Below are 72,089 nucleotides of genomic sequence, written 5' to 3'. Positions count from 1 at the left end.
GCTTTGCAGAAATAATGAAAAGGTTTGAGAATCATTGTTTCTAGAAAAAATTATACTTACTAGAGGTGTGTGTTCAGGATGAGAAAACAAAATGAAGAAGAAACAATAGAGGAGTTTGTCACTGACTTAAAACTAAAGTCAGTCCTGTGAATGTGGAATATTAAAAGACTAATTAAAAATCAGATTGCCCTGAGATGTTGCAATAAAAAAGTCTGTGAACAGTTATTAAGGGAGGTGGATCTGAAACTAGAAAGGGCAATATGTATCTGTCAAGCAGCAGAACAAACTTAACACAAGTAAAAAGCCTAGAAAAAGGCACACAGCTCATGACTGTGAGTCCTATAGCTAAACCAGCAAGGGAAAAGTTCATAGAAATTAAATTAGTCAAGAACACAAACATGGAAAACAGGAAACCATGCCAGCAACATGGCAACAAGCATGAGTATAGTAAATGCCCAGCATTCAGGCAGATATGTAGAAACTATAATAAACCCAACCAATGTGTAGCAAAAACAGGAAGGTGCATGTATTAAATACAGAAAAGGATTCCTCAAATGAAAAGGAAGAGCTGTTCTTAAGCACAACAATGGAGGAGGCTGAAAACTCAAAAGACTGGATAATTAAAATGTGCAAAAATGCCATATATGTGACATACAAGACTGACACTGACATTCACTACAAGTAAATGTAATAATCTGAAACAGAGTGGTGTAAGGAGCACATAAAAGTATATGTGAAAGACTATAATGGAGGAATAATTCCATTGTTGGGGAAGTGCACACTGAGACTTAAATATAAAGGGGAAATAATAAAACACAAGCTTGTGGTGGTACACTGAGGTACGCAACCAGTCTTGGGCCTACGGACATGTCAGGTGCTTGGTCTTGTTAAGAGGATGTATACCATAGATAGACACACAACACAGGACCAGATATGAAAGTATTAATGGCATCATATGAAGATGTATTCACAGGAAATGGGTGCCTCCCATATAGTATGCTCAAGAGATGATGCTGAACCTGCGCTACATGTAACACAAAGTTCCACAAGCCTTAAGAAACAGGCTGAAGAAGAGCAGCAAAACATGGCAGCAACTGATAACATTTGGAAAACAGAAGAATCAACAGACTGGGTTCACCTCTTAGTAATAGTAGAGAAAAGGGAAGGGGACTACAGCTGTGTTTGGATCCTAAGGAACTGAACAAAAACATAAAAAGAACACTTGCCAACCAGAAGTGAACTGTTGGCTGAGATGACAGGAGCCAAATTCTTCAGCAAATTAGATGCATCAGCTGGATTTTGGCACGTTCCCTTGATACTGAGAGCTCTAAGGTCTAAATTTTCAACACACCATTTGGCAGATACTGTTTCCTAAGACTGTCTTTTGGAATATGTTTGGCTCCAGAAGTATTTCACCATACACAGACCCTCTCGCATCTGGCTCCAACAGGCATGAAAGTGTACACTGATGGCATAATAATTTGGGGCAATACTGCCATTGAACATCATAAACAAGGAGAATACTGGAATGTGTGAGAGCTAACAACCTTAAACTGAGTTTCAGAGGGGTAGTGTGTTTCTGTATCCACAAAAACAATGAGGAGTCCAGTGGCACCTTAAAGACTAACAGATTTATTTGGGCATAAGCTTTCGTGGATACAAAAACCCACTTCTTCAGATGCATGCAGTGAAAATTACAGATACAGACATAAATATATATTGGCACATGAAGAGAAGGGAGTTACCTTACAAGTGGAGAACCAGGGTTGACAAGGCCAATTCAGTCAGGGTGGATGTGGTCCACTCCCAATAATTGATGGGGAGGTGTCATTACCAAGAGAGGGAAAATTGCTTTTGTTGTGAGCCAGCCACTCCCAGTCCCTATTTAAGCCTGAATTAATTGTGTTTAAGTTTGCAAATGAATTGTAGCTCTGCAGTTTCTCTTTGAAGTCTGTTTTTTGAAGTGTGGGGTGTGTGTTTGTTTGTTTGTTTTTTTTGAAGGATGGGTACTTCTAAATCTGTTGAAGGTCCAGGGAGATTGAAGTGTTCTCCTACTAGCTTTTGTACGTTACCATTCCTGATGATTGTGTCCATTTATTCTTTTATGTAGAGACTGTCCGGTTTGGCCAATGTACATGGCAGAGGGGCATTGCTGGCACATGATGGCATATATCACATTGGTAGATGTGCGGGTGAATGAGCCCCTGATGGTGTGGCTGATGTGGTTGGGTTCTATGATGGTGTTGCTAGAGTAGATATGGGGACAGAGTAGGAAACAGGGTTTGTTACAGGGATTGGTTCCTGGGTTAGTGTTTCTGTGGTGCGGTGTGTAGTTGCTGGTGAGTATTTGCTTCAGGTTGGAAGGCTGTCTGTAAGTGAGGACTGGCCTGCCTCCCAAGGTCTGTGAGAGTGAAGGATCGTTTTCCAGGATAGATTGTAGATCGTTGATAGTTTTAGCTGGGGGCTGTACGTGATGGCCAGTGGTGTTCTGTTATTTTCCTGGTTGGGCCTGTCCTGTAGTAGGTGACTTCTGGGTACCCGTCTCGCTGTCAATCTGTTTCCTCACTTCCCCAGGTGGGTATTGTAGCTTTAAGAATGCTTGATAAAGATATTGTAGGTGTTTGTCTCTGTCTGAGGGATTGGAGCAAATGTGGTTGTATCTAAGGGCTTGGCTGTAGACAATGGATTGTGTGATGTGTCCTGGATGGAAGCTGGAGGCACGTAGGTAAGCATAGCGGTCAGTAGATTTCTAGTATAGGATGGTGTTTATGTGACCATCACTTATTTGCACTGTACTGTCCAGGAAGTAGATCCCTTGTGTGGACTGGTCCAGGCTGAGTGTTGATGGTGGGGTGGAAATTGTTGAAATCCAGGTGGAATTCTTCAAGGGCCTCCTTCCCGTGGGTCCATATGATGAAGATGTCATCAATGTAGCGCAAGTAGAGGCGGGGCACTAGGGGATGAGAGCTGAGGCAGTGTTCTAAGTCAGCCATAAAAATGTTGGCATACTGTGGGGCCATGCGGGTACCCATAGCAGTGCCGCTGACTTGAAGGTATAAGTTGTCCCCAAATCTGAAATGGTTGTGGGTGAGGACAAAGTCACAAAGCTCAGCCACCAGGTGTGCTGTGGCCTCATCAGGGATACTGATCCTGACAGCTTGTAGTCAATCCTCATGTGGAATATTGGTGTAAAGAACTTCTACATCCATGGTGGCCAGGATGGTGTTTTTAGGAAGATCACCAATGCATTGTAGTTTCTCAGGAAGTCGGTGGTGTCTCAAAGATAGCTAGGAGTGCTGGTAGCATTGGGTCTGAGGAGAGAGTCCAAATAGCCAGATAATCCTGCTGTAAGCGTGCCAATGCCTGAGATGATGGGGCATCAAGGATTCCCAGGTTTATGGATCTTGGGTAGCAGATAGAATACCCCTGGTCGGGGCTCTAGGGGTGTGTTTGTGTAGATTTGTTCCAGTGCTATGGCAGGGAGTTTCTTGAGCAGATTGTATAGTTTCTTTTGGTACTCAGTGGGACTGGAGGATAGGTAGAATGTGGTGTTGGAGAGTTGCCTGGCAGCCTCCTGTTCATAATCAGACCTGTTCATGATATTCCCTTCTCTTCATGTGCCAGTATATTTATGCCTGTATCTGTAATTTTCACTCCATGCATCTGAAGAAGCGGGTTTTTTACCCACGAAAGCTTATGCCAAATCTGTTGTTCAATTTAAGGTTCCTTAAAGACTAAGGCCAAATGTCGATTTAGAAGAACAGAAATAACATACTTGGGAGAGACTGACATCCAAGGGAATCTTGCCCAGTGAATCAAAGATTCAAGCAACACTGAAGATGAAGAGACCTGAAAATAAAATGGGACTTCAAAGGCTGCTAAGCATGTTGAATTATGTCAGCATCTTCACAACTCAATTAAGACGACATCTCCTCCACAGGGTCAGCAAATGAGCATGGATGCCAAACAACGAAAGAGTTCAATGATTTAAAACATTCTGACATCAGCTTCATTGCTTCAATTTTTTAACCCATTGAAAGACATCATACTCTCCACAGATGCCTCAAAAGGAGGACTGGAAGTAGTACTATTATAGTGTCATGTAAGTGATTGCCAGTCTCATATGCATCTGGGCTATGACAGTTCCAGAGAAGACATGAAAAAGAGACACTAGGTCTGGCATATGGATTTACAAGATTTAATGACTCTCTATGGTTGTAACTTCAAAACAGAAACTGATCTCAAACCACAGATTGCAACACTAAAAAGGGACTTGGAGATGCACCACCAAAGACACAGTGACTACTTCTGAAAATACAGAAACACGATGTGACCCTGGAGTTCCAACCAGGATGCCACTTTGTAATGGCAGGCACTCTCTCAAGAGCACGTGCTCCATCTGACAATATACAGACTGATTATCTGGAACAAGTAGTAAACATACATATGCATATGATAGAAGTGTCATGTGCTGCATCTCCAAGCATATGGAATGAACTGGAGATAGAAACAGCTAAAGATGAAATGCTGCAAAAAGTAATACAATAAGTAAAGGAGAAAAAAATCAACACCATCCACCTTTCTCGTCCCACTATAAAAGTGAGCTCTGTGATTGCAGGAGTGTTCCGGAAGGGAACTCTGATCATGGTTGCCACAGTAATGGGAAGAAAAATACTGGAACAAATACACAAAGGGTATCTGGGAACGACCACATCAAAAAGGAGAGCTAGAGAAGTTCTATTCTGGCCACAGATGAATAGTGATAGCAAAGAAATGTGAGGATGCGGGGAACATGGCCAAAGTACAGAGATTTCCAGCAGAAGGAACTGCACAATACTGCAATGATACTGCATAAGCAACTCACAATTCCACAGCACAAAATAGGAGTTGACATGTTCAACTTGGGAAGGCATGATCACCAGGTTATAACTTGCTGCTGTCCAGGTGCCATGTGTAAAGTTTCATGAGCTAGGGCTGTAAGGGGTAAGCCAGGTCTCCCAGGATTACTATGGGCATTTCCGCATCCCCCCCTCCCCCCACTGAGATCTTGTGGTCTGGAAAGAAAGTCCCCGCTTGCAGCTTTCTGTACAGGACACTGTTCCTGAAGATGTGTGCGTCATGCACCTTTCCAGACCAGTCTGCATTTATGTCCGTGAAAAGCCCCCGGTGATCCACAAGCGCCTGCAACACCATGGAGAAGTATCCCTTGCTACTGATGTATTCAGAGGCAAGGTGGTCTGGTTCTAAAATTGGAATGTGTGTGCCATCAATCGCCCCTCCACAGCCTTCCACTGTCCAGGAGTTTCTTTTTATTCAGCTGATCTAGTTTTTTCGGAGGGAATAAATTGACCAAATAAACAAATCAGAAAATCTCCCCCACTGAGTCTATTTCCGTTGTTGCTGTTTTTCTTCAGATCTGTTTTTTCTATACTACATTTAGTTTCCAGTTGAAGGAACCTGAAGATAAGATGATTATTACCAAGAAATTTGAAAATACCCCCATAAAACCATTTCAGCAAAATTAGTAGGAATGGGCCAAAAACTGTTAGATTTTTATTCAGATTGGGAGGTCCTATTATACTCAGACAAAATTTGGGACTATTTGGATACTCCTATTATTCCAGTATAAATGTAAAATATGAGCTCTGATGGGAGGGAGAATGAGGAGAGCATTAGATCCAAAGAGTGGGCAGAAAGCAAAGGAAGAGGAAAACAGATTTTCTTTTATTATGGATGTTTATATAGCCTTCATGAGAGGCACGCAACAACCAAGAATAGCTTTAAGAACAGGTGGCGGCAGCAGCAGTTCAAGAAAGCAAACAAGATGTTAAGATGCATAAGGAATGGAATGAAGGATAATGTGTAAACATAGTTTAATGCCATTACATAAAATCAATGGTATGCCCTCCTTTTGAACACTGGGTGTGACAGGTTAGACCCCCCCCCCCCCACATCCAGGATGTCACCTGATGTACTGGGGTCTCACTGAGCCTGCCCTTTCCACCAGCCTGGGTTTCCTCACCCTGTTCCAGTGTGCGAGACCCTCAAGCCTTCTCCAGCACACACTCAAGTAGGGACACACCCAGCTGCAAATGGACACAGAAACTGAGATCAGCTCTGTGTGGGCAGAATCAGCTCGGGGATTGCCCAGCACTCACGTGCACACCTCCTTTGGAGTATAAATTCAAAATAATATTGTCTTGCGCTGTATAGAAAGATCAGCACAAGCTCATAAAAATTTGCCCTCTCCCTTGATTTGGAGAGATATATGGATGGCTGTTTGCCCCCTCCTCCCCCAGATATGAATTGCACAAACTGGGTTTTGAAATAAACAAGAAATAAATGTATTAACTACAAAAGGTAAATTTTAAGTAATTATAAGGGATAGCAAACAGAACAAAGCAGATTACTGAACAAATAAAACAAAACCTGCAAACTAAGCTTAATACACTCAAACAGGTTACAAAATGTATTTTCTCACCCTAAATGTTCTTTTAGGCAGGTTGCAGACTTTCTGTAGCTTAGAGTTCCAGTTATTTCTCTTTACAGAACGTACCCCTGTCTCAGCCTGGACTCAGCCCCTGGCTTTCCCTTCAGGTGTTTTTAGCAATCTTTCTTCTTGGGCGGGGAGGCAATGGAGAAGAGTCCTGTTTGCCTTACTCCCCAGCCTTAAATAAAATTTACATAAGGTGGGAACCCTTTTTTTCCAGTGGAAAAGTACCAGCAGTGTCCAAGGTGGTACTCCGTACTAGGTGACATCAGATGATTCTGCAGTGTCAAAGCAACATCCCAGGAAGCTCCTTGGGATGGTGGGAGATTAGTATCTCCAAAGTTCTATTGTCCTTAAATGGCTCATTCAGGCTGATTGCCCACCAGACAGTAGGCATTCTCCCAAGTGCACACACAGTTGTAATTGTTACATAGTCAATATTCCTAACTTCAGATACAGAAATTATAAATGAATACAAATTGGATAAACACATTCAGTAGATTATAACCTTTTCAATGACAGGTTTCAGAGTAGCAGCCGTGTTAGTCTGTATTCGCAAAAAGAAAAGGAGTACTTGTGGCACCTTAGAGACTAACCAGTTTATTTGAGCATAAGCTTTCGTGAGCTACAGCTCACTTCATCGGATGCATAAATTTATGCATTTACGTTAGTCTAAGGTGCCACAAGTACTCCTTTTCTTTTTGCAACCTTTTCAATGATACCTCACATGACCTATCTTGCATAAAACATATCTTAGTTATGCCATATTCATATCATATTTCTATGAAGAATATGAAGTGTAACGTCACACTGGGTTCAGTTTGGATCACCTAATCTCAAACATATAGCAGACTGTGTGTGTGTGTGGGGTGGGGGGGAGTGGAATGCGGGGACACACACAGGAGGGTTCAGAGACAGGCAACTAAAATGATTACAAGCATGGAAAAATTTCCATACCAGGAGAGACTGAAAAGATTGGGATTGTTTGACCTAAAGAGGAGACACATCAGAGAGCGTATGCTAAAGGTACATAAAATAAAGAATGGCATAGAAAAGGTAGATCAGGCCTTGTTAGTCACTGTTTTTCATAAAACAAGAACAAAAGGGACACTTACTGCAAATGAAAGGCAAAATATTTAAAACTGATAAAGGAAACATTTTCATCCAAGGCACAAATAGCCAGTGGAACTCACTGCCACAATAGATCATTGAGTCCAGAATCTTAGTAAGGTACCAAAAGGGACTGGCCTTTTTATAGATAATGTGAATATCCAGAATAATCGTAAAATAAAAACAAAAACACAAGTGATCGAAACCCTCCCATGTCAGGACAGAGGCCAAAATCTAATTCTTAGGGGTTGGGAAGAACTGTTGCCTGGGGGAAGGTTATCCCATAACTGTCTATGGTGGTATTTATTTATTTATTGCACCTTCCTCTGAAGTACCAGCTACTTCAGAGGAAGGTGCAATAAATAAACAAATTGTACATTGTACAGATGTACTGGCAACCGTCAGTGACAAAATACTGGGATAGGTGGCCCACTAGTCTGATCTAGTATGTCAGTTTCTGTGTTCCTTTGCACTGCGAATGGATGCACAAGACCCACTAAAATAAGACCACCAGGTGTAGAACTCATCATAGGCCTATAGCCTAATCACTGCGGTATGTTTTCTAACAAGTTAATGCTCTGGTCTATGCATCACAATGATTGCAAACCCACTGCCTTCATGACAGTGGATTCCTCTTGTAACAAAGCTATTAATTGCACAGAACAACTTTCACTGGAATTGCAATAACTACCTTGCCATGCACATTGGACTTTGTTTCCACTTCACTATCAATGAAGCGTCAGTGTATTCTAGAGGTGAGGCCCTCTGAAGATTTGGGGGAAGTCTGGATCTGAACTTTGCATCTCAACTATATCAAAGTTCACTACCATTGCTGTTTGTGTATTATACACAGTGCCACCAGCTGGTGCTATCTACCAACGTTTACATTTTTGTTGTTTTTTACCCTGTAGTTGCCATTAAAGCCACCAGATGGCAGAATTGTATCTCTCTTCCAAGATTGCTTAACATTTCATCACAGATCATGCTCTGAGTCCTCTACGACTGCCACAATTTGAAATTCTGCATTGCATACAAGCCAGCCATCCCTATCAAGGAGGTGCAGCCTTTATTTTCCAGCAAGTTATTTATCATATTTTCCATTTGGTGCCTCCAGAAAGGCTAGAATTGTCTGGACATATCCCAACTTTTCTCCCTGTCTCTACTTTTAGCTTCCAAATGCTGGCAAACATGCTTCCCCGATGTTCTTCTGTGTTAAAAGTCTGACCATCCTAGAGGAGGTAGCGTAACTAATCTGGCTTGGGCCATCAGCAGTGATTGACTCTAGGACCTTCAGCACTGAAAGCACAAGACTTTACTGCTTGAGCACGAGGACTTAGTTTTGTAGCTGGAAGCTGTAGCAGACCCATTCATTTATATTACAGTAGTGCGAAAAGACCCCAGTCAGCCCATTGTCATACAAATGTGGTAAGAAGTCAAGCTGGGTGGAGACAGGTAATTCTGTTTCATGGAAGATTTAGAGGAGATATTTTGGAATTGGGTTTCATGCTGATTTGAAAGAACCTCCCCCCCTCCAACATTGTTGAATTCTCCATGAAAGGGGGTGGAGCCCCAGCCCCAAGGCAGTCCAGATGGCAGACTGCCCCAGAGCTGTAGACCCTGGAAGCCCAGGGTGCTGAGCTAGCAGGGCACCAGGCAGGTTTCTGGCAGAACTCTGCCTAGCGGGGACAGAACGTTACCTGGTTTCCGGAGGAAATGTGTCAAAACTGAACCCTCTCCTTGAAACATTTCAAATTCAGTGAATTGCCAATTTCTGACCAACCTCCCTCCTCTCCCCCAATGTTGTTAGAATTTTTACGACCAACTCTAGTAAAGAGACAGCCCTTTCCCACAAAGAGCTCCTTTACATACTGCCTTAGTTCTGGGGATAGCCCAAGGGAACCACATCCAAACCTACTTGTGGAAAAGCACCCCACCGGCCCTCACGCTGTCCAGAAGCATCCCTGGCAGACCTTGGGAGAAGGAAAACCCTCCCAACACACCATCACTGAAAGGCAAACAGACAGACCCTCAACCTCCTGGTAACTGAACACATTCTGCGTTATAGAAGGAATCAGCCAGGTGACTACTAACTTAGGGCCTAATCCGAAGCCTTGTGAAGTCAATGGAAAGACACTCATTAACTTCACTGGGTTTGGATCAGCTGGTTAGCTGGAAACCTCTACAAGATTTGGGGCCCAATTCTTATTTACACAGAGGTACCCTTATGAGTGCGAGGGTGACCACCTTTTCAAAATGCAAAAACGGGACACATGCCATTTAAATAAAATTGGGGGAGGGGTATTGTATATGTTGACATTTAATTCTTGTTTACCATTATAGACTGTAAAATGTGAACTTACCAATTGGTCTTGTCCTTTATTGGACTTCACTCTGTCGGATTGTTTTTCAAAAGTTTGTATTTTTTGCAGTAAAAAAGATACAGTTCTCTTACATATATAAAAAATAAACTAAAAAATAAAACCAGCAGAGTTCATTTCAATTTAAATGTGTACTTCCTATCACAACTTGCAGATTCCAAGAGTTTCGCATTTGATCCGCCAAATCGATAGAACCCAAGTGAACTCGTAGTTTAGTTTTACTTGCAGTTCAGCTTTTACCAGATCCACAGGACACCTATTTCTTTGATCATCTATAATCATATTCATCAGACTGAGTACCCTCTCAACGTAGGCATTAGAGCAAGGTATGCGGAGTACAAATGAAACAATTTTTAAAAGATGTTTCAAATTCTGCTCAGCTGCAGGGCCTGCCTTGTCAAAGACATTCTTTCATTTTTGATCAGTGGTCTCTGTAATACAGCTAAGTATTGGTGCAATACTTGAAATTTCTTCGTAAAGTTCGTCCAAATCAATCTTTAAGAAATCTGCCAAATTCAGGGTCTCTGCAACTTTGCACAAGTCTTCCCAGGTTAACGGGCAGTCTTTTTCTAGTGACAGTACTTTATATTTTTTAAAGAGATTTGCATCTGACAAATCAAACCACTTTTCAAGATATCTTAGCGCTCTATTGTAAAAACCAAGAAGATCATGTTCCATCTCTTTTGCATCGTCTGTCTTTTTTTTTTCCAGACCTGTATTCACCAAATAGCCAAATTTGTTGTCTTTCCTTCTCTGTAGTTTGTTTCTTAATGACTGCATTCCACTGTTCAAACTAGTGATGGGTCCATCCTATTTTTCAAGTTTAAGAATGTGTGGTGTGTTGTGTGTGGTGGTGTTTTTTTTTTTTTTTTTTTTTTTTTTTGGAAAATTTGTAACACATTCTGCAGAAACAGCATGTGGAGGCTCTGGAATGGATGTAGCAGTTTGCTCACCAGTTTCATTGGCTATGAACTTCCAGATAGTGTTGAGGCACTTTTCCTTTCCCAGTGACTGGAAATAAGAGTTGATCACTGGCCAGGACTTCAAAATCTTGCCTACTGCTGGTACAAGGTGTAACGAGGCTGGTTCTGGCAGGACCCAACTGAGAGTGCCAATTCAGGACAAATTGCTTAAAGCAGGGCAGTTACAGCCCAAGGCTGGGGTTTCTAAGCCCAGCCAGGCAAACCAAATCAGCCAAACAGAGAAGACTTTGGTTTTACCTCACTGGCTAACCACAAGTCACACAAGCAATTCCCTTAGACACTCCAGTTTCCCAGTATCACCACCAGTGCCACTTGTTATGGGGATGAATGGTTATGAAAACCAATATCCCAGTAAAAGAAAAAAGGTTCCCTCGATCCCAAAGGACCAAGCCCCAGACCCAGGTCAATATATAAATCAGATCTTACCTACAAACCACACTGTTGCCAATCCTTTAGAATCTAAAATCTAAAGGTTTATTCATAAAAGGAAAAATATAGATGAGAGCTAGAATTGGTTAAATGGAATCTATTACACACAGTCATGGCAAAGTTATTAGTTCAGGCTTGCAGCAGTGATAGAATAAACTGCGGGTTCAAATCAAGTCTCTGGAGTACATCCACAGCTGGGATGGGTCATCAGTCCTTTGTTCAAAGCTTCAGTGTAGCAAAGTCCCTCCAGAGGTATGAAGCAGGACTGAAGACAAGATGGAGGAGCTGCAGCAGCTTTTTATATTCTCTTGCCATGTGGTCGGTCTTTCTTTATCCCAAAGACAAGCTGTCCATCATATGGCCTGGAAAAACCTCAGTTCTGTCCATGGACAGGTCCCTGCATACCTTGCTGAGTCGCAAGGCGTGTCTGCCTTCTCTCAATGGGTCACTTGTATAGCTGATGGTCCTTAATGGGCCATCAAGCAGGCTAGGCAGAGCTGACACCAACTTGGCTGGGGTGTCACCCAGAAGCATAGCATAAATTTGGAATACAGACAGTATAGAGCCAATACTTATATCTTTAAATACAAAAATGATGCATGCAAACAGATAGCATAATCCTAACCAGCAAACCATAACCTCATCCTAGACACCTTATTTGACCCCCTTTATACAAGATTTGGTGCCACTACAGGACCTTGGTTGCAGCAATGTTCTATACGGTCCCAGCTCAAGTCAATAATGTCACACAAGGGCAAGCCATTGAGTTGGTATGTGTCTTAGTGACTCTACCCACTCTATCTCAAGAAATTCAAAACTCTCTCTTAAGTTCTCTGCTCTCTTTGTTGAAACTGAAAAGTGGTTGGAAATTTGAACAATCACAGGCTCCACATCGTATTCCAGTTGATCAGCAGCAATTTTTGCACAATTATGGGTTGTGTCATGTGCTGGGCAGTTATGAGCCCGCTGTTTTCTTTTTTAAGCAACTGATATACTAAATGGTGTTTTCCGTAATTCACGCTGGCATTGTCAGCACAGTAGGCAGACATGAGGGATAAGTCAAGCCCGTTAGAATCTAGCACATGTTTTATCGTCTCTGAAATTGCAATTGTTGTCTCATGGTGGTCACTGTAAAAATCCAACTGATCTGTCTGAATGCCCTGTGTTGGTACAAGATACCATGGGGAAGAGCATAGTGTTTCCTTTATTTGATGCATCAAAATACACTGTAAAACATGTAGGGCTTCTTTAATTTGTTTAGCATAAGCCCTAAGCTGTATGGAGCAAGTCCATTTTTGGTTATGGTCACAGTTTGTGTGTGTCCGCATGATATTTTCGTTGCCACTTCTGAATGGCGAAACATACTGCTAACTAGCTGATTTGTGCTGGTTTAAAGATCTATAAGAATGGTGATGTTGGTCCACTGCCAAACATTTCTTTATCTGGTCTACATCATTTCCTTTCACAGCAAATGCAGTCATCAGTGTCTGCCTGGTATCAGAAACAATGGTCACTTTGTGTCCATCTGACTTTGAATGATTCGTGATATCGTTTTCACCTCCATGTCCATTCCAAACTCTCTTCTACGTAAAGCACAAAAAGCTGCAGTTGAATCTTTTTTGGATTTTTCCAAATCCATGTGTATGACCTCATCAACTCCTTTCTGAATTTACATAGATGCTTGGTTCTTTTTTTTTTCTTTTTTCTTTTGGTGGAGTCATGGTGATTAAGGGTCCTTCTTTCTCTGAGTCCGATGCATCACTTTTAGTGCCTCTTCCACTTTTGGAGTCGGCCATTTCACATAAAAAAAGAAAACACTGATTTGATCTGAAATTTAAATAATGATACCACTGTGCATTAATTATTTTGTTTTCTGTCCCCATCACCAGAGCAGATTAGTTTCAGCTGTTTGGGAACACATGAGAAGTGTAACAAGTCATATGATACTGGGATGATAAGTTGTGTCTTACATTGGCTACACCATGTGTCAATCATTCTGGGGCTGTATAAGCACGTGAATGATGCGGTAGTGGTGGGGCTTTTTACTGCACTGTAGTGGCTATGGTTTGAATGTTGCTAAGCAGTACACTTGGACTGTGTCAAGGGGAATCCTGGACAAATGCTGTCCCAGAGTCATTCAGCCCAGGACCGGGACTTGAGATTTACATTTCGAGACTGTCCTGCTCAATTAGGGATGGGTGGTCACCCTACTTACAAAATTTTGGTTGTGTAAAGTGGCCTTCGAGTGGTTGTAATTCACCCTCACTTTCAGGTCCCTTTACATTGGCAGAGTGGTGTGTAGGGTTGCCAACTGTCTAATCGCACAAACCCAAACACCATTGCCCCACCCTTTCCCCAAGGCCATGCCCCCACCCCGCCCATTCTCCGAGGCCCCATCCCCCACTCAATCCACCCCCCCCCCCCGTTACTCGCTCTCCCCCACCCTCTCTTACTTTCACCAGGCTGGGGCAGGGCGTTGGGGTGCAGGAGGGGGTGTGAGCTCTGGGAGGGAGTTTGGGTGCGGGAGGGGGTGCAGGGTGCACGCTCTGGGAGGGAGTTTGGGTGCAGGCTCTGGGCTGGGGCAGAGGTGTGGGATGTGGGAGGGAGTAAGGGGGGTGGTGCTTACCTCAGGCGGCTCCTGAAAGTGACTGGCACATCCCTCTAGCAGCGGCTCCTAGGTGGGGGAGCCAGGGGTCTCTGTGTGCTGCCCCCGCCCACAGGCACTGCCCCCGCAGCTCCCAGTGGCCTCAGTTCCCTGCCCAATGGGAGCTGAGGAGTCGGAGCAGGTCCCAGTGGTCCCTGGGGGGGGGGGGGGGGCAAGAGGTCTCCGCATGCTGCCCCTGCCTGCAGGCTCCACCCCCACAGTTCCTGGCCAATGGGAGCTGTGGAGTCGGCGCTTGAGGTGGGGGCAGCACGCAGAGACTCCCTGCCCCCCCCCCCCGCCCACGGGGCCACAGGTACGTGCCAGCTGCTTCCAGGAATGGCGCGGGACCAGGGCAGGCAGGAAGTTCTGCTGCCATGCTGGACTTTTAGCACCTGAAATCCTCCCGTTTGGCATCAGTGGCCTCTGGGAGATAGAGCCCGATTCTGGGAGACTCCCAGTGAAACCGGAAGGGTTGGCAACCGACCAAAGTGTAAACTATAATCAGACCCTCTACATAAAAACACTCATGACATGCCCACTGAACATGCTCTTTCCTGCCACCCCCTCCCTCCTTCCTTTTCCACTTCTCTTCTATTCTTAGCCACCAGGGTTGAAAATTTGCAGTGGCTCTAGAACAGCGGATGATCTGTTTGACTACTGTATTTCATGAGGAAAGTGGATTGTACTTTTACTGGACTGAATATATTCCATAGCAGCCATTTTGTTTTCCCAAATAAAGTTATTAAAATATAGAGGAAAGAGTTGCCCAGTATGCCACCTCCTGAGGTATCTTCCTATAGCTCTAGTTAAAAACAGCCTTTCGGACTCAGGTGACTAAATCAAAGCTCAGTACGATGAATCTTGTAGGGGAAAATTCACTGCACTTGAGGCAATAAAATGGGGGGGGGGAAATGAAAGATGAACATCAGTGCAAACTCATCAGCATCAGAATAAACTCAGAAATAGACATTCAACATTTACATAATGCTGTCAGCTGTCACTACAGAGACAGGGATCCATTACCTCTGTTTATACTGCTGCTAACTTAATTTATAGCAATTTACTCTGTAAAAATAGACAGTAGCTCAACTGGCTGGAAAAAAATCCCCTTTGCTGCACTGAAAATAAAATTGATAATGTGCATAATACAGTTCTGAAAGTAATTTGAATGGTCAGTTAATACACAAGCTGAGTTAAATACATTTTTAGTAAATCTCAACCCGAGTTGCCAACTCGCATAGGAGCACTTATCAATAGAGACAGTATGGGCACATGGCACATACAATTAGTACAACTGTCTGGGCCAAATTTTGCTCACAGTTACATCCTTGGAGCCCTGTTGATTTTAGTAGGGTTGCCCAGGTGTGAGTGCGGACATTGGCATGATGTACTCACAGGTTGAAATTAGGCCGCATTTTCACTGTCCAGCATGCAAGTGAGGGAATGTAAATTTGGCTTTGAACAAAAGGAAGTTAGCAGATAACATTTCTGGACAAATGAATGAGGGGATGATGCGGGTAAGGTTTCCTCTACATATATTTTAAATCTCTGGACCGCAACCCTTCGAACAGCATTTTATTCCTTTTGTTAGGAAATCTGGTCCTTCAGCAAAACATGCTTCACTTTAAAGAAGTCAGTGGGATTTAACCATGTGCCTAACGGTAAGCACGTGATTAAGAGCTTTGCTGCATGGGGATGGACTGCTGAACTGGTTTGTGACTAAAAAGGGTTCTCATTACAACAAAGAGTTGGGTCTTGGGATAAGACAGAACATTTTCATGGTGCCGCAAAACTTTTTGTTGGCAGAGGGAAAAGATGCTAAGTAGCACAGTGGGATACCTCAGCGACAATCTCTGCTCAGGAGAGGCCCTGAATTAGAACAGCAGGGAGTGAAGCAGTCAGGATTGGCAGTGCATTGGCAGAACAGTGTGGGAGCATCAGATGTGAACAGAATGGGAGATGCTGCAGCTCAGGAGTGAGCTGCATGAACAGAGCCAGAGAAGTATATACCAGGAATGGCAGGGGGCCTGCGTATCAGGACTGAGGCTCTTCGGCTGAGGTAGGTCAGAGAAGTTGTCAATATGACTGCCTGCTCTTTACTTGCCTCTAGCTAGCACTATTTTACGATTACTTAAAGCTCCCAAAATCTAAATGCATAAGAAATCTCTGGTACATTTTGTGCCACAGGCATAATTCTACTGGCCCAGCAGTTCTTCTTTCTTAAGCAAGGATTATTGACATTTTCTCCACATGACACACAGGCTCTTCATTCATAACTGACATGAAACTAAAGTCACCCATGCCAGCGGTGGCAGCCACATTTTCCTTTTCCCTCAACAGCTGGAGGCTTCCTGTCCAATCTCCCACTGAGAAGCTGCCTGGATTTTTTTTTTTTTGCATCTCATCCCCCATCGCACACAACTCTAGATGTTCTGAAACGCCTACAGAATCTTGCCTCCACACCCCAAGGACAACATTCCCAGCTCTGCCTTTGCAATCCTCTTCAGCACCACACACTTTGGGAACAGGTTCTAAAGGCTCAGCCACTGATGTGACCAGAACGTTAAGGGGAAGATTTGCTTAGGCACTACTGGGAGTTAGACACTTAACAAAAATCAGTGGGAGCTGGGTACCTAACTCTCTCAGGCTCCCTTGAAAATCCCAACCTAAGTTGCTTCAGGCACATCTTTTGTTATTATACATTTTGTTAGTAAAACAAAACCTATTTTAAAATGAAGATCAGAGCATGTTAAAAAGTAAATATGATGCGGAACACACAGTTAGGAGCATTTACCCTCCAGCTCGCTGGCTATTCGATGACTGTCCCTAGCCCTATCACTCTGCTTGCTGGGGGAACCACGTTACTAAAAAAAAAAAAAAAAAGTACTTGTGGCACCTTAGAGACTGACAAATTTATTTGAGCTGCCACAAGTCCTCCTTTTCTTTTTGCGGATACAGACTAACATGGCTGCTATTCTGAAACCTGTTACTAAGTGGCTCTATTTTAAGGTAACACTGAAGTAGAAAAGCTGTCTTGGTTTTAAAAGAATCTTTCATTTCATATTTCAGAGTTTAGCAATAAACTGAGATAGTGCTTTGTGGATACGTCTATTTGTACTAGAAGGTGTTTCATGAACAGATTATTCAGCAAACAAAAGCCATTTGGTTCACAGGGCAAGATTCTTTGCTAGGGTACAACTGCCTAGCACATTGATTTATACCAGCTCAGGATTTAGGTCAGATTCTGATAACTCAAATCACCAGGAAGCATACACAATGCTTTAAAACCATGTATGAAGGCATTTTGTGCACATACAAATACATTTTGATGGGATAAGAGATCAAAGATCTAATCCTGGGAGCTTTCCAAGCCAAAGGGGCGGCAAGGGGGGGAAAAAAGAAAAGGTAGGACCAGGCAGAGTCAAGCGGGTATATGAGGACGTCAGGGCTGAGATGTAGATAGAGGTGAAGTTACAGAGAGACTATCAGGACTGTGGTCTTGACGCTGGATCCACTAGGTTTTTGGGAAGCAGCCTTGGCTGTTGTGCCACGCTGACACATTAGATCACCAGGGAATTCACAGACTTGGGTGAGCGTTCAGGGTTCTGCGACCTGCTTCCTGATGGGCCACATGGTATTGGCCCTGATTGGCTGGTGATTATATATAAAACTTCCTGCTTCCCTTTTGGCCTTGTCTGAGCAACAAGCCATTGCCCACTGCTGCTACTCAGACCCACCGGAACCTGCCTTGTCCAGCCCTGCTAGGCACCTCGCTGTACCTTCCCTTTGGATTGGATCTCCTGGTGAGCAGACTGCTTGTGTGAACTCTGATCACTGACCATGACTGCCCTTTGACCCACCTGATTCCTAGGCATTATAGAGACATCATGTATGACAAACAGAGGGACTCCCAGGGCACCACATACATGTATAGCATTTATAGGCTGGAAGGAATCATTGGCTAATATTTGCAACCCCTCAGAAATCCCTGCTGTTCAAGTTCTACTTGGATTTATCAAGGATAAAGGGGCTAGAAATTACTTGGAAACCAAGTTAAACAAAGTCTTAAACTCTGGAAGGTTTTATTACAAAACTGATTTTTCTACAGTTAAGCCCAAAGTAATAAGCATCTGATATAACTATAACTCAAGACAGGACCCTGGACATTGCCCATATAGTAAACTAGCGTTTACTTTTTATTACCACCCTTCAGAGAGCCGGAAATCAAAAGAGTCAATCAGCAATCTAGTACAATACATTCAAACGCTACATGTATTGCAAAGTCAGCCATACTGCAGGTTATGAGAACATCCATACAAATAGCTGTATTATCAAGTCTGTTACAACTCTTTGACGTTTCCCTTCAAGTGCTGTTCTGTTCTGACAAGCAACTCGAAGACGAGCATTGTGGGGTCCCACGTTATTGCATCTCACTGATTCCATATAAAATGTGCTCTGTTTACAAGTAACAAGAGGTCTTTCTTAACTTCTAGTCCTGCTAACTCAACCTAGGATCTGAGAGACAAGCTGAGTTCTTCCTCTCCCACTTCAACACATGCCAGACAAATGATAACTTTCAATTACATCTGTGCAATCCCATTGTCTTTCCTTTATGCCTTCCTTTACTTGTGCCACCCTTGGTTTTTTAGGAAATGGCTTTGCTGGGGAAGCATCCAGCCACGTTTTGTAGCAACAATCTCTGCCTTTGAGCCCCACCAGTCCAGGGATAGCTTCATGCAATTGCTCCAACAAGGATCTGTAACACTCTGTGCCCCAAAGTGATACTCTGCACCCCATATTCACCATGGTGGTATAACTATGATATGTTTTATACAAACTATGCCTCGTGAGGTATCTTTTTAAAAGTCTTAATCTGTTAAACATTAATATCCTATTAAATTGTACAGTATGTGCTATCATTGTATATGAAGTTATGAAGTTTTGCTATGTATGTGCGACTGAAACATGCAGCCTTTCAGGTACAACAATAAAAAGCCAGACAACACTGATGGCTTGTTGAGGAGAATACAAACACTCACAAGGATTACCCTGGGAATGGTGTTGAAGCCAAACTGCTCTGAGAGACAGCACGATTTCACAGGAAAGGCCATTATGACGTGCTGTTTGCTGCTAAAAGCAAGGGGCACAGGTTGGACTTTACAGTGCTGGAGCCTAACTTACACTTTAACATTGACATCAAACTGGGAGGAAATAGCTGCCTGAGAGGGGCTTGGGCTGGGGGAATCTTTCTAACAATGGGACTTGTAGACATCTCAGGACCGTGGCCAGTAGAGCTATTTGTATAGCTTTTAGTAGGGATTCACCAGTTTGAAGCTCTTCACTTTGATGCATATTTGCCTTTGAGTATTGATGGGTCCAAGGTACATATTTTGATTTCTTGTTCAATTTGGTACCTGCTATGCACACCCATAAACTCTGGGGTGTTTGGATCCCAAGTTTTGGTTCAGGCCTGTTGCTAGGCTAAACATGATTCTAACGTTAACTGGGATGATATCAATAGTTCAGTAATGCTGGCCCTCCTTCCCCAAAGTAATATTGAGCAACTAAAGGCAAAGCCACAATCAACAGGCACTGACTAAGCAGCTGTAACTTGCAGCTCTGGTTCGGGGAGCATTGATTTGGGTGTGAAGATTGGACAAGTGAATGAAATATTGGAATACCTCAGGTCAGTTATGGCAATCGTGGCCTGTATCCAGATGGTGCTGGAGACTGAATGCATTGCTTCTTTCTTAATCAGCACCTGCACATCACAGGAGATGATAAATAGCAAAGAAGACTCCATTGTCTCCTTCCCTCCCAGTAAGCTGAGCCATGCCTGCATTTCTCCAGGGCAAGAGACAGTACACACCATCACAATTTCACTGCACATATGAGAGGCCTCTGGTGGGGGGACAAGTGAAACCCTAGGCTACTCCAGAATCCTAGAGATTCCCCAACTAAAGGCCATGACAAGCACACGCTAAACTCTTTAACCAAACCCTGGGATTCTTCTCTTCATTATTTATGGGGTTTCTGGTCTCAGCTGATCATTTTCAGACAAGTTATGGCTCACAGTTAAAAGGAAAAATATTTTACTTAGTGTTTAAAAAGTGACTTTCCTATAATTACAGTCAAAATCGATCCCCTCCAAGCCCTGCATTCCCTGAGATGATCTCTCAGTGATCGTGGATCTTTAAGACCCCTGCAGCCAATTAAACTAAGGATTTTAATGTTGCAGAAATGTGAGTTCGAGGTAATTTAATAGTTATGTTATTAATAAAAATCAATTCCCAGATATTTGCTTTGTTGTAGCTTTATCATCTTAACCTAAAAATGGAAATCCTGTTTCATTATTATTTTTCACAAGGCAGGGAAACATCTTTAGCCTCCTATGAGAAGGTACTTTGAGAGAGAGAGAGAGAGGTGCACAAACAAAGTATAGAAAGTTAAACATTAATCTCTACATATGGCTTATTGTCCATCATATTGATTTTAAACACACATCTTCTTCCAGCTATTCTACATCTGATGTCAGAGTACCGGAGCTCTGTCCATGACTGCTGCTGGTCTAATTTATGTTCTCTTAAGGACTTTACAGCCCAATCTTCTCAAATATTTTGGAAACTGCTCATTGCTCTTGGTTATTCATGTGATCCCTGTGCAAATTTGACTCACTGTTATGCACTCCGCAATCAGCAGCACAAAGTTGTCCATGAAATGTTCTGCATCTTCACTCCAGCTGAAAGTGGAGAAGACTATTATCAAGTTCTTATTGTCTCCTAAATCCAACACAAATAAAATGTGCTCATACTTATGTGTGCAAAGCACACAGAACACATTAATGTTCTTTTAGGTGGCAACATTTCTGAATAAATGTTTTCCCAGGAGTTGAGTTAAGACATTTTTATAGTAAGAAAATGTGAAAGTGACCAGGGTTGGTTTACTGTTATTTTTATATGTCGAGAGTATGTTTTCTTAAGGCACCCAGATCCCCATTTAGCAAGCGGCACTAATTATTTTTGCATTTACTATAAAAAAATACCCCCTTTTCCTTAAGATGATTCTGTCCTGCAGACATGATCAGAAACTGGGGAAAGTATCAGCAAAGTGATGGTCATGCTATGTAAGGATACAGAGAAGGACTAGCTAACAGGACAATTGGCCCCAGAGGGCCAGGATCACATAGGACAAATACACTGGGGAGGGATGAGGTATTTGCAGAAATGGTCTGGAAGAGGCTCAGGTTCTGTAGGCAGGGTCAATGTCCAGAGTGTGACTTATGCAGGATAATTAGAGAGAGGCTGGATCATGTAACGAAAACAACGGGCAGGAGGTGCACAGGGTATGATGGTCCCAAGAGGTGCCCTGCATTGTGTAGGATAAGTGTGCCTCCAAAGGGACAAAATACCTCAGGGAATGGCGGCCACTAGCTAGAAAGTGATTGTTCATACCTTGTAGTTGCTCAGGAGATACCTCATGGTGGGTCTCTTGGCATGTTCCATAACTCCTGGTGTCCTCACACAGGGGATGTCAGTTTCTTTTGTAATTTCTGAGGAGAATGAAAAGAAAAAGAATCAGTCTTGCCATAGCTGCTTGAAAGTTGTAAATGTGTGATGGACAAAAATAAATGCCACCCCTCCAGCGTGGTGTCCCGCTGTCTTCTGATGGAGGGCTGTGTCCTTTTGTCCGCTGAGATGGCCTCAAAGGCAGACAACCCTTCTTTAGTCTTGTGCTGGATCTTTGCTGCTGCAGGGTCTTTGTCTGGCATCGGAACCGCCTCTTCTCCCCGGCATTGGCCTCTAGAAAGTTCAAGAGGCTCTTTCTCTTCCTTACCATACGACTCAGGGGAATGCACATGGGACCAGGGGAATGCACTATAATTATTTCAAACCTTCTTGGAGCAACACACCCAACAAACAGTGATGGGAAAATGCACTGCCACTACTATATCCCTCACTTGCAGAGTCCCACAAGGACCAGTTCTCCCTCCTGGCATATTCAGCATATAATGAGGGAAGCAGAACAATTAGTTACAGAGCATTTGTGAATGAATGACTGCACAAAGGCAATGTTGTCTAATAGATAGGGCGACTGGACCAGGAGACAGGAGACCTGGGTTGTACTCCTGCCTCTGCCACTGACCTGCTCTGTGACACTGGGCAAGTCACCTCATTTCCATTTCCCCTTGCACTCTTTGTCTGCCCTATTTATTTAGATGATAAGCACTTTAGCTGGTGGTTAACACTTAAAGAAACAGTGCCCAGCACAATGGAGCCTCAATCTCACTTGGAGTCTTTATGCACCACCATAATACCTCTTTCTATAGCGCACCTGGAGCACACCCTCTTTGACACTCTATTTTCAAGAGCTGAGCTGCATGGTTCCTGCTGATTTCAGTCTGAGTTACATGTGTGGTGGGGGCACCCCGGTTCAATACGTGAATCCCAAACACCAAGCCACATGCCTGAAAGAACTCTGCTTGCCCCCCTCCCAGGCCTAAACCACTTAACTCCCTTGAAGGAGGCAGGAATTAACTCACAAATAAATGGTGCCATTAAATGTAAGCCAACACTTTCATCTGGGCAGAGACACAACCTGAATTAGTACAAAGGACCGTTCAGAGGCCCTAGAAGGAGCTATCTGTACCCCCCTCCACAGCAATAATCCATTCTACTGAGCCCCCATAGCTAAACATACAGACTACCATTCTCTAACCCAATCGTGAGTCCAAACAGCCCAAGTCTCTGAGTCCCAAACAAGGTACCATCTGATCCTTGTGCTAGTCCCTGGTGCTTGGGCACAGCACAAGCTCTGAGGGTGAATCCCAGCCTCTGCTGCATCACTTTGTGTCCATCACCATGATGGTCAGGGCTCTTCTGCTGGGTCTAAGCTGCTTCTTCAGTCTGGCTGCAGCCACGCTCCCAGCCTGCTCCATAGGCTGATCCCTCAGACCTGGGCTGTTCCTCTTGCCCCACCTGATGCCAGCAAATTGGCCCAGAGCTAACCAGATGGCCTGCAACCAACCTGCTGTCCCCATTTGGGCAGGGCTAAGCTCCAACAGGGAGGCAGACTGGTGGTGGGGAGTGTGACATTACCCAGGGTACAATCTAGACTGTTGAACAGCGGTGTCCCCTCAATTCTCCAGCCTGGGGTGCCTTTTACACTGCTTTGCTTTGAGAGCAACCATTCCTGGCCTGTTCACGCCCAACCTCCAGCATGTAAATTACTCCCAGCTGTACTGTATGAGTGCTATGGTCAGCCACTCTTGAATTACACTGCAAGGCAACACCAGCAAACTCCCAGTCCCAGGCTTGCCCCCAGAAATCTATGTTTTATACTGCCCAGCCCTCTCCTGGACAACACAAGCTCAGACAAAGTTCATCATCTTATTAATAGAAAATGATAGGCACAAATCCTATTATCTCAAAATGAAGTTTCCCAAACACTTCAATCCAAGATAAAACAAATTTATTAACTACAGAAAGAAAGATTTTAAGTGATTACAAGTAATGATGCATAAAAGTCAGAATTGGTTACGAGCAAATAAAAGGTAAAATGCAATTAATATCTAATTTAACAAGCTAAATGAATTCAAAGGAAATATCTTTCACCACATGCTTCAGCAGTCTTACTGGTTGGATTCATTTCAGCCAGGACCCCTCCCTCCAGTTTAGTGTTACTTTCCTTGTCCTTCAGGTGTTGTTGCCATAGGCAGAGAGAAAAGGAGGAGTAACTTGGGACATCTGTTCCCCTTTCTTATACCGTTTCCTCTTCCTTGAGAATCTTCTCTAGCTGGGGCTCAGGAGACTGAAAGTCTTTGTGGGGATGGATCTCCAGCTCTTTCTTTGCCAAGATGTAAATTTCTTGCTTACACTCTTTTTCCTGCCAAAGAATGGCCACTTAACCAGGTGGTGGTCCATTTGATTTCATTGACACCTGGCTGAGGCATCAGTTTGCCTTTTGTCTCTGAGGAACTGGTTGGTGGCTGTTTCTGCATATTTAGAATATGTCTTAGTAACATCATACTGTATAATCTTATAATTTTACATACAATGTGGCCACACATATTTTACCAGGACAATAATGATCAGCAAATTATGAGCTTTCAAATGATACCTCACAAGGCATAATTTGTACAAAATTTATCGTAGTCTTGCAAAAGGGTTCAACACAGGGTTACAGACTGTCACAGGGAATCAGGTCAGGGGTTGAATTTCCTAGGAGTCTGGGGCCAGTTCCCCTGTCTGTCCTCCAGTTAGTCACTCAGGGTCTGTGGGGGTAGGGATGGCCCTTTCCCACTCTAGCTATGAGCATGATGCGGTGTGGGGCGCCACCCGGGGCTGAAACTCCACACAATGCTCTGGAAATGCAGAGGTTAACATTTGTTGCCATTGCTGTAATTCTCCTTCATTTGCACAATCTTCACTTTATATTCCTGTTTGCTAGAGCTGAAAGGACAAAGCATTAATTTGCTTCATCACTCATTCTTCACCTTCCCTTCAAAAAACTGCTGTGTTGTTTTGCTGGTGCAGAATGGCTGGCCTGTTCAACCCCAGAGCTGGCTATAATTTAGCAGTGGGTAGAGTGGTCCCTAAATAATCAAAAGCCACTACTCTCTGCCTGTGGGCCACATTCCTCTGCTGTTTTGAGAGAAACAACTGCATGGATTACCCCCAGCTCAGTGATCGGGGCAGGGCTGGAAATATTCCCTCCAAGGATTAAGGAGGATGAGGCCCGGAAGCTCAGAGAGGGATAGGAAGAGAGAGGGATCTCCATCCTCTGTGTACCTAGAGGGGAGGGAGGAGAGAGGGGAAAATGGAGCCTCCACCCCACCCAGCAGCCAGAAGGGTGTGAGGAAGAGAAAGTGGAGTTCCCTGACTCTCAGCAATCCAGAGGGAAAGAGTAGAGCTGATGTGACACAAGAAGAGGCACAAAGGATTCTGGGATGTTGTGGGGGAGTGGTAGTCGCAGGAGAAAAAAACAACTGATGGGAGGAAGTGGAAGCAGATGATTGAGAACCAACGGACTAAAATACATTGAGCTCCTTTGGGGGCGAAAAGCACAGTATAAATGTAAGGTACAGTTTCCTTATTGCCCAAATCCCTTTATTGTTAGTGTGAGTTGTGAGCAGAAATGTCAGACATGATGCTGAAAATCTCCTGCCAGCATCTACCTCCAGCTGCTCCCCTGTAGTTATCTTTTAAATGGGAGAAAATTGTTTTGTGCACTTTCTCTCTCTTGCCTCCCCCCCCCCCCCGCAAGATATCATGAAAACATAACTGGAAAGAGGGAGAGATTAATTAAGACGCTTGTAATCCAGTTTCAGGCTTTCACTGATGACCAGAAACTTCTTGAACTGTGCTTTCAGGGGTTTGTAGTATGAACAGAATCTCTGGACAGGGAAACAGTTCTGTAATTAATATCTCTCTATGATATTATTACATATATAAATATAAAAAGACAACCAAGCATCCGCATAGGTGCCCAAGTTACTTATGCTCAATTCCAGGTTATTTTCATCTGCAAGGTTAGTGGGTATCCAGCAGTGGGCCAGGAAATGGAGGGGAAACACCAGAAGGTTTTTATGGGGTCACTGGCTTGCTTCCTGTTCTTTGCTAGCACAGGTCCTGCTGATAGGCATTCCATTAGCTTTTCCTGGTCTCTGGCGCAGCGAGAGAAGTTCTGATCACAGGAGCACCCTGTCTGATACTGTATGTGTGTGTCAGGCAGCACAGGAAGTGGTATGACCAGCGCAAGAAAGGCACTTCAGAATAAGGTTCCTGCCTTCTCTCACAAAGCAAAAGAGAGAAGAAGAACAGTGTGAGATTTCCTATTTTCTAAGCAGTCAGTAGTGGGGAATAATAACATTCCCTTCTGAAAGTAGCCAGGATAAAATTGGGGAGACAGTGGCTTTAAGCAGCTATAAGCATTTCTGTCCTCTCTTCTGTCAATAGGCTGAAGGCCATCTGGTCTAATGGTTAGAGCAAAGGGTCAGGCACCAGGAATGTGCTGGATTTGGGGAAAAGTCCAAAACCACTGAAATCAGTGTGAGACACAGTACAACGAGGCCTTCCTACTCCCACCAGCTAGGAAGGAGGGTTATAAAGTTGCAGCAACAGCCTTGTAACAATTCTTTGAAGTGCTACTGGGACTGCTGTAAAGGATTCTGTGATGTGGGTTTGAGGGAGAAAAAGCGGTTGAATCACAAGGGGAAAAGTTCAGAACCATTCTCCTACAGATGAGCCACAGCACTGGAGTCATCCCCTGCCGTCTTCATGAGGCTCTCCAGTGGGACAATTGTCATTGTGTCCAAACGCCATCTTGTTTTGATGCAACCGTGCAATGGAATCCCCATAAGCGATTTGGAGCCCCTGTGTGTGCGGAGAAGAGGGGGGAGATGGGTGTTACCTTGAGAAATTCTGACCAATGCTGGAGAATCTGAGATGGGTGACATGGGCAACTGTACACAGTATGAGCTCCAAAACCTGGCGCAGCAGGTCAAACACTGCCTGCAGGTCAATGGCAGTGTTTCCCAAAGTATGGGGCACGCTCCCTGGAGAGCACAAAGGACTAGCCCAGGGGATGGGGCACATGGACAGGTCTCTCAGTTGCTCTTCAAGTCTCAATCTGCGTGAAAAAAGTGAGCATCTAGCTGTTATGATTGTCAAGCAAACCTCGAAAACTGAGTGAGTGTAACCGATGCAGCATTGTCTGCCTGAGTTTGCAAGGAACCCGAAACAATAGCTCTGAGGTATGAAGTGCCCCACTCCACTGCCAGTGATGGGATGGTAAATGTCAATAGAGTTAAAAATTTCACTGCTCCACAGACCATGTGAGAAAAGAGAGGGAGGACCATATTATGAACATCTACCTAATTTACTCAGAATGATCACTCACTTTGGATAGGGCCTTTACCAGCACATTGCAAGGGTGAAGGGGGGAGTGCTATAGGTTTTGTTTTCCTGATGGGGAGGGTTTTTTCCCCGAAGTTTGGGGAACACTGGCCTATGGTATGTCTACTGGCTCACAATGAAGAGGAAGCCAGTGTGATGCTGATGATAATAACCCCTATCTCTTACACAGTACTTTCTTGCAGTAGACCTCAAGGTGGTTTACAAAGAAGTGTCATTATTCCCATTTTACAGACAGGGAAACTGTGGTGCAGGGAGGTGACATGACATGTTCAAGGTCACCCAACAAGCTAATGGCAAGGCTGGGAACAGAAGCCAACTCTCCCCAGTCCTAGTCCACAGCCTGATCCAGTGGGCCACGTTTCCTCCCCTAAAGGCAGCTAACCAAAGCTGAGCAAGACTCCAAAGGGCTTCCAAAATAAGTGGCTGCCACAACAATGAAATCTGCTTCCTGATTTGTCTCACTGCTTGACAGAAGCAATGTCAAGTTTCAGGTCTGGCCAGATGTTAGTAGCAGGAACGAGGGACTAATTCACTTTGAAAGCTTTCTTCCCGGCTTTAGGCAGAGATTTTGCCAGCCCAGCCTCTGACTTGACAATCTGACTAAACTAAAAGACTGCACATTAGAAAACAGCGCACCGATTGGCTACTTTTAAATAACTAAAAGGAAGGTCACAGGCACTTGACCTTCACTCTGGAGAGGAACAGGATTGGGGCGTGCTATGGGTCAGAACTGGTTGCTCTTCAGGAGAGGAAAGATGCAGAAAAGGTCCAGAGAAGGTCAATGAAGATAAATGTGTGATTGAATTAATATCCGACTATTTAGCCTCGAAAGATAAAGAGTTCGAATCGGACTCGTCTGAGGCGTTCAGTGATAAAAGGCATATAATGACATCTCCAGTGACATGAGAACAAGAGGCCACTTGCTGAAATTAAAGGGCAGTCGCTTTAGAACAATAAAAATAAACAGTTCTGTGTGCGGCGTACAGTTAACCTATGGAATGTATCACCCCAGGAGGTCCTTAAGGCAAATGGTGTGGCTGGGTTTTAAAGAGGGATGGCTAATTTTATTGTTGCTTATAGCTTTTGTGGCTAAACCAGCTAAGATAATGAGGAGGGTAATCAAATCACATGCTTCAAGGCATAAACTGATTGCCTGTGGGGTAGGAAGGAGTGCCCAATGCAGAGCACTGCATGACTGGCTCACTGCACTCTGAGTGTCTGGGGTTATTTTTCCTTCCTTGGCAGTATCAGGGACAGGCCACTACAGGATATGGAATACCCGTGGTTGGTTCCACTATGGCAAATCTTATGTCCTTCTATGTTATCACATCTGTGTTTGGCCCCGGGCGGTGCTGCAGGACAGGAAGATTGAGTTTCACTAGAGAGAGCTGCCTAGGAGAGCAGGTGCAGGTCAGGAGTGACAGGCATTAAGAAGCGTGTGGGGAAGTTTGGCGAGCAGTTGCCTACACCTAATGCTGTTACTTCCTGATGTTCATGAGAAACAAATGAAACAGACAATAAAATAAATAAAAGCAAAAGCAGGAACAAGGTGTTGAATGACCCTGAGAGTTCCTGGAATCCGGGTTCAGAATTAAAGAGGGGATTGAGCTCTCACTACTGTCTGGGTCTGGTCCTTTCTGAAGCAGCGGAAAAGTGGTAACAACCGTAATGATGTTTTTGCCCTTTGGAAAGTGATTGTTTTATTATTCACTGGCCATGAAGCTCCTGCTGCACAGGGAAATGGGGAATATGGGCCGGGGAACGCAGGAAAGCTGCTATGACATGTGTCCCTGGACGATTCTGCCAAGGATGAAGTGCTAGCCATTGAGACAGCAGTGCCCTAGGGATGACATTACAGCCTTTTAATATGTTACAGCTACCGCACACCACACAGGAATGCCGTCTGTTCTGGGCTTCCACTTCTGGGGGCCTGGGGCCAAGTCTCCCTTGCAATTTGAAATAAAAAGAAATAGGGGGATGGAGTGAATCTGGCTATTTTAAAGTGATGCACAGCATGTGTTAGAGACTGGAAGCTTTGCCCAGGAGGTGCTTAAGTCATGAGGCTAAATATGGAGGTCCTCGGGCTATAAAGGTGATCAGTGGTGACCTGGTGTGCTCTAGGGGCACCAAAAAAATGCCTGGGATTGTACAATACTCGGGGCCTTTCCTATAATGCTCCTGCTCATGTGTTTTTCTGAGGCAGCGGTTACCCATCAGGACACCTCATGGTTTTTGCACCAGCGTCACATCTACCAGTCTGTGTTTTTTCTACAGCATGAGTCATTCATAGTTATTTCCCTTGTTGCAGGGCTCAGCCACAGAACTTATATTTCCCCCAGTGGTCAGATCAACTGAATAACATCATCCCACCAGCACGCGTTGTCACCTCACTGATGGGTCTCGGGATGTGTCTGCACTGGAGCGGAAGGTGTAATTTCCAGCTCGGGAAGAGATACTTGCTCTAGCGCCTAAAAAAAGCAAGGTAGCCACTGTAGTATGGGCAGTGGAATGGGCCAGGCATCCGAGAACATACCTAGGGTGTCTACAGGATCATGCTCGGGGCACCTAGCCCCTCCCACTACCCATGCAGCCCTGGCTGCACTCTATTTTTAGAGCCCTACCTTGACCAGATCTAGTGCGGGCACGTCTGCCTGAGCTGGAAATTACACCTCCAGCTCCAGTGCCGACATACCCAGTGCCTTCTCCACGACCAGTCTGACAGTGCAAAGCTGTTGTCTCCCTCGGCCCACGCGGAGCCTTGCCGACAAAATCCCTGCATGGCAGCATGCTGCCTACCGAGCTCCTTAGAACTGTCTTCTGCCTCCTGCTCAAACAGATTTATTTTTCCAGCCCTCTTTTTCCCTTCCCTGCCACTCACAGGGCCACCTCCTTTGTGCATTGGGTGTGCTGCTGAGTAGCCATGGCAATTTACATAGGTGTGGATCATTGCTTCTATTGACACAGCAAGGAGACAGGCTTGTTGTGCATATTCCCCAAAGCCCCTAGACACAGCCCTGCCCAGACACTACTCCCCACGTCTGACTGTGCCCTTTTCAGGCAGCGCTCCTTGCTCTCTCTCTCTCACACACACACAAACACACACACACGCAGAGGACTATTAATAATGCATCAGTGACTGGGATGATTAGTGATAGGTGGTGACAGAAAGTGGGAGCTGAGTAAATTCAAATCAATCGACTTGGCAGGTAGATAAAATATTACTGTGCATAAGATGGGAGATTTAACACAGCAGCTCTACAAACCCCAGGCTAGTGACCTGGCACTAATGCAGTTAATCAAATTCTTTTCTGTTTGGGTTCTTAGGCCACACCTATCACTGTGGTATCGGAGCTCCTTACAGTAGTGCATTAAGTCATATGCCTAGCATCTGTCACATGTGGTTCTTTCCTCTTTTCTCCCTTCTTTGTCCCAGGAGAGAAGAAATGAGACAGTCAAGGAGGGTCTGGGGCTGCTTCCTTAGCCACTGGGACAGAGCCTATATATGTGACTGTACTAAACTGCTGTTCCTTAAACCTCCATGGGCAGCGCCCGGGCGCTAAAGCAATTAATCAAATGTGAAAGACAGGGAGACGGAGGTATGTGACTGCACCCTTCACAAATAGGACTGCGCTCCTACATGCAAGCACAATTACTTATGAGACTGTGACAAGAGAAAACTGAATGTAAAGTCTGCTATAACAGACTGATGATGTCTTCCTTCCTCAATCAGAAAGGAACCAAGCTATTTTAAAATCCGTGTTCCACATACATAGTCAACTAGAATGCTCTTTCTTGTGGACAAGACAAGGTTTAAAATGTTCTTAGGCCTGCTTCTCTCCTGGCTACTTCTCCCTCCCAAAAGTGTTCCTTCCTCACCCTTGCCCTGAAAGAATCGAAGCCTGGATGAGCTCCAATGGCAGCATGCAAACCCTGGAGACTGCATGCCCACAGTGATCAGTTTGTGGGCCAGCCACACAGGGTTAAACTTGTTTGCACAAAAATATTCATCAAATAATGTTGAGTAACAAACACATCTTGTTACAGTCTAGCTCTGTCTGTAGGCATTTCATGATCAGAGACAATTGCCTATCGTGCTGACCAATATTGTCTCCTTGTTTACTTGTACTCCCCCATCTGTCTCTCAACCTGTCATCTCTTGTCTTATGCTTAGACTGTAAGCCCTTTAGGGCTCTTTTTGGTCTGTGTTTGTATGGTGCCTAGCACAATGGAGTCCTTGCCCATGAACAGGACTCATAGGCACTAATACATTGGTCAGATAATTTGTCCACAACAGAATAATCAACATGCTCTACTCCACCATTCTGTCCCTGAACTACATATACAGGAGATCTCTTTACACAGCTAGAATGACCCATCTGTACATTTTAACAAGTTGCTATCTTCAGTCTGCCAAGCAAGGGATCTCACAAACGGATTCAGCGTGACACAGGGCGATTTAGGGAATTGGCAGCAAGAATCAGAGCCTTTCACCTGTAGTTTGCTAGTTCAAGTTCAGACCAGACTAAACATTAGTACCATATAACGGACGGGCGGTGGTCTCAGTACAGCTGCCTAGTGGAGAAAAGCCCACATGCCAAAAACCACAATTGGCTTCTTTGCTGGAAGTTTGTGCGGCAAGGCCAAGAATTGAATGCACCTGGAGATTGAACTGTCCTCTCACCCCATAGGGCCTCCTGCACATTAAAAAACCTGCTACCTGTTTTTCAGCACTAGTGCTGCCTGTCGTGTAAATGCTAGAGTGGACAGAGCACAGGCTTAGATAACATGGTGATCAAAGCACTTATGGCTGGGCTTGCACTTACACCCAGGAGAAAAACAGCTACAAAATGTCCTAGAATAGGAGCATCCTCAGTGGTCCTTTGAGAACAGACTTGAGGCTCACAGGTAGGGGAATGTGGGGCAGCCTGTCGTCTGTACTGAACTTGTTTTGTGTAGAAGCCGAGGACTGCAGTCTCTAGGGCTGTCAATCAGGCACCTTGCAGAGTCACAAAATGCAGACGTAATTATTTAGGGAGGAAAAAATGACTGAGAAAATCTGAATAATTTTGGAAATTGGCTCAGAGACTAAACTGTTATTTTGTTTGCAGTGTATCTGTCGGTTGGCCGTTACATTTAAGTTATCATTACATCCATTCTGTGCCACTAAGGTGAAGTCATTTCCACTGATTAACGTGAGGAGCCAACAGAGTTGCTCATTCCTTTTGTTCTCGTCTTTCAAAAGTGAATGTAGTGCTGGTGAACAGTGCCAAAATGACAGCTCTGGAGAGCCTGAAGTGTTTTGTTAATCTACAGAACTAGTACCCGTGCACTCTGAGCAGTGCACACCTCCCCATGCACCATTCGCCTCCCATAACAAGGGGCATCAGTGCTGGATCGGGGGGACTGGGCTGGGTGGGATGTTCTTGTGATGTTGCACGCCATATTCTTCTTAGTAATATTATGATAGGGATTATGGCATAATTATGATGCATTTTGTACAAGATAAGTCCTGTGAGGTGTCATTGGAAAAGATATGATTTGCTGAATATGATTATCCTATTTGTATGCATGTTTCGTTTTTGGATCTGAAGTTATAAATACTGACTATGTATCTGTACTTAAAATGAAGTTACACCTGGGCAACACCCATTAGACACGATGCTTTCAGTCTACATAGTGGGTGGGAAAGGACCTATTCAGGATAATGGGCCATTAGGAAAAACAATAGGCCTTAGAAGACGCTTATCCTCCAACTGGTGAGCCTTCCTAAGAATGCTATAGGCAGCCTGTAAGGAACGGCTGCCATGACTCTACAAGGACATGTGACCAGGCCACATGATTCTGGACTCCACCTTGGGATGTCAGTATTTTTCTGCAAACCGGTCTGGGAACCAAGTTTTGAAACAAAAGGTTGCCGCCATATGCTAAAGAAATATAAGGCAGGGAGTGACATCATCCGTGGTTCTTCACCCAAGAAGACTTCTGGAAACACCTGAGAACCAAAGACTGAACTGGGGGAAGTGCTGGACCCAGGCTAAAGGGATTTCTAGCCTGTGTATGAAATACCTGGGGATTCTAAGCTGCAAAGCAAGTGTAGCTTGTGCCTTAAGAATTTACAGGTCTGCTTGTACCATCCGTTAGGGTGAGAATCTGCTATTCATATCCAATCTATCTAACATCTTAGACTTAGTTTGCGTTTTTGTTTATTTGCTAGATAATCTGTTTGATCTGTTTGCTATCACTTATAATCACTTAAAATCTATTTTTTTCAGTTAATAGATTTATTTTATGTTTTAATCCAAACCAGCTAGCTTTGACTGGACTGCTTGGGAAAAATCTCTGCTTGGTTACCACAAGTGTGCATTATTCTCTTCACATTGAGGGAGAGGCGGACTGGATATTAAACCCATATACTGGCCAGATTTGACCAGGGCAGGATGGTACTGCTCTGGGGTCCTAGGCTGGGAAGCTGGTGGTTAGAGAGCCTGCAGTGGTTAGAGAGCCTGCATGTAACTGCAGCTGGGTGTGTCTCTCTACCTGTGTGAATGCTGGTGAAAGTGCAGGCTGGAGGGCTTTGCAGCTTGTCACAGCAGCACAGTGTGAGAGGGAGCCCAGGCTGGTGGATCAGAGGGCTCAGTGGTGCCCCAGTTCCAGGTGGCACTCTGGGGGGAACCTGTCACAGTTCTATCTTCATGCTCCATGGTTTCAGTGCTGGGACTGTCAGCAAGGATGTCAACTGGGATAGTGCTTTTTTGACTTGCCACTTTTCCACTAGCCCCAGACTGTCACTATCAAGTTCAGCTCCTTTTGCTTTAGCCACTAAATAGTTGTCAGGGGGAATGATTTCTGGCCTTTCGTTTTCAACTTGGGCCAATTTAGGAACAGATTATGTCCCACGCTGTGTGCCCATGTAGGGTAGAAAGATACCCTCTAACTCTGCTTGCTGGCTACCAATACTGCAGGTAGCTGGGTAGAAGGGAGAGCAACCTCCAGGGTACCACTACATTGCCCCCTAGTGCATGGGGACAGGAGTGGTTAGAAAGGGGTGGGACATCTCAATATTCCAGGGGCCATATGTTCAGGGCAGGCACAGATACATCCCCTGTCGGGCAGGGAGAAACTGGGTGGCAGATTCCAATTCAGAGTCACAATCTTCCTCCTAGTTTCCCAGTTTGCCTTCTCAATCTGCTCAGCTCTGTGTCATCCCATACAGGGACTTGGTGGCAAAATCACAAATGGCCCCTCAGTCAGCTAGAGATGAAATAACACTACGTTTTATACAAAGCACTTTTCATTGCTCTCAAAGGGCTTTGGAGATATTAACTAATGAACTGAAAGGCTCAGTTCCCCCAATTATCAGAAACAACCAGATGGAATGAGTCTTGCTCAGCTGTCCTCTACCCTGAAATCTGCCTGTGTGTTGCGTTAAAAAAGGAAGGAGGAGGGGAGTATAAACAAAAGAGAGCACAAGAGAGAGAGAGAAAAAGAAAAGTTGTGGATTTGCTGGACAGCCATTAAATGGCACATTTTTCTCGTGACATTTTGTTATCACAATTATTATTTCAAATGCCTTGGAGTATAATCAACAGTCGCTTCCCCATGAATGTGCTGGATAAAATGTGTCAAATGCAAGAGACAATCCATTTGTTGCATCTGAGTTTCAGGAAACTGAAATTACTGCTTAAATAACCTCTCAGTTCAAGTCAGGGTAAATCAATGCCGACCGCATGGAACAAAAACCGTACAGATTTTTACTCCTGTGACCCCAAGCTGGACATCATCACAATTAATCTTAGCTTGTCAAATGAAAATGGAGGTGAATTATCTGTCTTTCCCCTGCCTTTATTCCTTTGATGTGGACAGGAGTTGCATTATTACAGTACATTAAGGTGCCTTTATTTTTTTTAGCTTCCTTGTGTATTAAAAAGGAAGAGGACAAATCTTGACACTGTCTTGGCTGAAGGGGTTGTATACATTTTGCCTTGCTTAGGATTCCTCCAGTGATCCATTATAATCTTATTAAGCATCTTTCCGCTAAGTATCTGAAACAGTTGTGGGCCAAACCATGCTCTCAGCTATTCCCCACAACCTCCCTACATCAGAGGGGTAGTTTGGGAGTACATGAGGGCAGGACCTGGCCCTCCAATGTTTTGCGTACAGCATGGTTGAAGAAGATCGAAACAGAAGGAGGGACTCTCACTGCAACACTCAGGGAAGAGGGGGAGATCTCCCTCTACCTTTAGTACCACCCTTCCCTCATCCCCAAGTCCCACTTACTTTAAACCTGGTATGTAGACCAACACAGCATTGCTCAGCACAGAGATTTACAGCCAGCTGTGGAATAAGCAGAGTTGAAGTCCATGTAGATTGCTTACGAGAGTAGCTGTCTGAAGTTGTTTGAGGAGGCTGGTTTTTCTGGGCCCCACATTTACACCCTGGGACTCAGCTCAGATTCAACGTCTTGTTTTTGATGAGGTTCCGGCTTTTTCCTTTTCCACTTGTCCAAAGACACACAGTGAGCCAGCGGCTCAGCAGAAATTCTGCCACGCCTTTCACTTTTAAAGCTGAGACTGGCAAGAAGGATTTTCTATTTCCAATACCCGAAGTGCCTGCTAGTTAGAACCTACCAGTGCGCTGAACCCTCTCCTTAATTATTTTGCATGGGTATCGCAAGTATGTCAGGCACAAAGGGCCAGAAGGGAGCATGAGGTAAAGAGCCCAAGGCTCATGAAGCTGGGATACCCATCTTTCCCAGTGACATTCCACTATCATCAGTACTGTCTATGAACAAAAACAGTCCCACACAGTGTCTCTGTGTTACACTGGGCCCGACCCTGAGAAATGCCGTGTTCCTTCCACAACCACTGGGATCTCAGCACCTTGCAGGATTGGGCCTCTTGAGAGGATGTCTTTCTAAAAGATATGTTCTTGTTCAACCACGAGTGATTTAACTTGATGCAGGGAGTCACAGGGGGAAATCTATGGTCTGGACTATGCAGGAGGTCAGACTAGGTGATCACAACAGTCCCTTCTGGCCTTCACATCCCTACATTTCTTTTGCTTTTGATAAAAATTTGGTGGGACTGGGTGAATGTCATTATTCAAGAAATTGAGGGATTTACATCAAGTGCTAAACTGAGGTAGGGGCGGGTACTGCAAGCTTCTTCCACACAGGTCTGCAAAGGAAGTTTAGCCCCCACATAAAATGCATTAATGAGATACAGGCATGCACTTGGATTCAGGCCAAGGGAACTCTGTAAGTCCTTGTGGGCTGTCCACACACACAGTATTTCTGGAACACAGGTCTTTAGACCACCAGGGGTATTCCACCAGAGGTGAAGAAAGGCTGCTCTTTGTGTTGGGAAACTAAATGGGCACTGGAAACCTCCAACCCTCACCCACCTTAATTTTTTTAAAAGCCCTGTTTCCATGGATACAACCTATGCACTCAGACCCACACATGAATCCTGAATTAGTAAAATCTGTCTCCAGGCTGGTGGATGATCCCAATTAAACTAAATTAATAATTTATTCAAATAAAATGAGACATGCTGAGATTCTCCAGGGAGGCTGTAAATATGATAATGTCTCTTATTAGGAAAATGTGTCAACACCTCGCGTACACCAGGGCCATTTTATGTACATAGGCTACTGTTTTCTGAAAGGCTTCAGGGCTCCAAATAATGAACTTTGAGCCACAGCTGGTGGGAGATCTCCTACCTTCTCCCTGTTAACACTATGCTCTGCATTGCTACAAACAACACATGGCCATCTTATTTTTTTTATTAAAACTTCCAGCAGTCGTTAGTCCAAACTTAAGACCCTATTCACAGACAAGAAACTAACAATGCTGAGAAGATAATTTTCCCATGACGCATACTGAGTGATTCTTGCATAAAATTGCCAAGCACTTGACAAAGTCATAATCACTGGCTAATGATCCATTATCCAATTGCCATAATTAGTTGCATTATTGATATTACCTTACTAGAGTAATTGGACTGATACAGCCTTTATCAGTAGAAAGAGAAATTGCCATATTGATGCTGTCAAGGAAGGGCATCATTTGAAGAACAACTCACACAAACAGATTGTACAAACAACAGCTATACAATAACATGGCCTCAGCATGGTATCTCCTGCTTATTCTAGGTCTGAGAGGGGGGTTAGAGGCACAGCAAACTTGGAGAGGGGGACAAAGCAAATGGCAGGGATAGGGTACTTCTTTTCATTGTACTTAATTTTGTTGTTAGGGCCTGTTGGTAGGCATAGAACTCCTAGGTTGTATGTTGATATAGCCACGCACTGAAGGAAAGCAAATGTAAGTTCCTATTTGTGTATGCAGTAAATTTAGTACTGTTGAAACCTCCCAGAATAGGTACAGAACAGGCATTGGCAATGCAAGCCTCTCCCGTCAGCCATGTCCCTGGGCCTCACCCTGGAGCCAGAGGAACTGCTTCTAAGGATGAGAAAGTCTTTCAGCCTCTATTGCCTCTCCACTGGGACTGCCCATGGTAAGGTTGCTAATTAGTGTCACCTGTGGTAGTGTTTTTTCCCCTCCAAGGAGGACACTTGTCCCTTGGGAACTGGACCCAAACACCCATCAGATGATAACATGGCCATTGAAATCAATGAAAGTTAGGAATCTAAATACATTTGAGGATTGGGGCCTAGCAGTCTGGGTTAGATTCATACTGGGTTAGAAAGGCTTCCAACCTAGTATGAATCTAGGCTTCTAACCTAGTATGTCTAGTAGCAGGGCTGGTTCAGATTTCATTGCCAAACCTGCAGCCAGAAAGGGCCCTTGGTGAAGAGGGCCCCAGTCCAGCAGCGTAACTGGTTGAAATAATAGTGTGATGGATGGTGACCCTGCTCCATTGTCACATGGTGTGGCGCACAAGCTACTTTGTGCTGAGAATCCTGGAGTAATGATAACTCACCCTCTTTGGAGAATCAGTATCTCCCTTACCCTGTTATCCTGGCTGTGGCTGAGGGACTTTATAGGTTTTCCCCTCCTTCGCTATAACAGGAAATCTCCATGCATGACACTGCACAAAACACACACACCAGTTCTGCATGCATTCTATATTCCCACCCCCATCTCATGGGAAGAACTCCCCTCCTTTCATAGACTTTGAGGCCAGAAGGGACCATCATGATCATCTAGTAGTCTGGCCTCCTGCACATTGCAGGCCACAAAACCACATGCACCTAATCCTGTAACAGACCCATAACCTGTGGCTGAGTTACTGACATACTCAAATAATGATTTAAAGACTTAAAATTACAGAGAATCCACCATTTACTTTAGTTTAAACCTGCAAGTGATCCATGTCCCAGGCTGCAGAGGAAAGTGAAAAAACTCAGGGTTTCTGCCAATTTGGCCTGGGGGAAAATTCTTTCCCAACCCCAACTATGGCAGTCAGTTGGACCCTGAATATGTCTGCAAGACCCAACAGGCAACCATCCGGGAAAGAGTTCCCTGTGGTAACTCAGAGCCTTCCCCATCTAGTGTCCCATCGCTGGCCGCTGGAGATATTTGCTACTAACAGCCATAGATTGGCTACATGCCATTGTAGGCAGTCCCATCATACCATCCCTTCCATAAACGTAGCAAGCTGAGTCCTGAAGCCAGTTAGGTTTTTGCCCCCTCTGCTCCTCTTGGAAGCCTGTTCCAGAACTTCACTCCTCTGGTGGTTAGAAACCTTCATCTAATTTCAAGCCTACACTTGTTGATGGCTAGTTTATATCCATTTGTTCTTGTGTCCACATCGGGGCTTAACTTAAATAACTCTTCTCCCTACCTGGTATTTATCCCTCAGATGTATGTATACAGAGAAATTGTATCTCCTCTCAGCTTTCATTTGGTCAGGCTAAACAAGCCAAGCTCTTTGAGTCTCCCCTTGTAAGGTAGGATTTCCATTCCTCTGATCATCCTAGTAGCCCTTCTCTGCACCTGTTCCAGTTTGAATTCGTCTTTCTTAAACACAGGAAACCAGAACTGCACACAGTATTCCAGATGAGGTCTCACCAGTGCCTTGTATAATGGTACTAACGCTTCCCTGTCTCTACTGGAAATACCTCACTTGATGCATCCTAGTACTGCATTAACCTTTTCCACAGCTGCATCACATTGTCATTGTCATAGTCATTCTATGATCAGCCACTATACCCAGGTCTCCCTTTTCCTCTGTTGCTTCCAACTGATAAGTCCTCAGCTTACAGAAAAAGTTCTTGTTGTTAGTCTTCAAGTGCATGACCTTGCACTATGTCCTATTACATTTTATCCCATTTCTATTACTCCAGTTTTCAAGATCATCCAGATCTTTTTTGATATTCCGGTCCTCCTCCATATTGGCAATACCTCCCAACTTTGTGTCATTTGCAAATGTTATTAGCATACTCTCACTTTTTGTGCCAAGGTCATTAATAAAAAATGTAAAATAAGATTGGTCACAAGAGTGATCCCTGAGGAATTCCACTAGTAACATCCCTCCAGCATGACAGTTCACCTTTCAGTATAACCTGTTGTAGTCTCCCCTTTAACCAGTTTCTTATCCACGTTTCAATTCTCATATTAATCTCATCTTCTCCAATTTAACTAATAATTTCCCATGTGGAACTGTATCAAATGCCTTCCTGAAAGGATGCATTTCCTTTGTCTAAAAAACTGGTTATCATCTCAAAGAAAGATCAGGTTGTCTGGCACGATTCACCTTTTGTAAATCCATGTTGTATTTTATCCTGTAATGTGGCAGAGGGGCTTCATTCCGGTGCAGAGGCAGTTAGCGCACCCTGTTGGGCTCAACTAACCCTGCCCCTTCCCACTCGCAGGAAGTGCAGGGGTGGGACAGGTGGTAAAAGGGCAGGGCCCTGCAGCTCAGTTGGAGCCAGACCAGGGAAGGAGCCAGACATCCTTCCCAGGGAACCGAGCTGTCCGCGAAGCCCATGACTGGCGGTGGCAAACGACAACTCCCCCGAGTAGCTCAGGGAAGCAAGATATTGACTCGGGTTTGTTGCCGGGAGACAAGGCAGTGACCCCTTGCTTCCCTGCTGACCCTGTGATTGGACCACCCATCACTTCTCGGGCCCTTAGCTGAGACCCAGTGGAGCAGGGCGGGCCTGGATCCTCAGACCCCTGGCCCCGCACTCAGGACTGGATGAGCCATAACCCTTAAGCTGGGTAGCCTGAGCTATTGACTGTTTCTCTGCTCAGCCCTCAGGCAGGTGGCCTGAGCCACAGACTGCTTACTTGCTTAGCCTCCTCCAGGAGGCCTGAGTGACCACTGGCCCAATGGCTTGGCTGCAAACCAGGATGCCTGATCGACCCACCGAGCGCAAGCACTGATTCTACACCACTGCCAAAGGTGGCGCCCTGTCCCTGAGACCCAAGGAATGTTACATATCCGAATTACTATTGTGGTCAACCCAGGACAAACAGCTACAAAAGGGGGGTAGTAATTAGTCCCAGGGGTTTAAAAGGCCTCTCCCTATCCACTGAGAAGAGAGAACTACGGGGCAATAAGGTTCAGCTGGAAAAGGGGTTGCTAGGGAACCAATTAGGTTCAGCTGACTCCAACTACTTGGGACCTTTTTAAACCCTCCCCTGGGTGGTAGGAGGGAGAGAGTGAGAGGAGCCAGGAAGCTACCAGTAGGCTGTTTGCAGCAAGACACCAAACCTTCCCAGTAGGGAGGCTGCACTCGCTCCCCAGAAGAGAAAGAAAATAAGCACAAGAGACTGACTGAGGAGAGGAGTAGCGGGACCCTGTGCCACCTATAAAGATTCGCCTTGTCCCAAACCTGAGTCTCCAAGGCTAAAAAGGACTGTGCCTACTGAGGCGAACAAGGTATTTTGCCACACGTGGTGTCACAAGTGGGATGTGGTGAGTGAGTAGGCTCTGTGGCAAGCCATCTCAGGGCAGGGTAAATCACCAAAAAAAAAAAAAAAAAAAAAAAAAGAAGACAAATATGGAGGATGGAGTGAAGGCATTGGTACAGGCCACTGCGGCCCAACAAGAGGCTACCAGGGTGCAGATGCTTGCCCGGCAAGAGTCAGTACACGTCCAACAGGAGACGAACCAATTACTGATGAACCAGGCGGCCCAAGATCGAGCCACCCTGAATGAAGTAGTGAACCAGTTAAAAGCCCTGACCATGCTGACACACGGGCCCCGGGGGATCCGGCCGCTGCGGGCAAGCAACTATTTACAGAAGATGACTATGGATGACAATATAGAGGCATATCTCCTCGCCTTGGAGAGGACGGCACTGTGGGAGGCCTGGCCTCAAGACCAGTGGGCAGGTATCCTGGCTCCATTTCTGTGTGGGGAACCCCAGAAGGCCTATTTCTACATGACCAGAGAGACAGCTATGGATTACCCCCAGGTGAAGGCAGAAATCCTGGCAAGGTCAGGTGTGACGGAGGGTGGATAAAAGGAGGGGAACGAGGATCTTGACCCAGTACCAGAAATGTATGCTTGTAGGGGAAAGAGGTGGCTCAACAGACAGCGGGGCGGGGCAGGAGATCAACGACCCAATTGCCAGACCTTGTTCCCCAGGGGTTTTCCCCAAGGGGGAGACAGAGGTAGATCCCCCTGAGTTTGGACAAATGGGGACCTCACTCGGGAATTTTGGTCAGGATCAGGCCAATGATCCAATATACAGCAATATTCATAAAGAAGTAGTCGAGGTAAATGGGGTCCCCGTGGAGGGGAGAGTCAAGGGCCCAGGGCCATATTATGTGATTAAGGGTGATCGGCTATACAGGGTAGTCCAGGTCCAAGAGCAAGTCGTGGAACAACTCTTGGTCCCACAGAAGCATCAGAGGGGCTTGATGGATCTGGCCCACAGCCATCTGTTTGGGGGCCATCTTCGGGTAGATAAGACCCTTGATCGGATTCTGCAGAGGTTTTTTTGGCCCAGCATTTATGCGGCTGTCCGGCGACATTGTACCTCCCTTCCAGAATGTCAGTTACATGGGCCCCGACCACACATAAGGGCCCGTTTGGTACCTCTACCAATTATTGAAAACCCATTCGAGCGAATAGCTATGGATCTAGTAGGGCCACTGGGGAAGTCAGCCTGGGGTCATCAGTACATTCTGGTATTACTAGATTATGCCACCCAATATCCCAAGGCCGTACCCCTATGGAACACCATGTCCAAGACCATAGCCAAAGAATTAGTCCGGATTTTTTCCAGAGTAGGGATACCTAAAGAGATCCTGACGGACCAAGGGACCCCCTTTGTGTCCAAGTTAATGAAAGACCTATGTGCAGTGCTCCATATACGGACCCTCAGGACGTCAGTCTATCATCCCCAGACTGATGGTCTTGTCGAATGCTTCAATAGAACATTGAAGAACATGCTACGGAAAGTGGTTAGTCGCGACGGGAAAGACTGGGACGCCCTGCTGCCTTACTTGCTGTTTGCTGTATGGGAGGTTCCCCAAGCTTCCACTGGATTCTCCCCATTCGAGCTGTTATGTGGTCGCCACCCCAGGGGCATATTGGACATGGCCAAAGAGGGCTGGGAAGAACAGCTGAACACCGGGAGAAACATCGTTGAATGTGTATTGCAAATGAAAGATAGGATAGCCCAAGTCGCCCCCCTTGTGTGAGAACACCTGGAGAAGGTCCAAGGGGCCCAACGGACATACTACAATCACCAAGCAACGACCCGGAAGTTCCAGGTGGGAGACCGGGTAACGGTGCTCATACCCATGGCAGAGAGCAAGCTCCTGGCCAGGTGGCAGGGGCCATATGAGATAATAGAAGCCATAGGAGAAGTTGACTATAAAGTCCGACAGCCGGGTTGCCGGAAGCTGGAGCAGATCTACCATATAAACCTGCTGAAACCATGGCAGGATAGAGAAGCGCATGTGGTTGCGCTAGGGGCACTATCCCCTAAAAGCAACCAGCCCGACCAAGTGGGAATATCCCCGGAGTTGACTCCGGAGCAACGATCTGAAGTGATCAGCCTGATTAAACGCAACCAGGATGTGTTCTCAGAAAAGCCAAGCGGGACTACTGAGGTTCACCATCACATCCTCACAGAGCCTGGAGTGAAGGTGAACGTCAAGCCATACCGGATCCCGGAGGCCAAAAGAGAGGCGATCAGGACAGAGGTCAGGAAAATGCTGGCCTTAGGAGTCATTGAAGAATCTCATAGCCAATGGTCAAGTCCAGTGGTTTTAGTGCCTAAGCTGGATGGCAGCGTGAGGTTCTGCAATGACTTCCGAAAGCTGAATGAGGTGTCCTAGTTTGATGCGTACCCTATACCCTGGATAGATGAGCTAATTGACAGATTGGGAAAAGCATGGTTTATGTGTACCCTTGACCTGACCAAGGGCTATTGGCAGATCCCTCTGGCCAAGGCCAACAAAGAGAAGACGGCCTTTGCAACTCCAGAGGGACTATATCAGTACACCGTCCTCCCCTTTGGGTTGCATGGGGCGCCCGCTACTTTCCAAAGGCTCATGGACAAACTGTTGCAAGCACATGGCAAGTACGCAGCAGCCTATCTCGACGACGTTATCATATATAGCCCCAACTGGGAGACACACTTGGAGAAGGTGGAGGCAGTGCTGGGTACCCTGAGGAAGGCGGGGCTGACGGCAAACCCCTCCAAGTGTTCGCTCAGGCTAGCTGAAGCCAAATACCTCGGGTATACAGTGGTGAGGGGCGTGGTGAGGCCCCAACTCAACAAGTTAGAAGCTATACAGAAGTGGCCCCAACCACTCCGGAAAAAACAGGGCAGGGCATTCCTGGGACTAGTGGGGTACTATAGACGGTTCATTCCCCACTTTGCCACCAGGGCATGCCCATTAATGGACCTAACGAAAGCTCGGGGCCCAGACATAATAAAATGGACGACCGCGGCTGAAGATGCTTTTTTAGATCTACGGACGGCCCTCTTCATTGACCCCATACTCGTGGCCCCGGACTGGGGGAAGGAGTTTATCCTACAAACCGACACCTCTGATGTAGAGTTGGGGGCGGTACTTTCACAAATGGTCAGGGATGACGAACACCCCGTCCTCTTCCTCAGTAGGAAGCTCCTGCCTAGGGAACGGAAATACGCTGTTGTCGAAAAAGAATGCCTGGGGTAAAATGGGCCGTAGAAAGCCTCCGCTACTATCTACTGGGACGGAGGTTTACCCTTGTCACGGACCATGCCCCTCTGCAGTGGATGTACCAAAATAAAGACAAAAATGTCAGAGGGATGAGATGGTTCCTGTTGCTTCAACTCTTCCACTTCCAGTACAACATAGGTCTGGAATCCAACATGGCAATGCGGATGGCCTGTTGAGAGTGCACTGTTTGCCAACCCACGTAGCCCAACCTCGTAGTGTTGAGCGGGGGGGAGGGGGAGGGGAAGGGGAATATGTGGTAAACCCAGGACAAACAGCTACGAAAGGGGGGTAGTAGTTAGTCCCAGGGGTTTAAAAGGCCTCTCCCTATCCACTGAGGAGAGAGAACCAGGGGCAATAAGGTTCAGCTGGAAAAGGGGTTGCTAGGGAACCAATTAGGTTCAGCTGACTCCAACTACTTGGGACCTTTTTAAACCCTCCCCTGGGTGGTAGGAGGGAGAGAGTGAGGGAGTGAGAGGAGCCGGGAAGCTACCGGTAGGCTGTTTGCAGCAAGACACCAAACCTTCCCCGTAGGGAGGCTGCACTCGCTCCCCAGAAGGGAAGGAAAACAAGCACAAGGGACTGACTGAGGAGAGGAGTAGCAGGACCCTGTGCCACCTTTAAGGATTCGTCTTGCCCCAAATCTGAGTCTCCAACGCTAAAAAGGACTGAGCCTACTGAGGCGAACAAGATATTTTGCCACACTATTTACTCCTATGTAAGGGTGCCTTTACTTCTATGTAAGGTGCCTTAACTACTTTCTCTTTCAAAATTTGTCCCAAGACCTTGCGTACAATTGCGGTCAAACTAACAGACCTGTAGTTTCTTGGATCACTTTTCCCCCTCTTTCTTAAAAATAGGTACTCTCCATCCCAGCTGACAGAGCAGAGCAGTGTGGACAGAGGTTGGGTGGCAACAATAAACTTTGTGCTGGACTGTGGCTTCCTGTCTGTGAAACCCAATAAAGTAGAGCCCCAGATTTGTGCCGATTGGCCCTGCCGATATACAATTCTACAAGCCTTCTCACCTCCCCCGCAAATTTCATGTCATTTGAAAAGGCAATTTCCATCCAAAAAGTTTTGATGAAAAATTTGCAAGCAGCACTATGTGGGATCTTTAAGTCAAGATGGGATGTCTTTCTAAAAGATATGATCTAGTCAAGCTACAAATTATGGGCCTGATGCAGGAATCAGTGGGTGAAATTCCAAGGCCTGCATTATGCAGGTGGTCAGACTAGGTGATCATAATGCTCTTTTCTGGCCTTAACACCTCAGAATTTCATCAGGATCCTGAGAGGAAAATGTTCTGGATGTGAAATTCACACGTGTGTGTGTGTGTGGGTGGGTGGGGGGCAGGCAAAGTCTATGCACACGAAAGTCCTATTTAAGCCCTATTTGAAGGCTGTAATAGGACTTAAGGGGCACATAAGTTTTTTGCTGGCCATCTGCACAGGATTGAATTTCACCTAGAAGAGTAAATCATCAAAATGCTGACACACAATGTTGCTTGCCCAACCAATCCCCATTTCACCATCTGATATATGGCCCCAGGACTCTCATGATATTAGGATAATGAGGCAGTACTGACAATTCTGTCCTTGCTGTTGGACCAGCATAGAGCCACAATTGGTACTATTCCAATGTTATCTAACAATTAACCTTGACACAAGTCTTTTACTTCCAAAAGCCTGCTGGAGCACTTAGAAATTCAATTTCTCTCTGATAAAGGGAATTCAGATGAGTTTCAACTTATCACAGCTAGAGGAAAATTGCAGTGTCTTAATAAGAGTATAGGTGGTGTTAAACCAGACTTGTCTTCCACAATGCAGCGCAAACCTGCTACATGTTAAAAAAAATTAATTTGTCGATCTGTTACAGAATCTATTTATACCAGAATCTACAAAGTGAAAATTAGATTGAAAAATGACTCCAGACATTACTTAGTAAAAATTATTTCATGCCAGTATGTGTTAAATTCAATATCTATTCTATTCATGCAGTGTACTTCATTGAAATGAGCAGCATCTCAAATATGCATTTCTGCATTCTGTTACATTGGTCTCCTCTTGATGGATCTATTAATGCTGAAGGGTACTAATGCCTTCAGACTGTAAGTGGATTCACTACCATTTTTCTTTATTTTTTAAAGATAAATGTATGAAGCTGCTCAGCAGCCTAAAACTGAGAACTAGCCAGCTGGAGCCCTATATCTGACTGCTATACTGTCTATCCATCCCTACGGCCTTTACCACCATGGAGTCTGAACGCCTGACACTCATTAACAGATCGTATTATCCCAACACCGCTGTGAGGTAGAGAAGTAGTATCCCCATGTTAACAGATAGGGAATTGAGGCACAGGTAGTCTTGTCAATCCTACGCCTTCAAAAATCAGGAGTCAGACCCCCTCCCCCAAATCATGAGATTAGTCTCAAAATCATTAGACTTTTAAAAAAATAAAGATTATGTTGTTTTTTGGTCAGTCTTCTGGTTTTTAACCCCCCCTGCCCATCCCCTCTGTGCATGTGTGAGTGAGAGAGTGAGTGTTACAGGATTGCCAGCTCACCCAAATGTATGCAATGAGTAAGAAGAAAAGGAGTACTTGTGGCACCTTAGAGACTAACCAATTTACTTGTGAATACAGACTAACACAACTGCTACTCTGAAACCTGGCAATGAGTAAGGTGATCTTGATCCCCACTGCAGGATTCTCACTGGCTGCCTGATGGTGCAGAGTTTCTAGCTTCTCCCCAAACCCCAACATTTGAATTAATTCATCCTTCCAGCCCAGCAATTAATTATGCACCCCCAACCCCAACTCCCCTGTCTGCCTGCCAGCCATATATCAATTCTGCCCCTGCCACCTCACATGTGCCCCATGCCCCTCAGTGCAGATCTGTTCTGCTGGCAGCTCTAGGGGTTCTTCACCCCTTCTTTTCCTTCCCAAGCCTGGGGTTGCAAAGGGAAGTGTAGGTGAGCACAGAGCAGACTGACCCATTATTCACAGAGAGGGTAAGTGGGGAGTAGAGCCACCTTGAGCTGCTGGGCTTTTTCTGCTCTTTGGTTCCAACTCCCTCTTCTTTCCCCTACCCAAAACTCTGGTTCCTGAGAGGCGGGGGTGAGCTCTGCCTGCTTCTTGCAGCAGTTCTGACTTCTGATGGACTGCCCTTTCCTAGGAGGTAGGAGAGCGGGGATGGCAGCCAATGAGATGGGCTTTTCCCCTCCCCGCAGGGCTGAAAATTGCTTGAAGGCTGCAACTTCTGGAGTCATGGGGAGACTGGCTCCAGCAGGGGCTAAAATCATGTTATTGGTAGAGTTGGCAACACGGCAGACAGTGTAGATTTAGTGACTTCTTCAAAGCAACCCAGGAAGCCTGTGGCTGAGCCAGGATTTGAAATTAGGTCTCTTGAGTTCCAGTCCAGTGTCCTATCTACTAGGACGTCCTTATTCCTAAAGCTGAGACCCGAATTCAGCAAAGTTAGTGCAGGGAGGGATAAAGTACTCTCTGGTGTCCCCACTAAACTCATGGTGCTGAGGGGGGCTCATACCTTCAGAGGGCAGATTATGCATCTGCTTCTGCCTTCCATTAGGCTTCCATCAGGCAGAGCAGCTTTCATTCACATCATGGCTCTGTAGGATCAGTGGGCTTCCCAGCCACGCTCTCTTTTCAGCCACGCTGCCAGCTTTTGGGGTTGTGCTGGTCCATTATGCCCACCCCTCTCCAGAAATAAAATTGCTGCCACTTTGCACCCTGGCCGCGTGACCTCCCCATGCACCCCTGCCACCGGCTAGCCATGCATTCAGCCCGCAGTTTCTCGCTCTTTTGAGCCACTTAAAATGTTGTTTCCAACAGAGTAACTCACGTGTTTAATAGACTCCCAAAGGGAAGCTGTCATAGTTGCTGCAGCAGCAAACGTATTCCAAAGAGTCTGAAACTGGAAACCCGAATAACGAGGCACATTGGCTGATTTAAATGAGCCACATTGGTTTTCCTGTCCCATCATGTTCCCATGTTTCTTAATTTCTTGCCTCCCCCTCTGCTGTTATGCTGCAGTTAACTCTATAACGGTGTTTCCAGTAACCCTGAAAAGCATAGTGAGGAAGAATTGGTATAGAAGATACTACAACAATAACAAAAAAGGTACTGTATTTTATGTAATATATGGGCTTATTCCTTCCAGGTGGATACAGCACTAATATGGAGATGTTTAGCACATCAGTGGTGCTTTGCATTTTCAGAGAGCTCTTCCATCATTAACTACCTAGGTGAGATAAGTATTTTCACTCCCTCTTTAAGATGGGGGGAGGGGGGGAAATGAGGCACATGGAGAAAGTGACCTGCCTAATGCAGGCTGGGCAGAAATTTGAACTCAGGAATGCATGGCTTTGAAGCCCATGCCAGGTCCATGAGACCACCCTGCCTTTCATTAGTATTATAGGCCTCAATTGACAAAAGCGACTAATGATTCTGGTTGCCTCAATTTTCAGAAACCACTGAGCACCCACTCTCTGAAAATCAGGTGTCTCCTGGTGGGCACCCAAAATCACTAGTCACCTTTGAAAATGTAGGGCATAGTTTGTGTGGGGCGCCTCCCATTCAGCTGTAAGTAGTTTGTGAGTCTGTTAAGCCAGTTAGGAAAAGCCCAACGTCCATTCTAGGTTAAAACACACATTGAAGGTGAAAAGCTGGTACTGCTTTTAGTCCCATAAACTAGAACTTCCTGAAAAGGTCAGGAACCACTGGACTAGAGACTAGAATAAAGAGTCAAGTTAGTACCACAGAGATATGTGTTAAAGCTTCTCTATGAGAATTCCATTTTCATCAGGGTCACAAACTTTCCAATTGAGACTCCTTCACTTGGAACCTTATTTTGTTGTACAAGGCTAATTGATAATCCCCCGTGATATAATAATATCACTGTCAACCCATTGAAATGCAAGAACAATGCTGGATCCTATAAATCACCGTGATCTTAAAAAGGAGAGTTAAATGAGCACTGCATTATAAACCACACAGCACATTAATCACTCTGCTACAAACCGTAAATATGACAAGTACATCCATCAATCCAGCACCTCTCTTTCAGGTCTGCGTACATGGACGTTAACAATTTAATGGATTTAGAAAGGCCTTTTTTTGGAAAAAGGCAATACTCTGGAGTACAGTCTTTTATTTATCATGGTTATGGGAATTAGGACCCTGCTTTGGCCTCCTGTGGGACTACTCCAGCACTTAAAGTTACAAATTTACTTAAGGCTCTTGTTGAATCAGGGCCCTAACTGAGGAAAAAATTCACCTCTTCAAAGGCTGTCTGTACTAGCCTGTGATGGGGCAGTGCCCCACCCCCATGCCAGATTGGGCTATAACAGCCCAGAGCGGCTGCTCAAGGTGGCAGCCAATCAGGGAGGGCCTGTGAGAGCCAATCAGGGCCATGTATTACAGCCAGCCAATCAGGGCTAGGCTAGGCTCTATATAAAGGCTGCCCAGGAAGGGAGCAGGTGATCTCTCCCAGGCCTTCAGGGGGTGAAGGTCTGTCTTCTGTGTGAGGAGACTAGTACCAGGGACAGTGCAGAGGCAGGCAGGCAGGCACGGGGAGCAGAAGCAGAAGCAGAAGGGAACTCCTGCCCGGAACCTGCCGGGCTGCGGGCCCTGAGAAAAAGGGAGAGAAGGAGGTCAGGCAGGAAGGCTGCTGCCAAAGGGTCCCTGGGTTGGGACCCAGATTAGGGCCTGTGTCCCCCCCCCCCCCCCATTCTCCCTTGCACTTCCACCTGGCCATTAGGAGTGGCCATCATGGACTGCACCAGACTCCTGCCAAAAGGGGTTAGACTTTGGGGTGTGGTTGGCCGTTGTGGCTGGGGTGAAGAGAAGGACTGCTGATAACACCAAACCCCCAGAAGGGGGTGAGACCAGAGCAGTGGATGCTGCTGGAGGGCAGTGTCCTGAAGAGGATGCCGCAGGCTGGGAGCAACACGGGTCAAGACACCAATCTAGGGCAAGAGATGGACAGGACACCACTGGCAGAGGGTACTTTGCATGAACTGAGCTAATTCCTGGAGTCAACAGCAGGAGGTGCTGTGGTGGTGAGTCCCAACCCTGTCACATAGCCCTTTTAGGGAAATAGCCTGCTGTTTCATTACCAGCAGCTGCACCAATGGTAGCAACAATAGTAGAAGGATAGTCTTGTGGAGAAGACACTGGACTGGGACTCAGGAGATCTGGGTAACCATCCCCAGCTCTGCCAAGGTCTCTTGTGACCTTGGGCAAGACTCTTCAGTTCCATAACAATGGGGATAGTAAGTCTCTTTTTCTCCCACTCTTTGTGCGTTTTGTCTACTTAGCTTGTAATCTCTGTGGGGCAGGGATTGTCTCTTACTGTGGTTACATCTACACTAGAAATGCTACAACAGTACAGCTGCAGCACTGCAGGTGTGCCACTAGAGTGTAGACACTTATTAGAGTGACAGAGGGGTTCTTCCGTTGCTGTAGTAAGTCCACCTCTATATGAGGTGGTAGCTAGGTCCATCGAAGAATTCTTCCATCGACCTAGGGTGTCTGCACCAGAACCTAGCTTGGCTTAATTACGTTGCACAGAGTGAAATTTTTCAGAGCCCTGAGCGATGTCGTTAAGCTGACCTACCTCTGTAGTACACAGACCAGCCTGACCTGTATGTACAGTGCCTAGCACAATGGAATCCATTTGATTGGAGCCTCTAGGTGCTATTGGAATATAAACAATAAGAGTAAGAATAATAATGCAGCTAGGGCACTGGTGTTTTTCCCCACCATGTCATCTAAACGTGTTCAGAGCACATCTAGATGACACAGTGGTAAAAATGAACACAAGTGCCCATCTACACTAATGCTTCTGGTTGGAACATTTCTCCCCACAAGACTAACGTAGACAAGACCAAATTATTCCAGTGTTCATCTGTTTACCTCTGCCCACCACCACTCCCCAGCTCCACTCTGCCTTAGCACAGATGAAAAGATTGGGTTAATGCCTCCATATTACTGGATTCATATCTGGATTATGGTGTGTGTAGAACTATAGGGTTGTCAGATTATTAGTTCCTCGCATGTTCACATCCCCAAATTACTATGCAGTTTGGCCTGATTGGTAGTCTCAGACTGGGCCTGGGACAACAGGGTGCTGTAAATGAGTATTCAGGTGTAGTAACAAACCTACGTGGGATGTCGGGGACGGAACTGCCGTGGCTACTGCACGCTCACAGCAAGCTGTGCTAGGGGAGAACGTTTGCAGAACATCTACCCCCTATGTCTGACTATTACCAATGCTGCTAGTTCTGCACTTTCATAAACACCATAGCAACAGAAAATTAGTCTCCCTCTCATTCTCTGCATCTCTCACTTATAGGTCTTGCATTCAAGTGAGGGATAAGTGGGTAGAGTTAAACTTGTTTACATGACTCACTGCTGGAGAGCTTCTTTCCAAAATCACACTTAAAAGGTTCCTTTTATTTTTGTTTGTTCTGATTAAAACAGCCTAATCTGTCCCAGTGCCTGTGGATGCAAGAAGGACAGACCCTGGCATGCATGAGAAACTTCATGCCGGCCTCTTTTGCAGCTCTTTTGCAACTCACACTTACTGAAAAACAGATTTCCCTGTCAAGGTTCCTTCCCCACTCTGAACTCTAGGGTACAGATGTGGGGACCTGCATGAAAGACCCCCTAAGCTTATTCTTACCAGCTTAGGTTAAAAACTTCCTCAAGGTACAAACTTTGCCTTGTCCTTGAACCCTATGCTGCCACCACCAAGCGTGTTAAACAAAGAACAGGGAAAGAGCCCACTTGGAGACATCTTCCCCCCCAAGCCCTACACCCCCTTTCCTGGGGAAAGCTTGATAAAAATCCTCACCAATTTGCATAGGTGAACACAGACCCAAACCCTTGGATATTAAGAACAATGAAAAAGCAATCAGGATCTTAAAAGAAGAATTTTAATTAAAGAAAAAGTAAAAATCACCTCTGTAAAATCAGGATGGTAAATAGCTTACAGGGTAATCAGATTCAAAACCTAGAGAATCCCTCTAGGCAAAACCTTAAGTTACAAAAAGACACAAAAACAGGAATATACATTCCCTTCAGCACAACCTATTTTACCAGCCATTTAACAAAAGGAAATCTAACACATTTCTAGCTAGATTACTTACTAACTTAACAGAAGTTCTGAAGAGCATTCCTGACCTGGTCCGGGCAAAAACATCACATAGAGCCTTTGTTCCCCCTGCTCCAGCTTTGAAAGTATCTTGTCTCCTCATTAGTCATTTTGGTCAGGTGCCAGCAAGGTTATCTTAGCTTCTTAACCCTTTCCAGGTGAAAGCGTTTTGCCTCTGGCCAGGAGGGATTTTATAGTTCTGTATACAGAAAGGTGGTTACCCTTCCCTTTATATTTGACACCCCCATTTACTCCAAGGGAGGAGGTAGGGGACAAGGCAGAGGTATGCCATAAAAAGATATGCCTCCAAAAGTAGAGCTCTAGTAAAGTTAGCAAACATAATCATTATGGGCTCCATCCCGAATGGCACTGAGTATTTAACATATTTTAAGCACATGCTCAGCTGTATGCATGCAAATAATCCAGTGGGGATACTCATGTGTTTAAAGTCAAGCATGTATCTAAATGCTTTGCTGGATTGAGGTCAGAATGCTCAGTGCCGTGCAGGATCAAGCCCTGTCCATGTTTGCATGCTCATCTGAGGATCTCAAAGTGCTGTACAGACATTAATTAATTTAGGCCAAGTCTACACACAGAAATTGCACCAATTTAACTCAATCAGTGCAAATTAATTTAATTAAACCACTGCAACTGCTTTGTGTGGAGGGACTTATGTCGATTCAGCTTAATTCTGTGATCTGCCTGAAACCAGGATAAACTGCACCAGTGCAAATGGCAGCTTATCCTGCCTACACTAGGCTTGAACCAGCGCAGATACACTAGTGGCGGGCTACTGATTGCTGAAATCAGGCTGACCCCCAGCATAGACAGGATCTGAGTCCCAGAGACTTAGTGATTTTTCTCCAGGTCATACAGCAAATCAATGTCACAGGAGTAGAATTGTGAAAGAATGTGCACTGATTTCATTTCATTTCACATATTGACCCTTTATTCTCCCCAGTAAACAGCTTCCTACTAATTTACTTCCTATGTATAAGTTTCAGAGGCACTTGTGCAGGTTTAAAGCAATTAACAAGTGGCTCCTAGACTACAGTAAGCTTTTCAGGACAGAGAGTTTACTAATATAAAGTGCTTTGCCCTTCTGCAGTATTATGTAACATGTTTTTAATGTAACTTTTATATAATTGTTCGGGATGCAAAGCTAAACACTCAAAAGTTAGGAAATGCCAGAATTAAAGTTCTCTGCACAACCTTAATTCTGATCCCTTGTGCATACAAATTATGGTGCACTCCTTAATTACATGATCATATGCTATGGTTTTTACAGGAACCCTCTCTCATCCACGTTGACTAAGTTTTGTAGCCAGCTTCTAGCAAGTTCTGCTGAGGCAAACACAGACAGGAAATGATGATATTCAGGAGCTTATAACTTGCCGAATTGGAATAGATTTTTGTGGGGTATAGCAAAAGGCATGTCCCTGAGCCCATAACTATCCTGATGTCCAGTTTCAAGTTCCTGCCAGGCACTGGGGAGGTACTAGTAGCACTCTTCAAAACAGACTAATTGTTGTAACAGAAAGCTTTAGACAATGTAAATATAGTGGCCAGTGCCACTCCCTCTATGATGAATAATAGAGTGAGAACCAAATGAAAACGTTGGATCAGAACAAACCGGAAGACTGGAGAAGTTAAGATCTGGAGCTGAACTCTGTGGCTTAGACCAATCTCTAATAATGAGTAACAAAATATAGAGTTTCCTTTTCCTGAGTGCTTAAACAAGGACCCACGTAATTACCGAACCTGGTAGGTCTGACTTCATGAGAAATTGACCGATTTTTGGCATATCTTAATCAGCTTCCTATGCTGGAAGAACAAACCCTTGAATGCAGGAGTATACTTAAAATATCTAATCTGAAAGAACTGTTTTCAAATGCCTGACCTGTCGGCAAGTACATTATGTTGTGTCACATTCTAAACTAACTCAACCTGGCCTAACACAACTTGACAAGATGTAAAAATCCATTGTAGCATTTTAGAAAGAAGTAAGTCCTTTCAGGATAAAGTACGTTGGCCAACAAAGCTCTGATCAGAATATCTGGAGGCAGATATGAGCAGAGTGGATGCAAGGCTTGTCAGCCCGCCCAACAAACTCTCTTCCTGAGATACACTGGCACATTTTCTCCACTACAATGTTTTGTAACTCACTGCAGGAAATTCTGACTTAAAAAAAAGCTATTTTCTATCACGGGATTTTAAATGTATAATATTACTAGCTTTGAAAAGTCTCCTAAAACAGCAGACACGAAAAATCAATATGTCTTGACAATGAAATTTACTAGATCAGTGGTTGTCAAACTGGTTCTTAGACTGCTGGGGGTCTGCAGAGCCATTACAGGTAATTCCTGGAGCTGTTTTTTGTGATAATGGAGAAACTTCTGGCATTTTTCAAGCACTTACACTTTCTGCTAATGGAAGTCAAGAGCTCTTCTAGGATTCCTAGCAGCTTGTTTGACTAACTACATTAAACAACAACTAGCAGCTGTCAGACACCCAGCTTAGCCACTTCATGTTTTTTGTTTGATTCTGGCAGGTGTTTATCTGGTGTAAATTGAAAAGTGATCAAATTTTTGGATGACACCAAAATAGGAGGATTAGCAATGAAATGTGCCCACTGCAACCTTCATGCAAATGGATCTTTGGATGGCTAGCTGGAAGAAAAGAGGTGTTTCACCTTTAGGGCACCATTACAGCAGATAGGAAGGAGGAGGAAAGTTTACCAGGATGGACAGAAAGGGCAGGAAGCAGTTGGGGCCAGGTCAAGTGAAGATCACTGCATTGCCTTTCCTATTGACTGAAAGTGTGTGTAGGCGGGTATTTATACCCATGCAGTCCTAGAAGACCCTCTTTACTAGCATTGAGCTGGCAGCACCCACCCACACACCCATGAACTTAGCAAAAGGACCGGGTTCCCGTTTGACCCACTGTGGCATTACACTACTTGCCCTTTTCCTTGAGGGACTGGAACGAATGTTTCCCTCACCTACAGATTGGCCAAGGCAGAGTGGATTTTTTCCCCCTTCCCCACAGTTGGTCTGGGGGGCAGAGGGGTGGAGTAGTGAGGTTAGGTTATGATGTCACAACTTAATATGTCACATTTGTGGCAGACGTCCAATGCAGGTACTCAGTATGGAAGGGAAATGGTTATCGATAAAATGGACTGGAAAAGGATTTGAAGGAAAGTATCCCTTCTGGGAGCTGCTGTGGTGTTCTCCTCCGGTGTTATCTGGACCGGTGATCTGCGAGGCCACTACAATCCTTGACTCTGGGAGCCAGCCTTACCCTGCTCTGCTGTGAGAACCCCCACTCCTAGGCTGTTCACACACAGCCTCTGGCATGTAAGCTGCTCCCAGCTACTTGCAAGCAAATGACACTAGCCAATATCTCCGGTCCCAGACACAACCCTAGGAACCTCTGTCTTGCAGTGTCCATTTATGCCTGCTGGATGCTGCAAGCTTATATGAGTTCATCAATTTAACAAAGAAATTGATATGTACCAGGTTTGTTATCCCAAGGGGAGACTCTCTCATGCTTCAAACGAAACACACTGCTTTAGATAGAATAAACAAACAGATTTATTAACTACAAAGATAAATTTTAAGTGATTATAAGTCAAAGCATAACAAGTCAGATTTGGTCAAATGAAATAAAAGTAAAACGCATTCTAAGCTGATCTTTACACTTTCGATGCCCTTACGAATTTCAGAGTGGTAGCCATGTTAGACTGTATCAGCAAAAAGAACGAGGAGTACTTGTGGCACCTTAGAGACAAATTTATTTGGGCATAAGCTTTCGTGGGCTAAACCCACTTTATCAGAAGCATGCAGTGGAAAATACAGTAGGAAACATACACAGAGAACATGAAAAAATGGGGGTTGCCATACCAACTCTAACGAGACCAATCAATTAAGGTGGGCTATTATCAGCAGGAGGAAAAAAAAATTTTGTAGTGATAATCAGGATGGCCCATTTCAAATAGTTGACAAGAAGGTGTGAGTAACAGTAGGGGAAAAATTAGCATGGGGAAATAGTTTTTAGTTTGTGTAATGACTCATCCACTCCCAGTCTTTATTCAAGCTTAATTTAATGGTGTCCAGTTTGCAAGTTAATTCCAGTTCTGCAGTTTCTTGTTGGAGTCTGTTTTTGAAGGTTTTTTGTTGAATTGCCACTTTTAGGTCTGTAATTGAGTGTCCAGGGAGACTGAAGTGTTCTCCGACTGGTTTTTGAATGTTATAATTATTGACGTCTGATTTGTGTCCATTTATTCTTTTGCATAGAGACTGTCCGGTTTGGCCAATGTACATGGCAGAGGGGCATTGCTGGCACATGATGGCATATATCACATTGGTAGATGTGCAAGTGAACGAGCCCCTGATGGTGTGGCTAATGTGATTAGGTCCTATGATTGTGTCCCTTGAATAGATATGTGGACAGAGTTGGCAAGGGGCTTTGCAAGATTTCTTCGCTCTTGTCTTTGCCCCCCCCTTTCAGAATCAGGCGAGCATTTCCTCATTGCAGTCCAAAACTAACCAAGGGAAGAGGAGTGACTCACTCAGAATCTAACATAGTTTTGTCATTGCCTAGGCCAGCATCCTTTGTTCCTGTGGGGCTGGGTTTGTCCCATACATGCCCTGATGAGGTATGAACTGCCTCTCTGCTCTCAGAGTTTTTGCCTGGGCTTGCTTTAAGCCACAAGGATACATTTTCTGCCTCATAACTATATATACATGAAATTATAACCTATAACATTACTATAAAGATTACTATAATATCACTATAACAACCATGCTCAGTACATCGTGAGCCTTCTGAAGACACCCAACATGACAAACTTTGCATTGGATACCACACAATCATTTTATAAAGATGAACATGGGGGTGTAGGGTGTTCCCCCGAGGTACAGAGTGTCACAACTGCGTAAGGAGCGTTTGGGGGCTCCTACATCTCATACAGCAGGGAAACAACACTTTTCCTTTTCTTAGCACCCTGAAAGGGGGCTTGGGACTCCTACACCAGGAACAGCGGGGAACTTGACTCCCCCGCACCACTCTTCTTACACTTTGATGTACACTTTACAATTTGATGCCAGGTACTCCCAGATATTTTAAATAAATAAAGTTGAGGCCTAATTAAACCATATCTGTGGTCTCCTGTTTTTCTTCCTGCATGGATGGACAAACAGTAGGACAGTGGGGGCTGGTGGTGGGAGGGTAGGACAGAGGTGGCACATGATAGAATGGCTGTCTTTGGGTATGGAATAATCTTCCAAGGGGAATGAAAGTTGTATCACTTGAGACATTTAAAATTAGACTACACAAAGCACTGGGGAAATCTACTGAAGGGAGTAATTCTGCTTTGGCTAGGTGGAAATAGACAACAAGGATCTGACACTGTAAACCTATTGGGCTGACCTGGTGGTGACCCTATCACACTCCCCAAACTGTTTTAGGAGCTAGGATCACAGAGTGCCCAGCCTCTGGGTGGGGGCAGAAGTGCAGTGTTACTCAACAGTGACCCCCTCTGGACAGTTCAAAAGTGGCACTGACTGATTCCTTGAGCTGTATTCTCCAGCATTCTGCTAGATGGATGGGAAGAACATTTAAATCCATGGGAAAAAATAAGCAGATAGTGTGAGGAGAACTAGGTCTCTATTAGGGATGGAGATAGGAAGAAGTAATGGTTACTGAAGTGTTATCATACACTCCTATTGATATCTGTGGCAAGACAAACATAACAAAAGGCTTTGGCTTTAGAGTACTCTAAGAACAAGATATTTTTCTCGGGGTTTCTTGAACCTTCTCCCAATATCCCAGACTCTCCCTGGAAAGATCGTCAATGGGGGTTTTGCCTGAGTGAAGAATGCAGGATTAGGGCCTCTGCTCTAAAATCAGAAGTCATGGTAATTAGAAATGATTGATGGAAAAGGAAATATGCTTAATGGGGATTTGGAGAAAGTACAAGAATTGCCAAGTATTTTACTATTCATATTTACAGCACCTAGCACTATGGGGCGATGATATCAGCTGGGGACTCCAGATGCTTCCATAACACAAACTAAACACTAAAAATGATAGGAACTTTAGATGGTGGAGTAATACAAAAATACTTTCATAAATGAAAGGGTCAAGTTTGATCTGCTATTAGTTGAGGCCATTGTTTGTAAGTATTCAGGCAGCCAGTGTGTATTTGTGAAAATTTTCATCAAGCCTGAACGTTTCATTAATTTTAGCTCAAGGGAATATTCATCCAAAAGGCAGCATATCAGAAGTGTGGCCCTTGCTACCCATTAATCATCCTTCATTAGTCTCCTGTTTAAAAAGTTTGTTATTTGGCAGGGAACAGAAACACCATGTGACTTAGGTAGCCAATCATACATCATGAATAACAGTCAAAAAGAATAGTTTATAAACCACTTTTAGGCTGAAATTTGTTTTCATAAATTTGGCAAATACGTATGAATAACAAATGTAGTAGCAGAAATCAAGACTGGTTCACAACCAAATTGAGGGGGGGAAAGAAGCTCAATTCCTAATAAATTTAGGGAGTCTTTCCATTGACTTTAATGAGCTTTGGATCAGGCTCACAATTAATAATAAAAAAAAAAAAAAAAATCATCTGACCAACTGCTCTTTTTTTTTTTTTTTTCCTGAGGTGGGTTGTGGATTGTGGGGATTCATATAAGAAAGGACAAATTTTGATTTTTTTTTTTTAAATTAAGAATAGGTAAGACTATTCAACTCTGTCAAATTCCTTCTCAGCATCAATTGGGAGTTGAATGCCTTTTGTCTGGAGAATAATTCACATTCTGTTCTATTCTAGATAGGTTCTTGTACCACTCTCATTATCATAATATCCAAGCAGCAATGTGTCAAGATACTATCAGAAGCCAACCTTCTTTTCATAAAACCAACCTTCATCAGTACAGGGCGAACTTTGCTGAGGTGAGTAGACAGTATTTGAGAGGAGGGAGATGGGTCTGCAGTGGTCAGCACATGAGTCTGTTTGTCCTTTTTCAGAGCTGTGATCAGAGCTGCTTTTGTACCTCTTGGGGACGGCCTATTTTTGATGTAGTTTGTACTGCAGATTGAAGTACAAGTAAATGATAGAATGCCTTGTGGAATTTTGAAAGAAAATCACCCAAGCAAAAAGACTTGCCAAGGCATTACCATAATAGTTTGATGCAATTCTTCTTTTCAGAACTCCAGGTCAAGAAGTTCCTGTTGGAATATGAGATTTCTTGGAAATCAAGATCTTAAAAGAAAATATCCCAATTTTTGACACTGCCATCCTAGTCCTCCTTTTTAACCACAATAAGAATGCCACTAAACGGGTCACAAACTCAGGAAACTTTCAGCATGTGCAGTATGCACTTTTTAAAGCCTCCTTTGTGCCACATAACTTCATCCTTATTACTGGTTAGGAAATAATAAAATTACTTCTGACATGCCAGTTTCTTGAGGGATGTTTTTGAGTTTTGATTTTTGTTGAATGTTTAGATATCAAGGTGGTAGACACTTTAGAAGTAGATTATATTGGACTAGATTGATGCTTCACAAATTTCTCATTGAGGACTCACTCAGCCACTGCAAGTTGGAAATTTTAAAATGAATCTGTTTGAGTTATCCCAAACATCTGAATGATTTTGGAAAACATTAAATACAGAGTTTTCAAATCTGGATACCTCAAAAATAGCCACAAAAAATTTAATCAAGAGTCACTTCTGGGCTGAGAACACGAGAAATTTCATCACAAAGGGTAATTTTTTTTTGCTAAGCATTTTAAGCACCTGAAGATAGTTATGCCTCCCTCACAGCCCTTCAATACCTTCCCATAATTCTTCTGTATGCCCAGAAGTGCAAGCAAGTTCTCCCACAATTCATTAAGAAAGAATCATAGACAGACTCGGCTTGCTTCAGCACAAAGAGCCATGGGCCATATCCCCCAAAGTCATATTGACATACATGGGGGAATGCAACACCAGTGAGAACACAGTAACACTGATAGGGCTTTGCAGTGCGACTCCTGTCACCTGGGCTAGGCTAACAGAGGTGCACAGACCCAAGCACTGATCACCTGAGTTAACTTTGCAGTGAAGACATTCCTTAAGGTCCTAGTTTAGGGCTTCATAAGTCATAGTGCCAGCCCTGAGGGATGTAATGGCTTTGTGGGTTATTAGACCTTACAGCATTTCAGATCCGGACCAGATCAGCAGTGAGAGAAAGTTATTATTGGTGATAATTATTTGGTGGTTTATGTGAACTGAGTCAGTAGTTTCAGTCCAATTCATAATAATAGGCAAGTGTCCTCGAACCACCACCAGCACTGACACTAATTGCTCCCCTTATATGCAGTGTGCATAGACAGGACTATGATTGAATGGGGGTAAATAGTAAAGTGCCCAATCTCACCCCAGGATTTGGTGCTTCTATGGGAGGATCATGAACATTAGTGGGCATTATGGAGGAGACTCAGACTGTCACTGCTCATGCTGTGTCTGTTCTGAGGCTAAACAGAAGGCTTCAGACTCCCTATGGGGCCAGTCAACTAGATTAAAAAAATATTTCTTAAAGTTGTCTCGCAGCCTTTAGAATTCCACTAGTAAAACAACGACAGATATGAATACCTGGCCTTATAGGGTGCCAGTCTCAAAGCACTTTACAAACACTAATGAATAAAGGTTCACCCCACCCTTGTGAGGCAGGAGAGTATTGTGATCCTCATTTTACAGCTGGGAAAACCGAGGGACAAGACAAGTTCAGTAACTTGCCCAAGGTCACACTAGAAGTCTATGGCAATGCCAGGAAGAGAACCCAGATCTCCTGACTTCTAGTCCTGTGTGTGCTTCAGTCTCTGGACTACAAGCCCCACAGGGTTGGCTTATGCCTGCAGCACTTATTAACCAGCTCCTCTTTCCCCTATCATATAGCTAAGGGTGAGGCTCAGCATCTCCTTCACTTAGGGCCTGATCCAAAGCCCACTCATGTCATTGGAAAGACTCCTATTGGCACGAGGGGTTGTTGGATCAGACCCTTACACTGGCAAGACTAGCAGCAGTTTGCAAAGGCGGTTTGTGAGTTCCTCCCTCCTCACTGACTTTCGCAGAAGCGGAGCTGAATGCAGCAAGACGGAAGCAAGGAGGGTCAAGTTTATAAATGACAGTTGGAAGTTTGGTTTCCATGGCTGCCAGCAATTACTGTGCAGACTCAGATGAGTGGAGATTACAGCCTGGGGCTGCTATTCTGTGCACCAGCGAGACAAAATAACAAATGACAAACTTAATTCACTGCTGCAGCAAGGTAGAGGCAAGCTCATTCTATGAACCTGAGCCTCAGCTAACAGGGTAGATGCTCCGGCTGGATTTCTCCTCCTGCTATGCTGGCTGCCTTAAACATATATTCTTCAGTTACCATCAACATCACCCATGTGACCTTAAGTCTGTTAGTCACTCCCCCATTCCTTTCAGCAAATATCAAAATTTGGCCCCCAGAAGGGATTGAGAGAGCAGCCTTTTTTACCCAAGGGGTCAGGCCAACTCTTTGCTGGTTGAAATGGGGAATAAAAAATAGCCCTGTTAGACACTGGGTGGCAGCTTGCATTCACGGGGGCAGGGAGCGTCTCTGTCACTAGAGCATTTTTGCATGCTGACTGCCATTAATATAGATGTCAGGCCCTTTATTTATAATATTACAAGCCCAGAATGCAGAGTCATTCATTAGTATTAGTGATCAATTAATAATAGATTACCATCTGTGCTAGCATCACTTGGTATCACTGTTTAAACCACAGTAAAGGTCACACCATTAGGCAATGCAGCAGTAAGGCTTAGCAGTAAGGCTTTTCTAGGGCATGGGTCCATCTATGCGCCTGTGAGGTGAGAGAAGCAGTTTGCTGAAGAGAGGGAGACTTCATTGTGTGCTCTGTGCAGAACAGACTTGATAATAACATATATAACTAAACAGAACCTGTATTGTGCTTTACAAACATTAACTTAGTAAGACTCATAACACCCTTGTGAGGTGGAAAAATGGACATTGCCTTCCCCAGACAGGGAAATTAACATAGTGGGTAAGCGCCTTGCTCAAAATTGTTCAGGAAGGACCAGATCCAAAGCTCACTGACCTTCCTCAGTGGAAAGGCACCCACTGACCTCATGGGGTTTGGATCAGGCTCTGAGGGTATGTCTACACTACAAAATTAGGTCGATATTATAGAAGTTGATTTTTAAAATCGATTTTATAGTCTATTGTGTATGTCCACACTAAGCACATTAAGTCGGCGGAGTGCATCCTCACTACCATGGCGAGCAGCGACTTATGGAGCGGTGCACTGTGGGTAGCTATTCCACAGTTCCCGCAGTCTCCGCCGCCCACTGGAATTCTGGGTTAAGCTCCCAATGCCTGATGAGGCAAAAACATTGTCGTGGGTAGTTTTGGGTACATGTCGTCAGTAGCCCCTCCCTCCGTGAAAGCAACGGCAGACAATTGTTTTGCACCTTTTTTCTGTGCGGACGCCATACTGCTTTCAGCAGACGGTGCAGTAGGACTGCTAACCGTCGTCGTCATCATCCACCGCTTCCATTGCAACTCTGCTCTGCTGCTATTGTCTCAATAGTGAATTTCTCCATGTTGTTTGTCATGGGCTCCCAGGCACGTGTGTTCTTCCTTGGGAAATGTGCGCGATGCTAATCGTCATCCTCCACCGCTTCCGCTGCAACTCTGCTCTGCTGCTCTCATGAATCCACCTCACAGGTCCTCTTGTCGTTCTCTATAAATATCTATTCTTGTGGCATCCGTCGTCAGCCACCGCTTCTGCTGCAACTCTGCTCTCCTGCAGACGCCATACCACGGCAAGCATGGAGCCCGCTCAGATCACCGCGGCAGTTATGAGCACTGTAAACACCTCGCGCATTATCCTGCAGTATGTGCAGAACCAGAACCTGCAAAAGCAGGCGAAGAGGTAACAGCAGCGCAGTGACGAGAGTGATGAGGACATGGACACAGACTTCTCTTAAAGCACGGGCCCTGGCAATTTGAACATCCTGGTGGCAACGGGGCAGGCTCATGCCGTGGAATGCTGATAACAAGCACAGACTGGTGGGACCGCAACGTGTTGCAGGTCTGGGATGATTCACAGTGGCTGCGAAACTTTTACATGTGTAAGGGCACTTTCATGGAACTTTGTGACTTGCTTTCCCCTGCCCTGAAATGCCAGAATACCAAGATGAGAGCAGCCCTCACAGTTCACAAGCGAGTGGCAATAGCCCTCTGGAAGCTTGCAACGCCAGACAGCTACCAGTCAGTCGGGAATCAATTTGGAGTGGGCAAATCTACTGTGAGGGCTGCTGTGTTCCAAGTAGCCAACACAATCACTGGGCTGCTGCTATCAAGGATAGTGACTCCAGGAAATGTGCAGGTCATAGTGGATGGCTTTGCTGCAATGGGATTCCCTAACTGTGGTGGGGTGATAGACTGAACGCATACTCCTATTTTGGGACTGGACCACCTTGGCAGCCAGTACGTAAACCACAAGGGGTACTTTTCAATGGTGCTGCAAGCACTGATGGAACACAAGGGATGTTTCACCAACATCAATGTGGGATGGCCAGGAAAGGTACATGACGGTCGCATCTTCAGGAATTCTGGTCTGTTTGAACAGCTGCAGGAAGGAACTTACTTCCCAGACCAGAAAATAACTGTTGGGGATGTTGAAATGCCTATAGTTATCCTTGGGGACCCAGCCTACCCCTTAATGCCATGGCTCATGAAGCCATACACAAGCACCCTGGACAGTAGTCAGGAACTGTTCAACTATAGGCTGAGCAAGTGCAGAATGGTGGTAGAATGTGCATTTGGACGTTTAAAAGCTCGCTGGCACAGTTTACTGACTCGGTTAGACCTCAGCGAAACCAATATTCCCACTGTTGTTACTGCTTGCTGTGCGCTCCACAGTATCTGTGAGAGTAATGGCGAGACGTTTATGGGGGGGTGGGAGGTTGAGGCAAATCGCCTGGCTGCTGGTTACGCACAGCCTGACACCAGGTCGGTTAGAAGAGTACAGCAGGGTGTGCTGCACATCAGAGAAGCTTTGAAAACCAGTTTCATGACTGGCCAGGCTACAGTGTGACAGTTCTGTTTGTTTCTCCTTGATGAAAACCCACCCCCTTGGTTCACTCTACTTCCCTGTAAGCCAACTGCCCTCCCTCCTTCGATCACCGCTTGCAGAGGCAATAAAGTCATTGTTGTTTCAAAATCATGCATTCTTTATTAATTCATCACACAAATAGGGGGATAACTGCCAAGGTAGCCCAGGAGGGGTGGAGGAGGAGGGAAGCACTGGGTGGGGTGGTGGATGAGGGAAGGACAAGGCCACACTGCACTTCAAATCTTATTTAATGCCAGCCTTCTGTTGCTTGGACAGTCCTCTGGTGTGGAGTGGTTGGGTGCCCGGAGGCCCCACCCCCCGCATTCTTGGGCATCTGGGTGAGGAGGCTATGGAACTTGGGGAGGAGGGTGGGTGGTTACACAGGGGCTGCAGCGGTGGTCTGTGCCCCCACTGCCTTTTCTCAGCTCCACCAGATGCGGGAGCATATCAGTTTGATCCTCCAGTAGCCTCAGCATTGCATCCTGCCTCCTCTCATCACACTGCCGCCACCTCTCCTCTTGCTCGTCCCTCCTGTCCTCGCGTTCATTTTCTGCTTTCCTGGACTCTGCCATTGTTTGCCTCCATGCATTCTGCTGAGCTCTTTCAGTGCAAGAGGACTGCATGAGCTCAGAGAACATTTCATCGCAAGTGCATTTTTTTCACCTTCTTATCTGTGCTAGCCTCTGGGACGGAGATGACAGGAGGAGCGTTGAAACATTTGCAGCTGTGGGAGGAAAAAAAGGAGAGTAGTATTTAAAAAGACACATTTTAGAGAACAATAGGTAGACTTTTTCATGGTGAACCAAGCTGCTAACATTAAATAGCACATGTGCTTTTGGTACAAGGTCACATTTTGCCTCTTATATTGAGGGCCTGTCGGTTTGGTGTGAGAGATCACACAGGCAGGACCGGGCAACAGAATTCGGCTTGCAGGCAGCCATGGTACGCCACAGTCTTTTGGCTTCTTCAGCCTTCGTAACATGTGGGAATGGTTTCAAACAGCAGTACCCTCCTTCCCATACCAAGCACCCATTGGGCTGGTCATTTAAAAAGAGGGGCTATGGTTTTTGGGTTGACATGCAGCACAAACCCAACTAACCCTCCTCCCCTCAATTCTCTGGGATGATCGCTTCACCCCTCCTCCCACCATGTGACTAGTATCAGGGAAGATCCCTGCCAGCCAAACGTGAACAGCTCAGCGTGAATGCCCCGCCACCGCGCGGCTAAAAGCGGGGATGATTTCTTTTCAGTCACAGGCAAACAGCCCAGCAGGAACAGCCACCTCTGAATGTCCCCTTAATAATGTCACTGGAGGATTTCCATTCCACCCCCAGACACGTTAACAGACTTTTCCAGTAGCTGTACTGGCCGCAAATGCATCCCAAGTCTTCAGGGCAAATTAATCATTAAACACGCTTACTTTTAAACCATGTATTATATTTACAAAAGTACACTCACCAGAGGTGCCTTCGGGAGCCCGCCTTGAGAGGGTTGGCAGGGTATTGGCTCCAGGGTGATAGATAGTTCCTGGCTGTCGGGGAGAACGGTTTCTCTGCCTACCTGTTGTGTGCTATCCTCCTCCTCCTCGTCCCCAAAATCCTCATTGCTGTTGCGTGAGACTCCCCCCTTGCAGGTGTCCATGTACGGGATGGGATAGTGGTAGGGGCACCCCCTAGAATTGCATGCAGCTCATCATAGAAGCGGCATGTCTGGGGCTCTGACCCAGAGCAGCCGTTTGCCTCTTTGGTTTTTTGGTAGGCTTGCCTGAGCTCCTTAAGTTTCACGCGGCACTGCTGTGGGTCCCTTTTATATCCTCTGTCCATCATGCCCTTGGAGATTTTTTCAAATATATTGGCATTTCATCTTTTGGAATGGAGTTCTGATAGCACGGATTCATCTCCCTATACAGCAATCAGATTCAGTACCTCCCATTCGGTCCATACTGGAGCTCTTTTGCGATTCTGGGACTGCATGGTCACCTGTGCTGATGAGCTCACCACGCTGGACAAACAGGAAATGAAATTCAAAAGTTCCCAGTGCTTTTCCTGTGTACCTGGCTAGTGCATCTGAGTTGAAAGTGCTGTCCAGAGAGGTCACAATGGAGCACTCTGGGATAGCTCCCGGAGGCCAATATCATCGAATTGCATCCACACTACCCCATATTTGACCCGGCAATGTCGATTTCAGCACTAATCCCCTCATCGGGGAGGAGTACAGAAATCGAGCCCTTTAAGAGCCTTTAAAGAGCCCTTTAAGTTGACAAAAATGGTTTAATTGTATGGATGGGTGCAGAGTTAAATCGATCTAACGCTGCTAAATTCGACCTAAACTCGTAGTGCAGACCAGGGCTGAGTGAGGGGCCGAATTGGAATCAAGGAATCCCTGGCTTCCAACCCTGAGCTTAATACATTGCTCCAGGTTCGTTTGTAATAAGGAACAGGGTTTTCTTCTAGGAAGCAGTCCAGATTTTACAATAATTGGTGCAAATCTCTCCTGGATTCTAGCTGTGTTTGAGGCTTGTGGCATGTTTGGGCAAATTTTAAAAACATCTCAGGAGGGGGTTGGTTCATACTGAGGTAGGCTACTGGCATTATGCAACACAGGGAATCTGAATCCAGGTTCCAGACTCAGTCTGAAGCCAGCAGGGGCTGAGAATGACATGGAAGCACTATATTCAACCTCTGGGAGAAGGGAACACGGCGTTTGAGTGAACTTTCTAATGGCTGATGCTTGGAGCAGTGGGACAAACTCCAGAAAGATCTAGATTCAGCATCCTCTCTGCCAAAAGGGACAACTGCTACAATGTGGGGCCATAGAGAGTGATGAAAGAGGGAAGTAAGAGAGAGAAAAATGGTGATAACAGAGAAATGTCTCCTGTTTAATTAGCAAACCTAAGACAGGTCCAGGGTGGCTTCACTACTACGCCCAGAGAGGATCTTTTGGAGAAAATGTTAAAATCTGTGACCACGTCTGATCTGCCTCGAGATTAAAGATCTCATGGTACTTTCCTTAAGGGCAGGAGATTGCCCCAGTCTCCCAGCAAAAATGTCTCCTCTCTCAGAAATGGCTGCATTTCAGTGATGCCGCATGTATAAAATTTGGGAAGGGTTTTGGGAATGCAGAATGAAAGGACAGCCTTACATAGATTATTATTAAAACTTCCTAGCCTCAACCAATTTTCCTATCAATCTACATTGAGCAAAGCCATTAAATAGCCCAGTCAATAGCCTGTTTATTGAGGTAAAAAACCTAAGGTGAGCACCATGTTACCATTAATGAATCAGACGGGAGGAGCTTGCTGAAGGCAGGCTATAGAAACCACTAAACCTTCAGAGCTCCTCCAACACAACACCCAGCACCAGCTACCTTCAAAGCAGCTGTGGGGAAGTCAGGGCTTTTCATGACTGGGGCTCCTAGGCACTATGAAAATACAAATAAGTAATAAATAATAAAATACTCACTTTGCTCACTGTATCTTAAAAAAATAAAAATGAAGGAGCAAACCAAAAAAACCCAACTTCAAAGCCCATTAAGGGGTGTGCATTTCTCTCTTGCAGCCCTGGGGTCTCCTTGTTGTTATACTTATTCTCCTTTTACCTTCCCCATGGCCTTTGTTTTGCTCGTTTCCATTTGTTTATGTCCTGTCTTTATTTGGGCTTTGGTCCTGCAATCAGATCCATGCAGATTCCCATTGAAGTCAATGGGTTTCCACTTGGGCACAAGGGTCCACCTGTGCAGATCTGACTGCAAGACCTGGACCTAAAGTTGGAAGATCTTGAAGTTATGTCTCCCATATATTTTTGTGATCTTAACTGATGGCAGGGTGCCTGTGGCCTTGGGATGGGCACCTTTTAATGAATGACTATAAATCAGAAATAAATAACTAAAGTTCTGTAATGAGCTGAGCATACTCTTGGTCACTGTAGAACAATGAGTACTAGTAATAGCCCAAGTGTGATAAATATAGAACCTTCTCCCATCCCATCCCCATGCATGTGCACATATAACGCACAAAAAGAGCTCAATAACACTCAAAAGGACGGTCCCACATTAAACAGGATTAAAAGCAACCTACCTTTAACATCTGATTTTTCATACAAGAACTTCAGCATCTCTCTGCTAAGCCTAGTCTTTGTGAAATAGTACCAGCTCACCACAGAGCTACCAAACAGGCATCATAAGTATGTGCATAGTGTGACACTGTACCCCATATACTTCATAGTCATATTATTATGATATGATTATGACATCGTTATGATGTATTTTATGCAAGAGAGGTCATGTGAGATATCATTGAACAGGTTATGACTTGCTGAATATGATTATCCTATTGGTATGCATGTATCATTTTTGTATCTGAAGTTAGGAATATTGACTATGTATCTGTATTTCAAATGAGTTGACACCTGGGGAATGCCTACTAGACAAGATACTTTCAGCCTATATAGGGGGTGGGGAAGGGCCATTAGAGAGAACGATAGGCCTTAGGAGAAGCTTATCTCCCACCTGGGGAGCCTTCCTGAGGACGCTACAGACAACCTCTGAGTAACGGCTGCAGTGACACTACAGGATATGTGACCAGGTCACCTGGTGCTGGACTCCATCTTGGGATGTCAGTATTTTTCCACTGACTGGCGTGGGAACCAAGCTTTGAAACAAAGGGTTCCCACCATATGCAAAAGCTATATAAGGCAGGGGAGTGATATCATCTGGGTTCTTCACTGACTTCCCACCCAAGAAGACTCCTGGAAACACTTGAGGAACAAAGATGGAACTGGGGGAAGTGCTGGATCCAGGCTAAAGGGATTTTTAGCCTGTGAATGGAATACCTGGGGATTCCAAGTTGTAAGCAAGTGCAGCTTGCCTCTTAATCTGCAGTCTGCTTGTATCATCACTTAAGGTGAGAATCTGCTATTCATATCCGATCTATGTAGTATATTAAGCTTAGTTTGCGTTTTTTGTTTATTTGCTAGGTAATCTGCTTTGATCTGTTTGCTATCCCTTATAATCATTTAAAATCTATCTTTTGCAGTTAAACTTGTTTTTGCTTTATCTAAAACCAGTGTGTGGGAATCATAACTCAGGGGGAGAAAGCTGTTGCATATTCCTCTTCACATTGAGGGTGGGGGCGAATGTTATGAGCTTACACTATACAGTTCCCTGTGCAGCGCAAGATGGTATAATTTTGGGTTTACGCTCCAGAGGGGGTGTGTGCCTGAAGAGCTAGGAAGTTCCTTAGCTGGAGCCTTTCCATGCACGGGCTGGTCAGAGCGTCTGCATGTAACTGCAGCTGGGGGTGTCCCTACCTGTATGTATGCTGGTGAAAGTGCAGCCTGGAGGGCTTGGCAGCTTGTCACAGCACTACAGGGTAGAAGGGAGCCCAGGCTGGTGCGTCGGGGGACTCAATGGTACCCCATATCCAGGTGGTACTCCTGGGGGAACCAGTCACACATAGACCTCTTTTACTGGCTTCATTATAAAATTAAGCTCCCTTTCCTGGCTTTTTAAGAAAGAGGAAGGAGGTGTCTCAAGAAGAAGAATCCCAAGATGCTGCTCCTTCTCCTTGCTGAAAGGGACCTGAGAGAGGCAGCGATGTACACCAAGAAATTAAGAAGGAAATAATTCCACCTAGACTTTTTCCTAGGGAGACAGACAGAGCAGTAAAGAGCTGCAATCATTAGATCAGGTCAATGAGATGGAAGAGACTTTATGTGCTCAATGAAATTTATGAGGATCTACACAAGATGACAAGCCTGGCTTACATTTGGATATCATTTTGCATTTAAGTGGTATTTGTCTAACTAGCACAGGCTACGTAGAATAGCAGTAAGGGAACATTAAAGACTGGAACCAAATTTGGGTTTGTTTTATTAGTGTAAACGGTTATCCTGCAAACTCTAGCACTGGGGATCTGTTTATACATCTCTGCTTCTGAGCCATTACTCTGAGCCTGTGTGAGGAGCACATCTCCCTCCTGGGGGACTTCATATAATTGTTGATTTGCAGAGTGGAGATGGAATGCAGTTTAGAGGCACATACACACACAAAACGTCAGACCTAACTCTGCCCTGTTTTAACATAGCTACTTCAAGAAAAGGCCGAATTATTGATTTCCTTATCCAGGATGAACTCTAAAGAATAGAAACCTGTGGCTTGGAATTTGTTTCTCTGTCTATCTGATGGCAAATAAATGAAGCGGTACAAAAAGTAGCAGTAGAATCACGGATCAACCATGAAGTGCCCACCCTAGCATGCTGTGTGTATATAGTGAGTATAATGCTATAACATCCTGGGTGACAATGGTGTTGTAACATTAACTCTTGCTTGCCTGTACTCAGCCTGGCCTACCATGAAACCAGAGTCACTTAATAATCTACCACTTGTGTTGCTTCTTATATCTGTCACGCTCAAAGCACTCTGTAGTAGACTGAAAGACAGAGACAAATTTTAGCCTCTTACTTTAGATATGGAGATGGTAAGAAAAAGGATAAAATGATTTTTCCCATCCAGATGTTATTACAGTTTTAGGCAGAAAGTTTTCCCCAGTATTCTTTAAAACTGAGAAAAGTAGAAGGGGTGGAGGGATGGAAACAAAGAAAGAAAGTCCCTTGGCATCTGGAATCTCTGATCTGAGAGGAGTGATGCCCATTTCATTGGGAGTGGAAACTGCTTCTTTACTCTCCTGATGAACTAATACAGTTAGGTCTAGGTTAGTGCAAATGAATTTACCTGTATTTAAAAAAATTAAGCGTGACAAACCACTATCCCTCTTTCCCCATCCCCATATTTAATCACACTTTGAGGTGTGCGGAGAGGCATTGGTGTCTTTCTACCACCACCAGATCCTGGTGTAGCCAGGGGCTGGTTTAACCCCTGGTGCAAGTAAAAACAGCTTTAAGGCTGCTCTGTCTTGTCACCCCTAGGATTCGGGATTGCCAGAAAACAGTGTGCTCCAGCCATGTGCCTGGAAAGCCACCTACCACAGAGGGGCCCTACCTTTACATCAGAGGGACCAGGACTCACTACCATGGGTCTCCTGTATCTGGGAGCTGTCCTGTTACGGCGGCTCTCCACCCAATTTGCAATATGGCAGTGGAGGCCAAGGATCTGTCCCTCAGTTTCAAAGAGCTGAGGCCACATGTGCAGATCATTTATTAACATTTGCAAATTGCTTTGAAGATTTACAGTGCAATGTAAGTGTGAAAGTTTTATCAATCATCAGCAATATATTCCTTGCTGCAGTAGCCCTATTTATTGATATATGCGTGCTCTGTCTGCCAAATCTTGCTGGACCGGTGTGGATTAGGAAGATCCAGAGAACATGAATTATTTCTGTGGTTCCATTAGTGACAGCTCCTGTTTGGTATTCAGGTGATCACTGTAACAAATGGATTTGTCACCTCTCTAATGTAAACAGAAGGGAAAAATTATGAAAAATACTAGGACAGCATCTCTTTAATTACAAAATGTTCGTGCCGCACACCATCCAGGAGCGAGAAGGATGGCGCATTTCAGGGGAAAACATCTCACTTTCTGCATGCTGCTTATCAGTAAGTACAAGAGGATGCCAGAAGCTCATTAGGAAATGTCCTGTTCCTGCAGACCCAGAGGGGAGTTAATTTCCATAATAATAATGTTTTCTTTTAATTATTGATAATGTTCTTAGATGAATATA

The 72,089-nt window shown here is 45.0% G+C and overlaps 1 long non-coding RNA gene across 1 annotated transcript; it reads right to left on the bottom strand.

The window, feature by feature from the left end:
* Positions 1-20,332: 20,332 nt before the first annotated feature.
* LOC122462251 lies at positions 20,333-52,348 on the bottom strand. Its single transcript, XR_006284699.1, has 3 exons — positions 52,250-52,348; positions 21,486-21,583; positions 20,333-20,773 (listed from the first exon to the last, which is right to left on the bottom strand). It is a non-coding gene; the product is annotated as an uncharacterized LOC122462251 (long non-coding RNA).
* Between the last annotated feature and the right edge of the window lie 19,741 nt (positions 52,349-72,089).

The sequence above is a fragment of the Chelonia mydas genome, chromosome 1 (genome assembly GCF_015237465.2).
Source record: "Chelonia mydas isolate rCheMyd1 chromosome 1, rCheMyd1.pri.v2, whole genome shotgun sequence".
NCBI classification, from domain to species: domain Eukaryota; kingdom Metazoa; phylum Chordata; order Testudines; family Cheloniidae; genus Chelonia; species Chelonia mydas.
This window is presented reverse-complemented; position numbering and strand designations above follow the sequence as displayed.